This window comes from Protomyctophum parallelum (genome assembly GCF_964188405.1).
Source record: "Protomyctophum parallelum genome assembly, chromosome: 1".
NCBI classification, from domain to species: Eukaryota; Metazoa; Chordata; class Actinopteri; order Myctophiformes; family Myctophidae; genus Protomyctophum; species Protomyctophum parallelum.
The window spans coordinates 88,698,738-88,770,826 of NC_139697.1; the positions used below are offsets into that span (position 1 = coordinate 88,698,738).

Consider the following 72,089-nt stretch of genomic DNA (forward strand, 5'->3'; position numbering starts at 1 on the left):
TCAGGTCAGAATGGTTTAAGGACTTTGGTGTGCGTGTGCGTATAATGCATAAGCATTCTCGTGCACAGTGGATACTATAATGAATTACATACTTCATAGTACCCTTTTCACAAGCCATCATCTCCAATCCAGGTGTGCTGTATTGTCTAATTTCTGACCCAATTGTCTTAGATTCTTTAATTGTATTTGTATTCTTTAATATATGTCATCTAAAACTTCTTAAAACTCTGACAAAATCAACAGTGTAAGGCTCTAACATTTAAAGGTATATATTTAACTTTTTTTTAACTTTTTTTTATCATCTACTCAGTACTTTTGTGAACACCCCGGACAGTTTTTACATTGCTTGATTCAGTATTTAGATATTTGATATCCCCCCTTTCCTATACAAACAGAAACGTTCAGTGACCGACGACAACAACAACACAGGAGAAAAAGGGGGAAGCAAAATGTCAGAGAACCCCTACAAAGCCTTAAAGTTACCCAATACGACTGTAGTTCAAACGAGGTCCATATACCAAGTTACCAACTAGTCTGTCAAACACAAAGGATAAGCTAAACAGAGCGGTATCGACTTTCAGCACACAAGATCAACAATAGCAGCACTAGTCCAATAAACGGCCCATGCAGTGCAGTGGTCAAATGGCATGGAGCTCTGTTCCTAGGGTTTGATATACAGTGCGGCTCCAATGACGATCAAATTAATTCCATGTGTGGGACGGGTGGGTGTTCCATGTTCTTAGGCAGACCTGAAACATGGCCTGACAGAGACAGATCTCTTTCCAAAAGAGGCCCATAATATAGGAAAGACAGTTGGTCTGCTCTCTGCTGTTCAAGGGTTTGTCTGTGTGTGGATATGATTTTCAGTGAGTCTTTTCTTTTGGGTTATGTTTTCAATTTGACCAAATGAGGTGAAGAGCGTAGACTATCACCACACTATAGGACATGCACAGAAGTAGCCAGACTTTATAGCATGACTTCACCCCTAAACAGTGCATTGGGATTTTTTATATACTGTAGTATAATACCATCCTTATCTGACCTGCCTGGCATACCTTGATGATACACATGTGGTAGTCACATGTGGTACTGAAAGCTATTCCTACAACAGACAAAACGCATTTAAGGACAATGCAAGATATTTTCAAATGCATTACACCAGTTCACCAGCCAGCATGAGCGACAGAAGGAACAATTCTTTTTTTAAAACATATATTTATTGATTTTCTTTACAACATAAGTAATTTCAAAACAATTATTCAGAAAAATCCCCCCCCCCACATCCCCATGGCAGCACAAATACAAACAAAATCTTGGAGAAACATCAAGAAATGTTTTAACAACAATAAATACAGAACAAAACTAAATTAATAATAAAAAAACTAAAAACACATTACATACAGTTAAACAAACAAATGCACAATGTCCGTCACAGTTCCCTACCCCCACCCCACAGCTGACTACTCCAATTACTGACACAACAATTGATGATGATCAATTTTCACCTTCCTTTCTGGAACTGAAAATATAGCACAACAACAGTGATGCTGTTTGCACCTCCCAGAAGGCAGTGTTACTGAAAAACACCAACAAGAGACTTTGAGTGTATAGTTGAATGTCATTTGCAAGAACGCTGTGTATCAAAACATTTAGCTGCACTAATGCACCACACCAATTAATTCATCCTTGCAAATGCAAAGTAAAGACATTTGTTTTTTCACTATGTGTGCTGTAGATAGAATCCTACATCCTGTGTTTTTCTTTGTAAAAGGACACACCTTTCACCCTACTTGAATGCAAAAAGTGACATATGCTAGCAGGCGCTATTGTGTGACATTGAAATATTAGTTTACACATAAATAACTACTTCAACCTTTGTTCATTTAAATGGTCCTCACTAATGCTTTATAAGATGGTACCATTATTGTCTACTCACTCTGTGTCTCAGAGGAGGAATGTGGACGGTAAGCGGCGAAAAGTGAGGACATCTCGCCGAACATGTCGCCGTGAAGGTGCCCGAAAGTATGGACATGTCGCCGTGAAGGTCCCCGAAAGTACGGACATGTCGCCGTGAAGGTCCCCGAAAGTATGGACATGTCGCCGTGAAGGTCCCCGAAAGTACGGACATGTCGCCGTGAAGGTCCCCGAAAGTACGGACATGTCGCCGTGAAGGTCCCCGAAAGTATGGACATGTCGCCGTGAAGGTGCCCGAAAGTACGGACATGTCGCCGTGAAGGTCCCCGAAAGTACGGACATGTCGCCGTGAAGGTCCCCGAAAGTATGGACATGTCGCCGTGAAGGTCCCCGAAAGTACGGACATGTCGCCGTGAAGGTCCCCGAAAGTACGGACATGTCGCCGTGAAGGTCCCCGAAAGTACGGACATGTCGCCGGACATGTCGCCCCGAGACCACTTTTCGCTGCGGTGAGTTTGTAACTCTGCGACTTCCCCAGTATGTGTTTCGGCCCCAAACCCACACGAGTAGAGTCAATTATTTTACTATAGAAAGCTATTCAATGGGAATGCATCTCTCTGTAATAGTAAACACTAGACAGTCTATCACCTCCTTTTTCAAAGGATTCACCAATTCAATGCCCTGGAATCTCAAGATACAGACTTCATGTTCAGTGGATTCCAATATCTTGCTACTCGGGATTTCTCATCATGTTAAATGTTCCCAAATTCTGATCTTTGGCTCCCCTGTGTTAAAGATTAAAAGATACACCGTATATTTGTGATCATCCCCCTCACTTTTATCTTTCGCCTGTGTCGGGCATGCGTTCAAAGAAAAAAGATCCTCCTTGATCATAGCATTACGGTTTCACAATGGCTGCTAGAACAATTACCTGGCTGGAGGTAAATCTAGAAATGTTGAGGTCTAAAAGTGTCATTTTTTGTTATAAAGCTCAGATACTTGGCACTTTTATTAGGGCTGCCCATAGCCCACCAATGAGATACAGAAATGGTACCGTCTTATAATGACCATTAATGGACCAATTACACAAAGACAGGTTGGAAATGGGTAAAGAGTGCTCCTTCAGAGGAATATTCAAGTGACGGGTGTCTTAGCTGGCAACAGGAAGGTTGAAAAGGGGTCTTTGTTCGACTACACATGACCTCACGGGTCTCGCCACCAGTAGGTTTTTTTTCCCCCGCCCCATTGCAAGGTCATGCACAAAAGCCGAATTGAGTGTTAACTGGAAACAAAGCTACGCTACGGCGGTGAATGAGCAGAAGTCATACTGTAGATCTGAAAGAAATATATCTTCATGTGCCCATTAGTCCGAGCAGAGACCATGGCTGAGTGGCTCAGATTGACATTGAGGGTGTTAACCCATTTTGGGCAGGAACCCCTTTTGGTGTTTCAAACATTATGTTATAATTTAGCTATTGAAAAAAAGCAGATCTACAAGCTCATAGTGTGCCGCGCTATGAGCTTGTAGGTCTGATATTTTAGAAAAATCGTGAAAATGTGGGCCAAATGTTTCAATATATTCTTTCAGAGCGAACGTCATTAGCTCAAATCTTTGCTTCTGGGGAGGTCCCTGGAATGACATATTTTCAGATGGGGGTCGGTGGCCAAATACAATTTTTGGGGTTCTTGACATGAAATATTGAGAACCACTGATATAGCAATCTGAGAATCCCATCGTCAAATATTCGGGAAAACAGCGGCCCCTGTTGTTCCTCGAAAGGCAACAGTCTGTCTTGAGAGACTACTGATAATAGAAACAGAAAAAAAATACATTTAAAAAAAGACTTTTTTAATTTCGACGTCAGGCCTAAATGTGTTAATGCTCTCCTCTGCTGCTTCTGTAGCACTCGCACCAAATAGTTTTGTTACCAGAACACTGTGTCCCTATATAGCTGAGATCCATGTGTACGTTATCTCATGATATTCTCTTCTTTCCCATCCCATAATAACCCATATTTAACCAAACAAAGAATAATTTTAATTCACATTGCGGAGTGCAGAACATCAGAACACCAAACGGCGCTTCTCTCGTCAATCCACATTTAGGCCTATCCCAATTATTTCTATTCGTGCTTGTCTGATCACAATCGTGTGAGATAATTGCAATAATCTTTCATTTAATTGGTCCTCACTGTTTGCTCTTTATATGATGGTGCCATGTCTGTACTCGCCCGTTGTCTCAGAGCAGCACTTTGGACATTTCATCATCGGTAAGCAGGTTTAATCATTTAAAACATTTATTTTTTAAATAGTTCTCAAAATAAACATCAAATAAAACAGGTGTGCACAATGCAAGGGTGTGTTTTTGTCTTTTCTGTCTTCATATCCTTGTACAACTCAAGAATAAAGAGAATATTTGATTTTCCAGAGAATTTTCCATTCTTTCCTTCTTTCCTGTGAACTGTCCCATTTGTATGAAATGTGTTAGCAGCACACTCAACCCGTCACTCAGAGCTAGTACTTGGCTGTCCTGCACAAATTGTAGTGCTGTAGAGGCTCGGGCCTCTATAGACCATATTCACAGTGAGGCCATGTTAGCATTTTGCGTTGAAAAAGCAAGGTGGCATTTCATTCACTTATGGCAAGATGTCAGCAGTGTGAATAAGGTCAGAAGAGGAGACCATTGCTGTATTGTAGCACCACCATGTGGACTGATTAAAAATACAGTAGCTTTTATCACAGGGACTGAAATAATTGCTTGTCAGAAAAGCCGTCAGGTGGTGTCTTGATTTTAAACACATTGGAATCATTCTAGATTCAAACCTGATGTCCTGATGTTTATATAGCATGTCCAAATGTTAGCTCATAGCATGGCTATTGGCTAATATTATGAAATTCAATCTGGCTAACTTCATGCACATAATACCTTGTAGATCAGCTTGTAGATGTGCCATTTCTGATACTTTTGAAAATGTATGAAAATGTTTCAAAAGATGAATTCATGTAGATGAATGGAAAGGCTTTTTGATGATCATGCAAACAGAAGTAGCCTTTTCCCACATTGTGTTACAAACTGGTCACAAACAACAAGCTTGTCAATGTCAAACAATGTGTCAAGCCTGACCGACACTGGACCGGAGGGCAAATATAACTAACTGCCATGTAGTACAAAAGTAAATTGATTTCATTTAGAAAACATTTAGCAGATGTTTGTCTCATTTGTAAAGTTTAAATTCAGCCATGGAGTCAGTTCATAATGCAGAAGGTTAGTAGTGGCAGGGCATTAGATTAGACTAACTTCCTCAAAAATGTGCACGAGTAGCGACAGCCACAATACCAGAGGTATAGCGGAAACAACAACCTGGTACCACCCACCTATAGAACTAGCATGGGCACATTCTCTCTCTACTGCACTGCCGCTGAAGTGTGGAATGCCCTGACGCACCATCCTTTAAAAATATGTTGATCACTGACTTCCAATCCTAGCCTCGGTACCCAGGCTTTTATCACTGTCTGACCTGAGATCAGATTAAAAAAATGTCTTCTACATCCTGACAGTTTTCTGAAAAAGCTATGTTTCTATGTCAGTCGTTCTTCGATTTAAAAAAATCACACCCGTGCAACTCCCCCCCCCCCCCCCCCTCTCCTCTCTCTCTCTCTCTCTCTCTCTCATTAGCAGGCAACAGTGCTGCACTGTCTCTCTCTCTGTTTCTGGCACAAGCAACATCAACAGAATACGTATTCATGGATATGAGTATGAAGTATGAACACAGAAACATAATAAAAAAACAAGGATAGACAAAATAAATAAATAAAAATACAAATAAAACAAATCAAAAGTTTAAATTAGTTTACAGTATTGATCTACTATTTTTCAATAGCTAAAGTATAACATAATGCTTGAAACACCGACAGGGGTTCCCGCCCAGAATGGGTTAATTCAAAACAGGCCTGAAAAACCCATCTTTCAGGAGGCCAAAGGGGCAGACCAAACTCACCTCCCATAGAAAGCACATAGAACCACAATGGTAACAAGTCACCGTTACTTTTTTGTGTTATCCTTTTAGCCCAAATGTGTGTGACTGTACCTCGTGCTGTTTGCATTTCTGTCTAATAAAGCACACACACACACACACACACACACACACACACACACACACACACACACACACACACGCTTATCAGTGACGTCTATAATGAGACACTACTATCTTTCCTGGTCACATTTCCTGTTCTTCCATTCAACACCATGTGTGTCCTCCTGAGTCCTAACTTGCTATTCTGGGATAATAATCTGAAAAAAGAAAACATTTATTGTAGCGGCAATCCTTTGAGTTTAACTTGTGCCATATGTGCTTAACATAATGGATGTCCAAACGTTTCCTGTCGCTCATAAAAAAAAGTATTTAGGTACATTTTCAGTCCAAACTTAGACTGAGGCTGAGCACAGCATACAGAGCACAAGCACAATCAAGGTTTAATACCTTGCCAGCCTTGGCCATGTCACATACTTCACTGCATAGCTCACATTTTATCCCACCGATGGGTTCCCATTGTGAAATCTTAACGTATTCAAAGACACTGATAAGACCGATAAGGTATTCATATTTATTCAACTGTAATACAACAGTGGAGTGTGAATGTGGATGTTTCTTTGTAAGTGGAACCAACCGTAGACTGAGGGACTGGTTGTCTGAGCATGTTTATGCCATTAGGGCTCATAATGACAAATACCCAATGGCTAAACATTACAGACATGCTGGACAGCCCCGATTCTTAAAGTTATGGCCATTGAAGTAGTCAGTCAGATGCATAGACAATATACATACATACATACATGTGTAATTAGTATGTGCAGTCGTGCATTGCAAAACATAACACTTGCCTCATTAATCAATAGATGCATGCAAAATATATCATCAAGACATTAAATGTTTCTTCTTTAAAACGTCATGGGAAACCAATGATGAGCCATAGATGACAGAGATGATGTTAGACCACAAAAACAGTTACTTATTCATGATCTTCATTGGATTGGAAAAATGTGTAATCTGTATTAATGACATTCTGATATTTTCCCATAGGATATAGAGCAAAATGTCTTTCACCTCACCGCAACTGTACAGAGAATGTTATGACCAATGGTGGACAAAATACTCTACCACAGTATTTTTATATACACAGTAATATTACTCAACTATGTGAAAGTTGTTCAGTCAAATGTGTACTTGAGTTAAAGTACAGTACAATATTTGTCTATGATATGTATGAATGTCATAAGTATCCAAAAAAGCTAATAATCTGCAAAAAAAACAACTTAAGCAGAGTACTCAAGTAAATGTACTTTGTTACTGTCCACCACTGGTTATGACTAAACAACAACAGCATTGTCGCCTCTGAGTCTGAAAAAACATTTCCTCTATGCTCAAATTTCACTACTAAGAAAAATGGTACTGTATGTAGGCACACCAAATTGATCCACAACTTTGTCGAATGAGCCTTCAGCAACCCAGAACTTCGGGAAGGGAACTCTGACGACAAGTGACACCTCACTTGGGGTATTTGACAAACTGACACTCAATGATGCACAAGTGTCCAGCTCAGCTTGTCAGATACACTAAGTGGGGGGCCTGTTCTCTCAGAACCGTAGATGTGCCTGTAGAATACATGGAAAGGACAATTGAAGATGCACTTCCAAAAGAAAGGCTGCAAAAATAAAACGCACGAATCAAAATTAACACTCAGGATTTTGCAGTGTACATGGCTGCACACACAGTACAGATTAATTGTTCAGACAAAATAAAAGGATGTTATGCTATGTTGTCCCCCTACCTTCAACCCCCAGTTGCACGTGTTATCTATCACACACAACGTTTAGATATTGCATTTTAAACACGTATTTTTTTATAGATGTTTTAGAACTGCCACTAGCATTACCTGATGATGTGGTTGTGGTGTCCTAGTGGAAGGCTGTTGTCTCTCTCTCTCTCTCTCTCTCTCTCTCTCTCTGTCTCTTACCAGCCAGTTTGAGGTTGAAGCCGATACTGTGCATGCGCCAAAATGTTTGACCATTAAGCTTCAACATTGCAAAGAGGAAGTCAAAATAAGGAAGATAACTGTGAAGCTAGCGGGCAGGAAATTATGTGGAAACGGTGTCATCATGACATGGTTGTGAAATGCGGCCGATGGCTTTGGAGCTGCCTTTTTCAACTACACTTCTGATGTTTTAAAACTATAACATGAATATGAAAAATAAAAATGCATGCATCTTTTTTTTAATTGGTTATCAGCCCTCCATAAATCAGATTTTCAGTTTTCACAAGGGGTCCCATTGGCATTTAATTGGTTCCACCCATTCAGGCCTGACGTCGAATTTTTTCATGACTATTTTCTGAAAGATTTGAGGCACATTTTAACGATTTAAAAAAAAATAGCAGACCTACAAGTTCATAGCGTGCCACCGAGTAGCGCGCTATGAACTTGTAGATCTGCTATTTTTCAATAGCTAAATTATAACAATGTTTGAAACACCAAAAGGGGTTCCCGCCCAAAATTAAAACTATACTACTATTGTTTTATCTGTTGATGCTGAAAAACATTACACAAAAATAGAAAAAAAGGGGAATCAGCCACTGGTGTATTTAATACTAATGGGTGACCTAAAGTGACACTGTTTGTTGAGCAGCCTAAAGGGCCATTCACACTGAGCACTATACTGTATATAACTATAACTACAGCCAGCCAGCGGCGTTGAGCAGCCTGCACCGCTCGGTTCACACCGGTGTGATTTTTCCTGCACAACTGGCTGTCTTTTAGCTGCCATTATCTGTCTCTGCCTCCTCCTGCTCTTGAGGACAGGCTGCATTTATATATATTTTGTCTGTGCAGTTGAACTGCCACCCATCAAGGAACAGTCTGAGACAAAGAAAAGTGCGGGAAAGATTGCCACTGCAGGCTGCCCGCTCACACAACCATACGTCCCAAAAACTTTCCTCTCTAGACTATCAATCAAGTGCACACCAGTCACTAGTTTGCACATCAGTGCTGTCACCCTACTTCACCAGACTACCTACAGTATGACTTTTTCCCCTCCAAAACCCCACAATCTATGGACTCCTCCACCCCATCCAGCAGTGGAATTGTTTGTTACTTTTAGTGCTGTCACTTTTTGCCAGGTTATTTATTATTTCCCAAGCAGCTTTTAACATTCTCAAACTAGTTAGTAGACTGTCTCCATACTGTAATTCTGTGACCTGTCGACCCGCGCCACACAACCGTTTTTAGCCCTCCCGGCACTCATAATACTGTATATTTGATGCCCTTAAGTCTCTTCAGTTTGCATAACTTCCTTATGTTACAATGTGATTAGTGCAATATACTGTAGGACAGCCGGCAACTCGCTATGCTTCCCTCTACAGCTGCAAGCCATTGGTATACAGCAGGGGTTCAGGGGTCCTTGAAGTTGGTTAGTGGTTACTAGTTAACGGATAACTACATAACTTAAACATTATTGCATTTACAAGTACAAATATTAGTATATTACTGTTTGCTCTCTACCTACAGAGGATTATGGAATTCTGACCCAAATCATTTTGCCTCTACGTTTAATATTTTCACAGAAAACAGAAGATCTACAATGTGTTGGGTGACATGTTGTGAACTTGTACATGTGATATTGTTTATAGAATGTTATTCCCTGAATAGGGATACTAGCGTTCAAGTGGTAAAGTTATTTTAGATTGATGTCCTATAGACCAGTAGTTCCCAAAGTGGTGTCCGGGGACCCAGTTCCACGGGGTCCCCAGCTAAATGATAGTTAGGAACCAAATGGACCCTTATGGGTCTGTAACTCAGAGAGTGTACAAATGGAACCATTTGGTTCCATTTGTACACACTGAGTTAAATTAACTTTGATGTTACAATCTGTATTAGGGTCCCAGAGATAGAAATGCAATTAAATAGGGGGCCATAGCCTATAATTCAGGTCAAACCAGGTGCCCTAGAGCCGTAAAAAATCTTCTCTTATGGGGGTCCTTGGCATGTATTTCCACAGGCTAATGAGTATCATTTTGGGGGTCCTTGACATGAAAAGGTTTGGGAACCACTACTATAGACAAATCTAATGGGAGTCTGTGGCCTAAACATGCATGTATTTGGTATCTGTGAAAGGTTGAGAATTACTGGTATACAATAAGGTTGAATGATGAATGCATATTAGTGGAATGATACTGTATGCACCGTCTCATGCTTATTCTATGGCCGTGGTCCTTCTTTACACTGTGTGTATGTCATGATGACAGCCCAAATTCTTAACTGGTCATGCCAGTCACACCCATTTCAACTCTTTTTTTTTAGGACACAACCACCAAGTATAGAGGAAGTTGGAGGTTAAAAAAGAACACTATCACCCTTTGGGGTTGAGCAAGAAATGATAGTGCAGCAAGAATTAACTGAATTTACTATTGCAAACAAACGGCAGGAAATGTGCATATCGTAGCATCTGAAATACAATAGTATACTATACTATACAACAGGGGTTTGGCTGGGGACCCCCGGAAATGCTTTGGCCATGTCCCCCCGCCCCGCCCTCCCTCCTCACCCCCAATACAAACTTACTGCAAAAATAACCTTAATAATAGAGAAAATATATCATAAATGAATACTGAAACCAGATAATTATTATGGAAAGTTTATGCATGCACTGTGTGTACTATGTAAACTCTGTAATAATGTAATTTCCATTTTCCAGCCATTCAGTTGCAAAAACCCCTAAAACAAAACGTATTTATTTTTGAGTGGTGCAACCACTCCCTTACGGAGCTATGTGTGTGTGTGTGTGTGTGGCTGGGTGGCTGGGTGAGTATGAGCACGAAAATAGCATGGTTGTTTTTCAACACCTGTGTGCAACCTAACACTTGCTTACTTACTTGCTTATGGTAGTCCATCGTATTTGATGATGACTTCTACTTCTTCTAACTGGTGAGTTTTGAGGTGACTGTGAAGACCAATCCGAGCGCCACATTGTTTATTGCAGTGAGGGCATATGAAGTCAGTGTTAGTTGTGGACTTGGCTGTAGTGATCATCTTCCTCCCCTGGCGTTTCCTTTTCCCTTGCCGTACTCCTCTCTTCTTCAAACCGCTTAAGTCCAGTATGGCAGAGCTGCCTCCATAAGGTGCGTTCTGAGACAGAGCTTTCCAGCTGGGTGTGCTGTATTCCACACCTCTTCAGTGATATTTTGAGCTGGTCCTTATATCTCCGCTTTTGCCCTCCTGCGGATCGCTGGCCATGGTGTAACTGACCATAGAGCAGTTGGCGTGGAAGCCTGTTCTCTGGCATCCTGATGGTGTGGCCAACCCCATCACAGTTGGTGCTGAAGAAAAGCCTCCATGCTCTTATAGTGCCGGTTCTCTTCAGGATGTCCGTGTGAGGTACACGGTGGCGCCAGGTCAGCCCAAGGATGCGCTGGAGAAATTTGATGTGGAAGTTCTCCAGCTGGCGGATGTGGCGCCGATACAGGGTCCAGGCTGAGGCAGATTTAATCAGGTTTTGGACATCATTGTCCATACTGCAGTTGTCTGAATCGCCCCGCCCAGCCACGCGTTCCTGGGGGTCTGGATTTTCCGGGGACCCCCCGGGGACCACCGGAGACCCCCCACATGGTAACTCTGTCATTTCTCTACCGTTTCGAACGTGGGGCGACTCGCCGGAACCGGGCCGGCACCCTGGCCGTGGTCCTGTGGGTGTAGAACTTCCGGGGACCCCCACACGGAGTTTCGCCACTCATTTCACACGTGTGTGATTTTTATTTTATTTTTTTATAATTTGTGGACTTTTGGCGACCCCCCCCAGAGGGGTCGCGACCCATGGGTTGAGAACCCCTGCTATACAATACAATAATATTAAGCAGTAACCTAAAGGCCAAAACATCAAATACTTTCTGATCTTTACATGCCAAATGTATATACAATAAATCGATAAATAAACTAAAGTCTGCTGTATGTAGGTAGGTAGGTAGCTAGGTACTAGGTAGGTAGGTATATTCTGTGTGCATACTATAAAGATGCATTCAAATACTATAGGACTGAAGTCCCGACCCGAGCTAATCGTGCTCTACTGACAGTGGTGAAAAAGAATAAACTGTCAGCAAACCTTTTTTTTCTTCACGAGGCGTGACCATTATAATATGGAGGTGTGGGGCGTCTAACTAACTGACGGATGGGAGATGCAGGTTCTAGCGTGTCTTTGCATCGTTTAATTTGCCCGTCTGAACGCACCATAAGGGTCTCCATGATGTCACGTGATGTCACGAGCCGTGACACCATATATGTAGACGTGGGTGACTATCTAACTAACGGACGGAAGATGCAGGTTTTCATAGTAAACGCGCAACCTTTGGTCGCAATAAAGACGCACCAGATTGAGTCAAACACATGTTGGGAAGTCTGCTGACTTGCATCATCTTTGGTGTTTAACTGTTCACCTTTTTTGTAGCCTACATTTCCACATACTTTCTGTTTTGTAGCTGAGAATTATTCTATTGGTAATATAATGTCTACTGTATGTATTGCATGTCATTTATTGGGAACACATAACATTATTATAGCAGTATCTCCACTTACACTATTACACATAGAAACAATGGGAATATTGTACCTTGGTAATATTAGTCAATGTAATAATGCAAGTTTTATGTTATTCTTCTATTCTTTAGGTTAGAATTTATTTAAGTGAAGTTTAAGAATAAAGGATAATTGTAAAAATTCACAGGCACCCAGATATTATGAGCTCCAATATTGTAATGTTTTTAGGCATTTGGGTGGTAAAGTGCCAGCCTACCACCAAGGAACCAATTGGGGAGAAAGATTACACAGTAAAACTGATTGGTTGAAACCTGCTGACAAAATGCAAATACTAATATTGTGTAACAGTGCAACACTGCCACCCAGTGCCTCCATGTTGTACATTTGTAAAACATCAAATTGAACTTTGTATCTTTTGATGGTAACTCAAAATCATATGTAAGTGGTATTCCTCCATATATGTGTGAATACACCAGTGCCCTCATTGTAGTGGATAAAGTACTCAACTCCAGTATTTAGGCGATTAGTATCTTGTTCCAGGACATTTTGTGACAAAGAAAGCCAGCAGCTATAGGGATGGAGTCAGGAGACAGGGACCGATCAGCCAGAAGCTATAGGGATGGAGTCAGGAGACAGGGACCGATCAGCCAGCAGCTATAGGGATGGAGTCAGGAGACAGGGACCGATCAGCCAGCAGCTATAGGGATGGAGTCAGGAGACAGGGACCGATCAGCCAGCAGCTATAGGGATGGAGTCAGGAGACAGGGACTGATCGATTTGCTTTCCAAGATGGCAAATCCTCCTGAGCTACTGCTGCTGAACAACCGTTTGATTACTATTTAACTTACTACTTGTTCATTATTTTAGGTGAGAACCTTGTATAAGCCCTACTGTATATGGGTTTCCTTTCTCACCTGCAATTATTTCTGTCTTTTATTATGAATAAAAACTAAAACTACAACTACAAACTCAACAGCATTGTAACGAAGAAATTGACAAGATTTATTGGAAACAGAATGCAGGCTTCTCCTTTTATTTATTGTTGAATTAATTTTGAAGCAAGAAATGTCTACTGAATACCTCAAACAATTAAGGCACTGCCTGTTATCAAATCATTTTCAATACTAGCATGTTTTATCCTGGTGGATTCCAGTCCTTCATATAAAATTAGCTTCACTTTAAGAAACAGCAATTTGGCATCCACTTTTTCTTTCACAAATAGTCACTTCTTAAATTGGAAATGTTCAAATTTCATTAAATTCTTTATAGCAGATACCATATAGCTTCAGATATTACACACGATATGGTAAAGAGCTGAAGATAATGGCTGATGTAAAAAAAAAAAGTACAGTACAGTATCTACACCTGTGCATGTCAGTATGTCTTAGCAGATGCAGTTACAGTAAGCAGCAATGAGCAAAGTACATACACAGTAAATACTGTATCGTGTTACAAATTACAAATTGTCCTTCAATGTGTACAAAATACTGGTGAGTAAAACAATTACTTAATTCAAAGTCACTGATTCTGTATTTTCTAAAGAAAAAGCTACAAATAAACCTACAGTGTGAATAGGCAGAAACACTCTTTATATTATCTCACAGCATATTGTGTTATTGTGTGACATCCTATAATATAAGGACTTGTACAGTATGTACTGTGTGTGTGTCTGGTGATTGACTGAATTGATTGGGAGTTGAATGGAATGTCATGTACCGTCGCTGCTGTTTGAGTCTAATAACAAGTGTCACGCCAACCTCCTAGCACAGAACTCAGCTGTTCCAAGTTCCAACTACCGCTAGGCCAAATAAAGATTCTACATAGTATTTTAAATATTAAAAATCTATTTCGGCATTTCCAAAATCCCCTAAAGAAAACCTAAATCAAGATTTTAAGACACATATTTCAGAAACTTGTAACATATCATCCTTCCCATCTGGAACAGTATGCCTATTTTGGCCAATTTCCTTTTTTTCCCTCTCTCTCTCTGAAAAAACGACCTCCCCACCCCAAGGAATTTAATTAAGTCATGAAGACTTAGAAAAAAATATATATGCTCTTCTAAGAAGGCAACCATTCTTTATAGCTTATAATGTGAACCAAATCTTAAAAATACAATCTAATGTTCTTATTTGCTAAACTGTTAACAATACACTTTGCTCACATTAAAAAAATAACATTTAAAATATGTCCAGCCCATAAAAAGTAATCTATTGTCCCATAATGGTTTTGCTGGTACATTTCTGCACTGTTTGGATTGTGTGTCAAAGTCATTTGTGTTGGATGATATTACAATACATCCTGGGAATAAAATACTGTATGTATGTGTATTCTAGGTTAGACTGTCCTTCAACCATTCAAGAGACTTCTAAGCCGATTTTCACTCTGTCTCAAGACTGTGTCGTGTGAGAAAAGTAGCCGATCTACAAGCTCACATAACGCAGCACATTGTGTTGTAATCTTGCTACATCGTGCAACAGAGCATAAATTGAGTAAAACAGGCTCATGATGTTTTGACGCATTTCACATTTACAGCAGCTTTCAAACATATGTCACATTTATATAATGAGATTAAGCATGAGACATCTCAAGAGTATCCAGAGAGATTCAAGCAGTCATTTTGTTCTTAGTGCTCTATGAGGCCATTTAATGAACATTATGTTGGACATCCATGTGCTTGCATAAGCCCCATAGATATTGATTAGCACATGTAAAACCATCATAAGAATTTGATTGATAAACACATGATATTTACTTATAATGGGGGGGAAGGATATGTGTCATATGGTGAAATAGCTTATTGTATAGTGAGATTTGTCTTTATAATACTTCATTGCCAATGACCAAGTGCCACGTGTGTTATAGAGATGTTGCAAAAGCAATGCCACCCATGATGAGAAACACTATGTTGACCACAGATTGAATATATTGAATATTCCTAAATACATCAACTGCTGGTAAACCTCTCTAAGCTCACACAAATAGATAAAATCCCATCTAAACCTTAGAGTATATATATAGAGAGACGTCACCGAGAGGAAACACTGAAGCGAACCAAATTTGGTGGCCGAAAGTGGTATTGCACTATGGGCCATGGAACTATGCATGGCATGTGCCATACGTGAACGTGCTATTATGCTCCATGCGTGAACGCTATGTTCCATACGTTGAACGCGCTATATGTTCCATGCATGAACGCTATGTTCCATACGTGAACGCGCTATATGCTCCATGCGTGAACGCTATGTTCCATACGTGAACGCGCTATATGCTCCATGCGTGAACGCTATGTTCCATACGTGAACGCGCTATATGCTCCATGCATAAACGCTATGTTCCATACGTGAACGCGCTATATGCTCCATGCGTGAACACTATGTTCCATACGTGAACGCGCTATATGCTCCATGCGTGAACGCTATATATGTTCCATACGTGAACGCGCGCAACGCTATGAACGGCCCAGCACATTCATGTATGGCCCATAACCTGCAGTCCCAGAATGCACTCTGTTCCAACCTGGAAGAACGCCTCATGCGCTGGGTGAGCAACTTGATGAGAGGAGAAATCCGGTGACATCTCTATTATATATAACTCTATGATCTAAACTCATCAAAAACCTAACTTTCAAAATATTGATATGCATAGACTCAGAGGTCAAACAGTGTGTCGTCTCTCACATATAGGTATGGATTGTTTTCCATATGCAGTTAACCCAAAGAACAGAACAGCAACTTAGCATATTGTCCTTGTGTTTGTATTATTAAGCATTTTGCATTTTACTGCACACTAATTATATTGGAACCAGGAAGATAGACAGCGAAAGTCGATAAAGGCTCATTAACCTTGTTTGCTTAAATTACATATAATTTCAATTAATACATAGTGGTACACGTTATTGTATGATTGTGCTGTTAAAAAGATCAAAAGGGTCCTGTGACTGTCATGTTTCATGTCTACTACTGTATGGAAAAAGAGGCTGGTTAAGCTAGAGCCAGTCCAAGCTAGACATGTCTAGGCTAAATTGTGTCAGTTCTTTGTGATGACATCAGATTATGAGGGGGGGGGGGGAGATAATGCTGAAATGACACTCTCCAGACACAAGCAATACTGTAAAAAGTGTAGATGATTTGTGAGTATTGTGAAATGTAAAAACCTTCGCCACCATACATAATCCTCCAGACAGACACTTTTTTATTTGTCTTGTGTTATGTGTTGGAGCAATTACAATGCATTTGGCTGGGAACTACACACTTTCTTCAGACTTTGAAATTGTATTGGTCCAGGAGCCTTTTATTTTATTTTTTAAATTTACAATGGAATCATATTACATAAATGTGACATAAATAGGTATGGAAGTTATAAAACCTTATTTCATGAAATATCACAAGCCTGTTCATACTGTGATATGTATAACCCTTATGAATAAAGTATTAATAAAAATACGTCCCTTTTCAACTGAACAACCTAAAATTCAAAATGAAGGATGATAACCCCGCTACAGACTATTCCAGTTTGTGACTGCATGTTCGCACGCTGCACTTTTTTTGTAGAAAATGTAAATTGTGTATCTTGTCTATTCGGAAATAAAGACGCCCTATAGCTTGCGTGATGCGGGGCTGAAGACCTTGGGCAGAATGGCCTTGCTGTCCTGCTGTGGGTCGGTCGGACACAGGTTACATACATTCAAACTCGTCGATGCGCTGTTTGGTGTTGCCTGAGCGGATCTGTCTAAGCGTCTTGTACTTGTCCCGTCCCGCGCGCACGTTGTCCGCGTGGATGAGGTCGTTCTGGGTTTTCATGGTCTCGTCCCGAGCGTTGGCCAGCTCTGAGCTCAAAGCCTGGTGATAAAAGTAAACAAAATAGTTTTTTGTTAACGGTTGTAACAGCGTGTAAATAAAACAGCCACACGTCACATTTAATTCAGTGGTTCCAAAACTATTTCATGTCGAGGATCCCCCAAATTGACATTTAACAGCCGCCGTGGACCCCCATTTGAAAAGATATGCCAGAGACCCCCATAAGAGAAGATTTTTTACGTAGCAGTCATTCTCAACCCGTTTCATTTCAAGGACCCTCAGTTTGATATGCAATACTAGGCTACGGACCCCCATTGAATGGCATTTCTTCTATTTCTGGGACCCAATTTAATTAATTTAACTCTGAGAGTGTACAAATGGAACCAATTTACCCTAACGGGTACACTCTCAGAGTTACAGACCCATAAGGGTCCATTTTGTTCATAAGAAAAAACTTGCTGTTGACTTGTCTTCAATATTAATATGCAGTGGTGGAAAAAGTACTCTGATGTAGATGAAGTACTCTGTTACAAGTCCTGTATTCAGAATTTTACTTCAGTAAACGTACAAAAGTAATGGCGTCAGAATATACTTACAGTACAAAAGTATTGAATTTCATTTATTTAATTTAAGCTTCACAATGTGTCACGTCACAGACATCGTGACCTGACCGGCTATCATCTATTTTCAAACAGACGAACTAACATGGGCACCCTTGGAGGTGCGACAGGCCTAGCAGGAAGACCATCCCTCTGTATGAAATAATAAAATGAAATGGGGGTTAATTGGTTGATGTAGGCTACTGTGTATGCTATCTAAATCTACAAAGTGACTTGTAGCTAAAAGTTTTCAAATCATTGTGTTGGAGTAAAAAGTAAAAATGCACCTCTGACATACATACTGTAAAGTATTGAAAAATGTAAAATCTCAAGTAAAGTACCTAAAAAAATAGTACAGCACTTGAATACAATGTAGGCTACTTAAGTGCTTAAGTTTCCACCACTGACTATACGTCCCTTCAGTTGAAGTAACCACTTCCTGGGTCTATACGCGAGGGGACGGGACTCACGCAGCGTTGTTTTTGGCAGCAAATTTCTATTTTAGTTTAGTCATAGTCTTTGGACTGAAACTTCATTTAGTTTTAGTCACATTTTAGTCACCTGGAATGTCTTAGTGTTAGTCTAGTTTTAGTCCACTAAATGTCTAAATGACTAAAATGTATTTTGGCGAGTCTTGATGCCGTCGTAATGAGTGATTTTACACTTGCTGAAAATAGCCGATCTACAAGCTCAGATAGATTGGCTATTTTCAGCATGCAACCAAGCGTAAAATTACTTATACTGGATCTCTTGTCCACTAGTCCCTTCCTAACATTTTAGTCTAGTTTTTATTTGTCGACGAAATTGTCAGTATATTTAGTCTTAGTTTTAGTCATCGTAGCTTAGTTTTCATTTAGTTTCCATTTGTTTTTGTCAGTGAAAATAGGTAGTCGACGAACATTTTTCGTCTTAGTTTTAGTCGACGAAAGCAACACTGGACTCACGAGTAGATGCTGCTGCACGCGCTGGTTCTTCTCGGCCTCTGTCATGCGGTCCTCCTCGCTGCGATCGAGGTTGGTGGCAACGGAGGCCGACAGCTCGGCGCTGGCCTCGTACTCGTCGTCATTCTCGTCGTCCTCGTTCTCTCCGGTCACGGGCTGCTGTATGTGAGCCACCATCACTTGGTTCTTCAGCTCGTCTTTGGTCTTCTCCAGGTCCTCCTGCACCATGGTAGCCTGAGAGGGAACAATCGTTTATAGTTCACACAATCAGTGTTTCTGCGAGAGAAACAAGCGACCTGTGGTCTATGAAAAGAAGCCCCGAAAGAAGCGACTTGGCTACATGAAGCACTTACTTTAAAGGTAAGTGATTTCACTAAAACCTTAGGTTTCGTTTTTGGCTGGGACCCAAAACCTTTCGTCCAATCAGGATAGAGAGTCAAAAACGAAACGTAAGGTTTTTTGACCCCCAGGGGTTAACTGGGGACAGGGAGGAACTCCTTATATGGTCAGCACACACTATAGTAGAGAGGATTATCACAACAAAACAAAAAATATAAGTGATATTTGAATTAAGTGAAATCACTGAATATACCTTTAAACTTTCATACATCAGGCTATTTGAAAATAGCCGATCTATCACAACGCTCACAATATGCTCTCCTCAGGAGAGACGTAAACAAAAAAAACATCACAGAACTTTGTGGGTTTTGGAATATTATGGAAGGTTCTGGGTTACCCTTCGTAGTTGAAAAGAGCCAAATGTGAACCAGCGTACGTCACAAATTATTGGTACATTGGTAGTATCATTCTATTATTCATTCTAATCACCAATCATTCATTCAATCATTCATTCATTCCTGTATTTTCAAAATACAGGAACCTTCTTCTGATATCACAATGGGATACGAGATATCTTCCCAGGAAAGAAAACTTCTCCCAGCATGAAGACTGGAGCATGTTGTGGTTGTTGTGTACACTCACACACACACACACACACACACACACACACACACACACACACACACAGACAAAACAAGGTCCTAGGAATGTCCTTCCTTAGTACATCCCAAGGGGGTTGTAAGTAGTTGGTCAGAAAATGTAAACGTTTCACTTGTTTCCTTTTATACACAAGTGTTGAATGATTTACAGAGGACATGAACAGCATGCTTACTAATGAGCAGGAAACATGGTGAATGTCATTTCTAAGTGATATTCTGAAGATCAAATTCTCGATTGTGAGGCTTTGGTACATACTAGTAATCACAGACCCAAATAGCATATTTATCCTCCGGTTTTCATGCATATGCAGACAGACAGTAAATGTGCACTCTGTCAACCACATACTGTACACACATACTGTATGTATGCGCAAAAACACATACAATACACTAATACAGACACATCAACACAAACTAGGGTATTATTCTTAAGCAGAATAGATTCCATGCTACATTTTCTGGGAACTGTGATCATGCACCTTTGTTGCCCTCATTAAGTAATAAAGTGATGAATATTAAATATTTCTCTTTCATATACTGTATAAAATGTCAGACATACCCTCTCTTGCCACTCCAATGCTTCATCCTCCTTCTTCTTCTTGGCATCCTCCAGTAGGGAGATTTTTGAGGTCAGGTCCGCCAACTCTGTGGCCTGAAGGGAAAAGGTTTTCATTTATTTTTCTTGACATGACTTCACATTGGAATATCAGACCGAAAACTCGCCATTTTGCCCCACACAGACACGCGGACACACGCTTTCAATACTTCATATATGGAAACAAGCCCCCGGGGGCCTTTTGTGTTCTCCTTTTAGTATAATTTAGTATAAGAGGCCCCCAGGTTTGTTTTGCATTAGGCCAGGGGTTTCCAAAAGGTGGTCCCTGGAAGTATTGCATGTGGTCCCTGACCATTCATTTAGTAACGTATAGGATGTGTTGATTTAAAAAAAAAAAATCATTCCACTAGAGAAACGGTGAACTGAATGACCCGGTGACCTATGATGACCGTGCATGTAGTCATTTACTGACAAATTGGAGGTCAAGAAATTCAACAGGAAAAGGGAGTAAGAATCTCAAGAGGGGGAAGTGCAGCGGATTGTCTGGTTAAGTTATTATTAGGAAATTATTAGTAGTCAATGGACCATTGGTTGAGAAACAGTTGAATGGGATGCATAGCAGCAAGTGTTACAAAAGCATTAATGTGGTCCCCAGGTTTATTCTAAGTCAGGGTGGTGGTCCCTGGTTCACAATCAGTTGAAAACCCCTGCATTAGGCCACAGACGCTCATAGGTTACGGACCTAGTTCCTAACTATCAAACATTTTGCTGGGAACTCCCTGGAACGTACTCGAGGACCCCTGGATCCCCACTTTCATTAACCACGTTGTCCTATCAAAATATCTCTTCCGGGGTGTCACCAACCAGGTGTTCTTGGTTCTTCATCTGGTTCTCAGACTGCTGAAGCAGAGTGAACTTGGCGTCCTCGGCCATCCTGAGGTCTTTCTCCAGACGTTCGGCGTCCTCGTTGGCGCGCGTCCTCTCCTGTTCCAACTCCAGAGCCTTCTGGGTCTGTTCCTCCAGCTCTGTGTGTGTGTGTGCGGGCAAAAGAACAGCCATGTCATGTTATGACAGTGCATTAACATATTGATGCTTTCTCAACCCATTTTGACCTGAGTTCGATTCTACAAATGTATTCTAAATGCTGACAGTTTTCTGTTTCTATGTCAGTCGTTCTCAAACATTTTCATGTCAAGGACCCCGAGAATTATCTGTAATTGGCGGCCGACCCCCATCTGAAAATATGTAGTTCCAGGGACCCCCCCCCCCCCCCCAGAAGCAAAGATTTGACTTAAAAACGTTCACTCTGAAAGAATATATTCAAAGTTTTGCGCCGCATTTTCACGATTTTTCAAAAATAGCAGAACTACAAGCTCATAGCGCGGCACTGATCTGCTATTTTTCAATAGCTAAAGTATAACATAATGCTTTAAAACACCAAAATGGGTTAACATATTGTGAGGCTTTTTTTAAAGAGCTCGTAGGGATGTCACCCACCTTGTTGGGCTTTCTTCGTCTGCGCCTCGATCTGTTTTAATCGCTCTATTAATTCTTCCTTCTCCTTTTCAATCTTCTCCTTTTCTTTTTCCGCCACCTCCCTTTTCCTCTTCTCGTTCTCCAGCAGAGCCCTGATGGAGACACACCACAGAGTTCAGTGCATGCAGTTGTGGGAGGCACCGCTTGCATCTTAGTTAAAGTTAACGTTAAAGTTAAAATCGATCCCAACTTCTAAACCACACAGAAGGAAAGCTCTGTTTTTTTTTTATTCCACAATGATCAGTGTGATCTGGTCGAATTAGGCCCAAACATGGATATACCAAACAAAGTATTACAAGAACTACTTGAATAAACTTCATCGACTTACTACTTTCAAATTATGAGGGCAATCATTTTGGACGAGCATGTTTTCCGCCATAGGTTTCTAACAAGGAATTAGAACACCTACGTACCTCTCCATCTTCTTGTGATTCTTCTCTTCCCGGGCCTGGGCCTTCATCTGCTGCACCTCGATGGTGTCTGGTTTGCGGCGACGCATATACAGCTCGTGGTTGCCCATGCACAGCGCCAGGATGCGCTTGTTGATTCGAAGTCTCGGAGCATAGAAGATAAAGTCCTGCAATGGCAATAAAACATTACGTATAAGTGTCTTTCAGAAAGGATGTTTAGGCTAATTAATACTTGTGTGCTTTGGTGCAAGTGTTTAACCATTTGAACACTAGCATCTCTATTCCGTGAGCTGGTATATTGGCAATTCGGCCGAAGATATTTAGTGTAGTACAAAAACGGGAGGGGGGGCCTAGTATAGAGCTCTTGGTAATCCTGTCCATCTACTTTATGTATATTATGTGGTTCATAATTCATATGTGAGTTTATTGGACAAGCATGCATTTTATGAGAGATCAGGTACTCACAGGTGCTTTCTTGTCAATCGGTTTAATGACGAACTTCTTGTCATTGAAGGAGATGTTCCTGATTTCACTCCAAGGAAAACCAATTTTGGGCGTCATTCTGTTCATGGGAAAGCAAAACAAAGGCTTTGGGCATGGTTCTTATTTTTTTTGCTTACTTTTGTGACGGACTGTAATTTACGTTTGTAAAAGCCATATCAGAACCTTATTATTTTGCAGTCACTCACTTGTCATTCTGCTCGTAGATGTTTAGTCCTAGGGCATCCACCCCCAGCCAAAGTTCTGATCCCTTCTTGTTCTTGATGCTGAAGTAGTTGACTCCATACATCTCTAGATCCTGAGCAATCTTCAGATACTCCATCATGGATTCCTCTCTTGAGTAAAAAATAATAATGTTGGGTTTTCATAAGGTCAGCAAACGGGTCAGACATGTCAAAGGAATTGGTTTATTTATTACAATTGATCTATTTCATTTTTGGGTTAAGCCATTAATTAGAACTATGCATTGCAGTCAATACGTGTCTCCAGACCTGGATCGCTGATTACTGAGCTGAGTGACTGCTTGGCACTAAAGAGTGGGCAAGCCAAGCTCATACCGTCCAATGACTCAACACATTGTGTCAGTTAAGTGTGAAGGTCTATCCATAGCTATACTAGGCACTGGCCAGCTACTGTAGTCACAGTGTGACCACCATTGTCGCTTCTATAGCCTATATATATCATCTACAAGAATGTGTAAATGTCGGAACCAGTTTCAACATGGCATGTATTAACTGAAAGAGGATGTGCAAAAATGTACATGACCTGACTCTTCAAGAAAACGAGCCTAAGAAAGGAGACAAAACTGCCGTTTACAGTAAACTAAAGTACTAACATAATTAAACTGGCACAAGGCAGATGCTTGACTATCATCATCTTTTCTATTTTGGAGTGTGTACTGCATAACTGTCTTTGTGGGCAACAGTCAATTAATTATCTGCAAACTGGGCAGTAAAAGGTGAGAAGAGCACATTTCAACCCCAAGGACATATTTCTCTCAGATCAGTCCTTGATTTTGCTACCGTTTTGCTACATTCTTGTAGAAGAATTCTTGTACAAGAATGTAGCAAAACAGTAGCAAGATGTAGATGATATAGGCTACCGAGGAACTGCAGGAGATGTCAAGGAAAAGGGGAAAAAAAGGACCCAGATTAACTTTCAGAGCGTTTGTTCTAGATTAAGACTCTGTCAACACCTTGTCTTGGAAGGTAGCATTATGTGGTAGAATTGTGGAATGTGTGACTATACCGCTGGTGCTGTGTGGTTTGAAGTACAATCTAAAATGTTGAAAACTGGTGTAGCTTCCCTGAAGCCTGAACAGAAAGACTTCTTTGTGGTTAGCTGGTGCACTGAAATGAGTTGAGATGCAGGTTGAGCTCAAGAACGCGGGGAGCCGTGTGTGTGTGTGTGTTACCTAAGCATTCCCTTGTGTTCTTCATGCCACACCTGAATCCTCTCCTCCCATTGCTCCTTGTTGAGCTTATGCTGGTCCAGCACTCTGAAAACATGAAACACACACAGTATGATGACGAGTGCATCGAGTCACGCAGGGAAAGACTGAATATTACAAAAGTACCGCCTGAAACATATCCTTCACGTCTACATCGGTAGCTCTATTCGAGCTTGTTTAATTTAACCCATTTTGACCTGGGAACGATTCTACAGATGTCTTCTAAATCCTGACAGTTTTCTTGAAATACCCCATATTTCTATGTCAGCGGTTAACGTTTGCTGTGAAAGAATATATTCAAACATTTGGGCCGCATTTTCACGATTTTTCAAAAATAGCAGACCCACAAGCTCGTAGCGCGCCACTCCGTGGCGCACTATGAGCTTGTAGATCTGCTATTTTTCAATAGCTAAAGTATAATAGAATGCAAGCGGTCCCTTCAGTGAGATGGACAGACGTGCAGATACTCTTTAACTTGCAGCTAAGCGAGGGAGAGGCATGGCTGGAAAGTTCAGACATGAATTCACTTTGATAATGCTAAGCAGGATGTTTAAAGCTAGCTTTTTGTTGGTTAAGCCAGTGGCTCTCGACCATTTCAGGCCGCGAACCACCAAAATAATCATATTTGAACCGGGGACCCCAGTCCCCCATCCCCCCACCCTGATAAGCACTCGGAATGTCGGGAGTTGAGGCGTTCAATTTAGCTTGACTCGGTTCCACAGATAACTATTGTGAAAATAGCAGATCTACAAGGTCACAACTCTCTCTCTCTCAAACAGAGGGACTGACCTCTGAGGGAGAAGTTTGTCACCGGACAGGTATCCCGTGGTGTGGACATCCTTGTTGTAGTCGGCGTACTTGGCCTGCACGGCGTACGACGCCAACAGGACGGCCGTCTCCGGAGGGCAGTAGATGTCGTCGTTCAGGATTCCCTCTTTCACCTGCAGGAAGAATAGCCGCTGCGTGGCGTCTTGGATCAGCTCCTCGGAGACGTCCTCGGGGTAAAACTTGCCCCGAAACTTAAACAGCAGCGGGCTCTCTTTCCTTATATCCTGGGCTGTTACCTATAGGGCGAGGTGTGACACAGGTGGTAACACTTTACTAATGAAACTTAAACAGCAGCGGGCTCTCTTTCCTTATATCCTGGGCTGTTACCTATATAGGGCGAGGTGTGACACAGGTGGTAACACTTTACTAATGAAACTTAAACAGCAGCGGGCTCTCTTTCCTTATATCCTGGGCTGTTACCTATAGGGCGAGGTGTGACACAGGTGGTAACACTTTACTAATGAAACTTAAACAGCAGCGGGCTCTCTTTCCTTATATCCTGGGCTGTTACCTATAGGGCGAGGTGTGACACAGGTGGTAACACTTTACTAATGAAACTTAAACAGCAGCGGGCTCTCTTTCCTTATATCCTGGGCCGTTACCTATAGGGCGAAGGTGAGACACAGGTAGCACTTTACTGATGTTCCACGCGAGCGACAGAGCTTTTATAGTGTAGTGCCTTTTTCAATCAAGGACGTTTTACGGCTAGGGATTATAATGATTAAACATTAAACAAACAATACGGTTTATAGTCGATTAATACAATTGGTTACATTATTAATTGATTATTATTTATTTTGTCCATTCAAATCTGGATACAGTTTTCTAAACATTGATTTAACCCATTTTGGGCGGGAACCCCTTTTGGTGTTTTAAACGTTGTTATAATTTAGCTATTGAAAAATAGCAGATCTATAAGCTCATAGCTCATAGCTACGAGCTTGTAGGTCTGCTATTTTTGAAAAATCGTGAAAATATTTATTTCAGAAAACTGGAGGATTTAGAAGAACTTTTCTTTAATGTCAAGGTCAGGCCTAAATGGGTTACGGAATAAATGTTTCATGTAGGCCTATTATCTATTGTATTTATTCTATTTACAGTGCTATACATAGTCATAGGCGAGAGGATTCACACATCATCATAGGCACTATGATGTGTGAATCCTCACGTTACTTATATTCTCACGTGAAAATAAACCTTTCTTTTGGAAAATATGGAACTTTTTTTAATGGGCCACACAGCAGACGATCTATTAAAGGCGGTTCAATTAAATCAATTTACATTTTTAAACGAGCATCTGTACATAAAGCAATATTTCACTTTCAAACATGTTTGGAGTCATTTTAACTACGTCTACGCTGGCTTTTGTGAGCACCCCAGACCGTTTGATTCAGTATTTAAATATTTGATATTCATAATTTATCAGACACGCCCCCTTACCATTCAAACTCAATTTTAACCATGTTAGATTCATTGAAAACACCCCTCCTTGGTTCGGATGACTGATAATGTCTTTCTTATGCACAAGAGGGCCAATAACTGTTTTCGTTCATTTTATAATTTTTCGTTCCCATTTCCAAAAACATTATAAATACGTAAAAAAAAATGTAATTGAATTAATAAAGAGCAACATTTTGGCAAGTGTCTGACAGTGTGCGGGACCTTTACTTTGTTTTTCAAAGATACCCTTTTTTTAAAGTAATTGAAAAAATACAGCCCCCTCACGCATTACGGCCGAGCTACAGTCTGTGAAAATAATGCGCGTGCGAAACCCTCCTGGCTACACCTGATCTATGTGGGGCGCGCATATTTGCTCCTCTGTCTCCATTGGGGGAATATATATCTGTGCACGTGGGGGCATACGCACTTGAAAAAAAGACCCGATCCTATTTTTAGAGCATGCGTATCTGGGCCTATCCGCGTGTCTGGTGTAGCCAGACATTGACATACGTTGGATCTTTCCTAACGCGATGTACGTGCACTCGGTGTAGCTCGGCCGTTAGAAGGACAATATCAGTCACCAGATCCATGGACATGTAGGCCTATGTGTTTTCAATTAATCTAACATGGTTAAAATGGAGTTTGAAAGGAAGGGGTGGGTGTGTCTGATAAAATTAATATCAAATATCTAAATACTGAATCAAGCAACTTAAAAACTCTTAAAAAGCTCACGAAAGCCAGACAGCCAAACGTGTGAAAGTTAAATATCGCTGCTAATTCATGTTTTGGCTAAACAAGTTGCTTGACAAAGGAAAAAAGCACTCACCTTCTTATTGAGCTTCAGCCATGTAGAGAAACCCTTTGTATCCTGGTATTGGAGGCCAAAGTACCATACCTCACGCAATCCAATTGTCTTTACAACCTAAAAAAATAATATATATATTGAAAAGGTGTAAATATAGCTTATTTGAAAATTCACAATTTCAGCATTTCACATTGTCATAAGTTTAGCTTCACATGAGTTCCATGAGCAGTGAACCACAGTTTGGGGGCTAAGTGTCTTGCTCAGGGATTCCTCCACACATTGCCTGGGCCAGGAATCAAACCTGGGAACATTATGTTTCCCAGGTAGGCTACCCATTCATCTATGACTGCCCTGCATAACTTTAGTGATTGATGTGTACCAATTTGTGTGGGCTTTGGACAAAATCTGCATTACTAGTGACTGCTGTCACAGGCCTAATGGTGAATTTTATTTTATGGTATTTTATGTTGTATATAATGTAATCTGCCTTGTAAGGATCTGGAGTGTATTGGTAAATGGTAAATGGTGCATTTATATAGCGCCTTTATCCAAGGCGCTTTACAGAGATTGTGCATTACATTCACCCACACATTCATACACCGATGGCAGCGGAAACCATGCAAGGCACCAACTAGCACATCGGGAGCAATTAGGGGTTCAGTGTCTTGCTCAAGGACACTTCGACAGTAACTCTGGGGGAGCCCGGGTTCGAACTGGCAACCTTACGGTTTTTATCCAGGCACTCTACCCCTGAGCCACCGCCGCCTATTAGTCAGTTTGGTATTCACTTGATCATTGTTTGCAAATGCAAACCGTCATGTCGGTTTATTGTAATTGTTTATGTAAACTGTAAAAAAGTGTCCTTAAGTCCATATGGGCTGGGCTTCTTCGGAAGCATGACACTTAAATAAAGAATCAATCAATCAATCAATCAATCACTATAGCAGCACAATGTGCGTTCAAGCCAAACATGTTCCTCAGGTGATAATGGCCCCTACTGATTTTGATGACTCACTCAATGGACTTTCCTCTAGTCTAGCACCATACAGTAGGACATCATTTCCAATTGCACACATGATTTCTCAAAATCTATATTGGTCAGATTCCAATTAATGAAATGTACTGCACTCAGCAAGGATGAACCGTACTGATTTTGGTGACCCCATCATAATCAGTGCATGGTTGCAGCAAGATAATTCCTCCTACCTGGTCAAAGAGCTGCTTTCCCGTTGTATTGGGCTGAATGGCGAACTCCAGTTCTGCATCCATCGTGGTCACTCTCACGCTAATCTGTAGACGGTCACAAAACCAAAGGCGAGACAAATAAATTGATCGTGACGTTATGAAATTATCACTCCTAGATTTAAGAGAGACAATTTATGTTCATGCGTCTGAACCAAGGGGCCAGTGAGGCTTTCCAACGTTGAAGCACGGGGCCCTAGTGGTAAGAGGAAGGACTGCAGGCGGACCCGTGGATTCATGGCGAGGAAACCCCGTGCAGCTGGGCTTTAACATTGAGCACTCGGTTGCTCAGTTTACTTTTTTCGCACTCAAAAAAGAAAAAAGAAAAGTATTAGATTAAATGTGTGTTTTCAATTAATCTAACATGGTTAAAATGGACGAATAACGTCAGTTACGTTACTGACGTTATTGAAGTTACAATGAGTTTATATAGGAGAGGGGGAGTCTGACAAAATGTATTGAATAATATTGAATCAAGCAGCATCAAAACTAACTGGGGTGCACACAAAATTCATTGTAGACATTGAAGTGTTTTAAAGTGAAATACCCCTTTAAGAGGTTAATCCGATTAATCAATTTAGTCAACTATAAAGAATCAATAATAATTGTTCTGTCGACTCATTGATATTATGGCAGAAATGAAAAACTTCTCCATTATTCACTTAACCAATATGTCTGAGTCATATGTCAGGGGCTTTGTCAGAGTACCCGTTGTACCCGTCTGTCTGTGTGTGTCCCTTTTGTGCCCATAATATGGAGATGTCAGTTTCTAATTGTGTTTGTCCACCTGTGTCCCTTTTATGCCAATATATCATGGAAATATCTGTATCGGTCAGTCCTTGTTCCTTTGATGCCCAGCATTGCCCACATATGGAGACTCCTGATGTCATCAGTTTATGCCCATACATCATCACTCAACTAATATATGTGGGCCATTTATCCGTTTTAATTTCACATTGTTCCTATTGTATCCGCTCATGTCTATGTGTCGTCGTCAATCATCACTTCCGATTTCAAAACGTTATCGTCGTGTCATTCTGACACGGTAGTTAAAGAAAAAGATAATGTCCCTTGAGAGATACCATAGAATCTCCTACAAACATGGCAGTCTGACTGACTTGACTGTCTCTCTCTATAGAAGTGAACTTATCTGCAGGAAGTAACCACATCCTCTGGTGGCTATGAGCCTATGAGGCAGTGCCACAGCATGCTGTACTCTCCCCCGAGAGCAGCTTTAACATCCTGTTATGTAGCACACTACTTGTCAGTGTGTTAATTTCTTTTCTCAAGTGCGGTAGCAGAATTTCATGGCTTAGTACTATATAGGAACAGATTGCTTGATTGCGAGGTCTGATATTTTGCAGAGACACTTACAGAAAACACCACGTGAAACAAAGGTTCAAAAGATGAGAACGCAATCGGTTTAGTTCGCAAAAAAAGAGTACATGCTGAGTATTTGTATTCTCGCTCTCACTATGTTTTCTACCCATTTTGGGGCGGGAGCCCCTTTTGGTGTTAGCATTTCGCTATGCTTTAGCTATTGAAAAATAGCAGATCTACAAGCTCATAGAGCGCCACCGAGTGGCTCGCTACGAGCTTGTAGGTCTGCTATTTTTGAAAAATCGAAGAACGACTGACATAGAAACATAGCTTTTTCAGAAAACTGTCGGGATGTAGAAGACATTTTTAGAATCTGATCTCGGGTCAGAATGGGTTCATAATATACCGCACTGTGTAAAGCGATAAACTATGTAGGCATTTCCCATCCTCTCAGAGATGACAAAAACGTCACTATGCCTGTATGGCAAAAAAAATAAACGGCGACTGAGGCCCACGCCTGGTCTGACCCAACAATGGTATGCATTATTTTCCAGTTGTGCCGGCTGATTAGAGCTGCGTTCTTTCCCATTTGTGTCAGCAGCCCCATTTTACTGCCCAGGACACTTGTTACGCTGCCACGTCCTGTCGTCACTAGCTGCACACAGAGGAGAGCAGCATGGAGGGGAGAACAGTTATGGTTGGAGTGACGCCTACATTCTGTGCTTTGCCCTTAAGCACCACTTGGATGCCAAAAGGGCATCATGGCATCTCTTATTAGGATGACATGGTACACACACACACACACACACAGTGAAGTCCTCGGTGTTAAGTGAACTCTGGTCTCTCGGAGTTACAAATTGATACATCTAACACAGAGGATTTACTGTGTATATTGTATAACATGGAGATTACCCTCATCATGCAGACTAGACAGACGCTTTCCTGAATTAAAAGAGTTCATCTTGCGAACTGAACTGAAAAACAATTCGGCCTGATAAGGGTGGAAACACTTAAGACACTATTATTAGCACATGCACAACACCCCACTCAGGATCCGGAGGACCACGGATAAGGGTGTGTGTGTGTGTGTGTGTGTGTGTGTGTGTGTGTGTGTGTGTGTGTGTGTGTGTGTGTGTGTGTGTGTGTGTGTGTGTGTGTGTGTGTGTGTGTGTGTGTGTGTGTGTGTGTGGGGTGAACAATATCCTTTATTTTATTGTTTACAAAATACTGTGACCACCAAACATACAGGTAGTTGCTTTAGTTGCTGATGTGATTTATAATTATTAGCTATTGCATTGTGAAAGATGATGTTAACTTATAACTGATGAAAGATGTATGAACGTGTATGTATCCACTGCACTTTATACCCATTACACAGATTGGATAATACAATTTTGATATAGCAGGGATGCGAAGATTACACTGATTCACTGGTTCAATTAGTTCATAGTCAATGCAGCCAGATGAATGAATGCCACCTTATACCCACTTGATCAAGGTTGGAAGGTCAAGCAATGATAATAATGATATTAATAATCAATTTAAATACTCATTTCCAGCTGCAGATTTGGAGGACCTCCAGAATCCAAACTACTGTAGTAAAACCCTTATTCCACAAACATAAAGTCCTCCCCTCCAAAATACATATCACATTTTCCATAGACATCTTCCATAGACAAATGCATATCTCATAGATGAGCACTTACTCTTAGTCGTTTGATTTTACGAAGCTATTTTGCAGATGTTCCAAGTATAAAACCAGTCCATATCAAGTTTGCTGTTTGTCTCTACCACGGCAAGCTTACAAACTGTTAATCTGCTGCGCTATGTTGTGCACTGCAGAATTATTTTAATCCCTTGCCCGCATACCTCTGTGTTTTCCAGTTCACCATCTCTGGTTTGCCATTCTTTGTTAAATTGCTGGTGTTCCTAACGAGAACATTTTATCTGCAATGCTTTCAACATGCAGGGGTTCCGTGGTAAGTTACAGTATGCTTACATTTTGTGTGAAGAGTTCATTCTGTTGATAAGATTGATCAAATAAGGGATTAACTATCATTTTGATTCTTCACCAGTTGTGACAAGACACAAGATGGAATGATGCTGAAAATAATCAGTAAAACATATCATGATGATACTAATGGTTAAATTGCTATCGTCATGAAGGCCTGTTGAAAGATACTGTGCTGTCATTTTTAATGTAAGCTTTTGAAAGACGTTCATAATGTCAGAGGGAACACAGCGTAATTTATAGTGTGTTCAGTGTTTTTAAAGCATGCGTTATTAAGAATGGAATGTCTGTGCCTGAGTCAATGTACTGTTTCGGGGTCCTTTTTAGCCAATGATAAACCAGCTAAACTACTGGAAAGTGCTATGTTCAAAACGTTTAAGTTAACTGCTCATTTGAGCACAAATATATGAATACAAAAATAAACATAGGCCTGTATCTTTATCATGTGTTTTGTATTGGAGGCTACAGCAGAACCAGCAGCACCATGCTGGGTGTTTCAGGGAGGAGAGGAGGTAGCTGTGAAACCCCATATAAGGCAGCAGGCTAGAAAACTACTAGAAAGGAACTGATGCAATTGCAGAGACCTTGAGTCACAACATGACTTCCTTGGGAAATTGACGTGTTGCCAAAAGTAGTCCAGCAAAGGAATAGTTTCTCAATAAGCACTGTTTTTGTGAAATGCCAGAACGAAAATAATGTTGGCAACTAGGCTACTTGTCAAACTTTAAACGGCAAATGAGAATAAAAACTAAAATCCGGCGAGAGAAAAAACAAACTAATAATGAATTACTTTCATTAATAAAGTAATGCGGCTACACAATTCTAGAGACTATGCAAAAACATTATTCAATCAACATGTACATTTCAGAATAATTGTGCCATGGAAGTGCAAAGAGAAAATCACAAAATGTCAGATTATTTATACTGCTTTAACCACAAATCCTGTCCTGCTGAGCACTGATCCCTCCTTCCTAAGGGCGTACCTCGGCTTTACCACCTCAATGACTCTTACATTTCAAAGCTTCCTCCTTTCACATCTTATGCCTCATTTACTGCACCTTGGCACTGTGAGCTCTTTAAGACTCAAAGTTACTTAAAGTTTAAGTAAATCCCTGGTTGCGTTGGTCATAATATCATGTCCCGTTCTAAAACGGGTGCTGATAATCTCTGGTGTGATTATGTTTGTTTATGTTGTTTCGTCTTCTTGCATTTCCCAGTCTCTGTCCTCCCCTATTCGCTTGTTCCTAACGATTAGTTTCTTCCAGCTGTGGTCCTGAACACCTAACCAACCTATAGGCACTAGTTTGTATCTTCATTGCATATTGTATGCTGTGAAAGATTCATCTGGCATACCTTCGTGTTATAACGTATACTGTAACTTCTTTATATAACTTCTTCCACTCAAACTCAAATAGTTTGAGAACATTAGTTTCCGGCCATGTTCTACTTGCTACACTACCTAAAGCATTTCCTCTTATCTAAGGGCATTGCTTTGTTCCGAGCAGACTTGTTTGTTCCAAGAGTCAAGGCCTCTATGACAATGCATTTTCCCTACAAGAATCCCCATGTCTACAGCAGGCAGACTGTGTTTACTCTACTGAACTGCATTTTCTGGCGTCCATGTCTGTCCAGTTGGTCAAGTGTAGCTGCAACACTAATACTTCAAGTGCATTTTATTGCTGAAGGTGCTAAAGCATGTTATGCCATTGTGATGTCACCTACGCATTTTTGGTAGATGCTGTTTTTCTTTTCATAACTTTGTTCATTTGTATACTAAAATCAGACCCATCTGAACTGAGTGGTACTGTACTGTACTCGTGCTGTAGAACTGTACTGTACTGTACTGTACTGTACTGTACTGTACTGTACTGTACAAGCCCTCCTCCCTGGCTGTGTGTGTGTGTGTGTGTGTGTGTGTGTGTGTGTTAGGCTGCACAACAGTGACACTTGGTGGTCAACAAGCGCTATTTCCGTACTCAGACGGACAGACACAGCGGCAGATCCAGCCAGGGACACACATTGCTGTCTATAGGAGTGGCTAGCAGCACCACTTTTAAGGAGCCTCCTTTTGTCAAACAACCTTTTGGGTGGATTTACTGCTCTGATTAACTGATAGCCCACAGCATGAGGCAAGGTTGTCCTGATGACTGATACTGATAGGGGGGGGGGGGTGTGTGTGTGTGTGTGTGTGTGTGTGTGTGTGCACGTGCACATATACGAGCTGATTGTTCTAGAATAGATGTATTTACTGAAAATGTAACAGAAAAAATAGTGTATGTGCTATAGTGTACTCTAATTGAGTGTGCACAATGCACTGACTACAGAGCCCGACCGATTATTTGACTTGTTGACGACATCGCATCAGTATCTGCAATTATGCAGTCAAGGTGTCCCGATTTTTAGCCACAGTCTATCTGGTGGTGTCGACCATTTTCAAAAATAGCTAATCTACAAACTCGCAACATGGTGATGCATGGTGAGCGTGTAGATCTGTCATATGTCATTTAATAAGACTAAAGCCCAAACCACACCAGTTGCAACTAGTCACAACTCCTTACAACGAAACAGTTAAAAGGTCAACCAAATCAATGCAACTACTTGCAACTGCCATTGGGGATCATGGTTGCATGTTGCAAGGAGTTGTGTGGCGAATCATTGGTGCAGTTTGGGCCTTAAATAAAGGGTTGAATAAAATACAGTTCAGTTTGTGTGTATTTCATATTTACTTGTTTGCCTGTTCATTGTATACTTTAAATTATTTTCTTATGTTATTTAGTCTAATATAGTATAATTAAATACTTCATATATCAAAATGTTATGAGTATATTTTCATTAATTTGTATGCTTATAAGTTAAACGTTGGTTATCATTGTTCTAGGACAGTGGTTCTCAAAGTCCAGGAGGGGTTCCAGGTGGTCCAAGGCAAGATCTTAGATCTGCTATACATTTTTAGCAATATTTTTGAAACATTTTAACACCACAAATCTTGTACACACAGTTAATGATGTGGACAATGCTGTAAACAACACAAATCCCACAACATATTTTCACATGGGGATCCATGGACAAATTCATATTGATGTGGGTATCCAAAATCAGGATTCAGCATCAGTCCCAAAGCTCTGGCACTGGTCAGGCATTGACATCAAAGATAAGATGTATGGGGTTCAGTGAGGAATTCTCAACCTGTGCACATGATGGGACAATGCACAATCTCATTGGCACCTGACAGCGTATATCTAACGCCCGGGATTTGAACTCGGGCCTCCCACGTGAAAGTCCAACATCTTAACCACTAGTCTAAAGGGATATCCCTATGGACCGGAGGAGATATTAGACTATTGAGGCCATCAGGCAGAGGCTCTGAGCCACACTGCTACATATAACAGATCGGAGACAGTTCAGAGTCCTGGGTACATTAGCCCTAGCCCCTCCACCCTTAGACAGGAAGCCATTTTTAGCTGTCATCTAATAGTGTATTCTTTATTTTTTTTGTTTTTTAAAGGGGGAAAATGTTAAGAATTCTTCTATCTTGAATGCTCACATGGCCTGGGTGAGAGAGGGTTTAAAAAGTGTAGTTTAGATAGAAAGCACATAGAGGAAGCAGCACCACTCTTGCTTATAGCCATGACTTTACTGTATACTGTATGAGTATGAATCGGCCCTTAGTAGGTGTTTTCTCTTATTGCTCAACATCAGCATAATGGCTGTTATACAATTTCCAGATTTGAGTGTGTATAACTGTATAATAAAGAAAACGTGCTATCCAGGGAAGTTTTAGCAAACAAAAGTACACAAGAAAATGAGTTGACAGAACTATGACCTTTGGTAACATTGTGTTTGTTGTTTGCATGAATGGGCATGCAACGTCATTTGGGCCTACCGGTATGCTAAAAAAGCAATGATTTAAAAAAAACCCAAAAACTATAAAGTATGGCTGTTATTATTCATTGAGGTAGAATAGATGGAATTAGGATTTATTATGTATGTATGAACAACACATTAACTTACTGAGACAATAAACTGCTGGCCCAGAAACGCGTCAACCATGTTAACAAAAATGTGGTAATAGTTCAGTTAGTCTGTTCCCAAACACAAATTGCCACTCAGTTCTATATAGTAGGCTACAGTGATGTCATGTAATGTACATTTTAAACTGCACCACAAATAGAAGAATACCCATTTTGTGTATAAATATGATGTCTAAACTGTAGCCTATAGGCCTATAATAAGGAAATAGCCTATATAAGGCAATAATTTGGTTGGTATGGCTTTTAGTTTCAAACCAGAAGAGGCAACACCACTCTCCTAGGCACTAGTCACTTTTTCCATCTGTGCGTGTTATTTTTTTATGAATCAGTAGGCCTACTGTATCACAGGCAAATAACTACAACTAATTTTCCTCATGATCGTTCTCAACAATTAGTTGTAGTCCGTTTAACACACTGGGCGGAACCCCAACATGATAAATCAAATCCCTCGTTGCTAGAGTTAGTTCAGCACATTGTAAACGAGAGGCCTAGTTTGTCAGGCCACAAACTCACTTCCGTTCATTTATTCTTCAGCTATATTTAGCATGATGAGCAAATGTGATTTGAAACTTTTTCAGTTGGGAATGGGATCCGCCCTGTTAGTCGCATTAAAGTATTATAATCCACGTAGCCTAAATCTGTGAATAGCCTATTATAGATAAATCTGATGAAAATAAAGTAATGATGATGAACGCACGCGCGCGCGCGCACACAGAGAGAGAGAGAGCGAGAGAGAGAGTCAGAGAGAGATAGAGGGAGGATATTTGAATATAACAGACTGCGCAGGCAATGGCATATAGAATGAAAATATATAACAGTTAGATCTTACCGTCTTAGGCATTTCTGCTTCGTCCCGGCTCTGATTTATTATTGGAAAAACAAAAACAAAAAAAAGTTAAATTGCGCAGAGAAACCAAACTAACGGGACACGAAGAAACTTTTGCCCATCAGAACAATGGCATGGAATGTAACGTCCTCGCGACTCGCAACAAACTTATTTGCGCTGAGCGACTATTATCAATATCTCTCTATATATATATAAGCTGTTCTCCAGGTCAGCCTAGTGTGAAACGTTTGTCCGCTAGTACAGGCTGTAACTGATTCTTTGTTTGGTGTTGTGTGGAGGATTCAGTGGAAAGCAGAGGGGGCTGCCCGCTTGATTTCCTGCTAACGGTACTGTGGCTGAAAAACCACACCCAAGCCAATGACAGGACCCGCACAGAAAATGAGTTTTCGGGCAGCAGACTCCGCCTGCAGCCGCATCGACTGGGATCTATTGGCAGTCGCAGTTTACCCGATCCGGTCCAGAGCGGATACGGAACCGGTTTGAGTACCGTGGCGTGCATGTATGTGTGTGCGGAAACCACCGGATACAGTAGGCGGGTTCCAGAGCGGATCTGAGAACTGAGCGGTGAATAGAAACCATGGCTGGTGACGCGAGGTTAGCCAAAAAATCTCCTCATCTAATGCTGATGATGTGCCGTTTATTTAATCATTATCTCGCCGTTATTATATTACGGTATTCACATCACAATTTCAAAGTGTCAGCTTGTGTTATGAAAAACAAATCCATCCTGACGTTCAAACAGCAATGCGGTTCTCTAGAATAATAATATGCCGAGGAAGAAACATTTTGTTCACATTGACTATAGATGTAGCCTACTGGTCATTCATTCACAGCTAATGCTGGCATGGTTTCCTTTCCCCAAAAATGCCGTATCTATCTCCTTTGGAAACAGTTAAATGTTACGGTCGGGTCGGGATACCAATTCCATGCAATCAGGCACAGGCCGCCTACTCAATAGGAATAGGCTTTAGTTTACACACATTACATTACACACTGATTAAATAAACAAAACCAAAAAAGAGAGAGAATGAGACTGGAACGCTATACAAAATCTCATAGTAGGTCATTCCTAATCCTAGCCTACTATTCGGTGCCATTTCAGCCTGGTAATTTTTAAAAACAAAATATATTTTTTACAGGACAATTTCATTTTTTTCTGAAAGAGGGCATGTTCAGCTGTCAGAAAAACAAATGTGTCGACACTGTAACAGGGGGGGACCAATCAACCAATGTTGGACATAACAGGGGGACATTTAGCCTACTCCTCATGTAATGAAGAATATGGTATCACATTGTGAACACAGATTTTAATATATTTATCAACTATATTTTCAGAATTATGAAAATGTATCAATTTCCTCAATATTTAAGCGTAACAGGAGGGGGGGGGGGCATGTTATTACCACATCATTACCACAACCTAAAACATTGAAAAAGATGATACTTAAACAGTGATACTTATATTTCCTCTTAAAAATATATGCTACTTTCTGAAGTCATTTGGCTAGAGAAATAGACAGGGAGGGGACAGTAAAGTCAGGGACAAAAAAGGGTAAAATGTATCACAATTAGCCTAATAACTTTTGGTGAGAAGCAATAGAACTATAAAAAGATGTACTGTAGGCTAGTTTCATATGGTGTTTATTAATTAAGTGGATTTTTCTCCAACTACAGATAATGTACATACATACATGCATGTATACCATTGTGTGTGTTGCTTAGACTAATTTATAATAAACTCAACATGCAATTTCACACAGACAGACTTAAGCTCACCTACTTCAGGGTCTTGTCTATTTTCCTCAGTATACCTCAGTTCCAGGGTTGGGCAGTGGTTAGCTATCACAATATTTGTGGAAATACAGATTTAAATTGCAATAATAATTGGTATAGCTTGACTAATAGTTATACTAAATAGTAAATATTTCATTTCATAACGTAGCCTATCATTGAATTGAATTACTTCAGTCGATATTATAGTAGCTTAATGACTAGTATTAAAAGTGTATAGTCTTTTTACGGCCATTTGTATTTATGGTCATAAACATAAGTTTAACTAAATGCATTTGAAATGAAATGAAAAAAACTTTTCAGGATTCCAATAAAAAAATAGTAAAAGGATTCCAATAAAAACAATACCAAAGATCTACAGTAAAACAAGCTTTGAGCTTGTAGATCCGCTATTTTTGCTACTTGTCTGTGACATAGAATGACGAAGTAGAGGTTTCTGCCCGACAGTATACAATGTGACACTCTGGAGTGAGTGTGGGATAGTGGCATTCTCCATCAGCAATGTTGTAGAGAGTGACCCTTGATTTTCACTTTAAGGATTTTATATAGGTTTGTGCTCTTTCTTTAACTCCAATAAATGATCACTCAACTTGCATAATGTTTCTGTCATTAATTCAGCATGATTTTCTGTTTCATAAAGTCATTGACTTTCCATTACACTCATGCATGAGTGTAACTTAAATGTTCTCTAAGAGCAGTTACTCAAATGAACCAGCAGATAGTGTGCACGGGCTAGATGCAGGCTATTGAGCCCTTGTGTGGAACAAACCTTTGTATTTGTTCTTATTTTCACCAACAAATAATTGTTATTACATAGCCATAATAATAGGCCTAATAATAATTAAAAATAAAAACTAGAACTACTTTTCTTTGTAACTCTACATTTTTTATCCCATGATTTTGTAACCCATTTTTCAACCGGTGCCAATTGCCTAAGAAGCTGTAATCCTGGGCGCTACTCTCCCTCTGCCAAACTGAGGAGAGCCCCGAAATGAGCTCCTACTTCCTTTAATGCATGAGGAGCAAGCAGGCACCTTTGGGCCGGGCATCCCTGTCACGTGCCTGCTGGCCCTCCACTCAGCTGTTCCATCACTTTGGAGTGTAATCCAACAGTCTGTATGGGGTGTGGGGGTTCATGGCAGTTCAGCTGTTAGCACAGAGAGAAGCATACATGTATTGTATGGCCCACACATCTGCCTCCTATAGTCCCAACTGTATAAATGGTCATAATGTCTAGAAATGAAATGAGTGTCAAATCATTCTTGGATGTATGCCATCTCTCCTAATCATCTATTCATAACATTGGTTCTCAAAGTGGGGTCCTTGGGGAGTAAAATAAGCAAAATAAGTTGATATAGCATCGCAGTCATTTTAGCATATTTTATATTTTGGCCGTTAAATTTTGACTTCTCAAAAATGGCTATTCAAAAATAGCAGATATACAAGCTCACTTTGTGCCATGCTATGCCTTGTAGATCTGCTATTTTTGAAAAGTTGTGAAGATTTGTGCAAATCTTTGAATATATATATATTTTTTTTAAAGCTACAAGATTTTTCAGATGTGGGTCCACGGCCAAATACATATAAATGTGGGTGTCCTTGACATGAGAAAGTTTGTAACAGTAACTTTGAACTCAATAGAGATATACTGCCTGCAGATAGCTACAATGCGCACACACTGAAATATGTTGAGATAATTACCGTGTTCTGAGTGTGCACATCTGAAAAAATGAGTATATGCCGAAGGCATACTTACTGTTATGTCGTATTTTAAGGACAGAGTTTGAAAGTGATGTCCAAACTTCTGTCCATGAGTCATGTCCATGGGTGAATGCGTCTCAGACACAAGCATGTGGGGCCTGCACAGTAGGTCCTTATGTAGGTTGTTTGTCAACACATACACATGTAAAACCAGCTGATGATGGTTGCTGGTTTTAGGTGGTTTTACCTGTTTTTACCTGGTCTTAGGCTGGTTTAGATGGTATACCAGGCTGGACATGCTGGTCAGCTGGTCTGGCTCATTTGTCAGTGTATTTGGTTAGCTGGTCGAAGGCTGGATTCTGCTGGTCTTTGCTGGTGAGCCAGCTGGCTGGCCAGATGACCAGCAAAGCCAAGCTGGTAGATGGTCAAATGGTGGACTGACCAACAAAAACCAGCTTACCATCTGGACTTAGCTGGTCTAATGACTGGACAGACCAGCAAAGCCAAGCTGGTAGCTGGTGTATTGAGTGTATACTGGATTTTGATGAGGTCAGATCAACATATGGAATGTCAGAACAGTTCAGCTCCATTTATGGAGCGTGATGATCTAGGTGATGATCCAGTCTTCTCCCTCACTGACAGTGTCGTATGGACACGGCCATACTGTATATAGGCTATTTATGAAGATCTGCTATTTTCAGTGAGTGTCAGGAATAGGGGCACTTTTCCCCCCATACTTACTAGTAAGGGTTTTCTAGTAAGAGATGCGTTCTAGTGTTTCTATTCATCTTTAACAACTTGAAAAACTTTCACAGGATGCCATGCTTGATTCACTGCATAATACATTTAAAAATGAAAGGAAGCTACTTGTCTAACAATGAAATGGCACGAATAACAGAAATATGGACTGGAAGGAAGCAACCTCGTCAGACAGAGACAGCTGAGGTTAATCCAAGCACCATGGTAAAAACTGTCAATCTGTTTTAGCTGAAAACTAGTCTGTGCAGAATGAACGTTGGGACCTTTATGCTGATACATTTAAAGGTCCAATGTGTTGTATTTTTCAACAATTTTATGCAATTTACTTTAATCTGTAGAATTTGTTTGATTTATAGATTACAAAAGTTAAAAAAAAACTGACTGATGGCAGTAGCACCCTGAATCACTCACTCACTACTTGACTGACATTTGTTCTCGTGATTTTAAAGGATTATGAAAATAACATTATTATAATAAATTATTGTATTTATTAAGGCCTCCAATCGGAAGCAGCAATTCTGCTCTTGCCTGCACTATTCAAGGAGAAACCAGAGTTGCTGTTTGAAGTTGAGGTGAGCCATGAACCGTTCACTAGTGTGAGAAGCACTATGTAATTGAAGCACATTGTATTATTGCATTAGTTTTTATATTATCATATGGATGTTTCTGTTTTTGACACAGTGGCTCTGCAGGAGACTAGCCAGAGGGTGTGTGTTTGTCTGATGGTTAATGGTATTCCCTCTCCCCAGGGCCAAGCTCAGACCAGCACTGACATGTCGACACCAAAGATGATGCTGAAAGGCTGCAGGGAGAGTCACCCCAAGAAATATGACCACATCATGCTGTCGATGGATGACCAGGTAATCACAGAGGAGAGTGTGGACATCTCAATGGCACTGGGACTCCTAGGCCCTCATTTATCAACCGTGCGTACGCCAAAATATGGGTGCACGCCGGCATTTACCATTTCCGCCAAAGCTTGAAATTGACAAAGTTCAAAACTCACGTCTGGTCGGGAGCTGTCGTACGCTTTGTCCTCACCTGTTTTTCTGTCGTAGAACAGCGGAGTAGCATTGTTTGACCATCTGAGAGGCTGTCACAGGCATCTAAACATATGTTTTCACTCCTAAAATGTATAAAACTAATAATAGCCTACAATATATTTTGTAAAGGCATGTCATATGAAATTGGTAGGATATTACCAAATGTGCAAGCTTATTAAAAACAATGCTTTAAGCCAGGGGTGCCCAAAAGGTAGATCGTGATCTACCAGTAGATCACAAAGGCTGTGCAGGTAGATCACATGACATGGCCCTCAAAAAGGTATAATTAAAATAGGCCTATAAAAAAAGCATATATTAATAATCAAAATTCACAAAACGCCTCTTTTTGGCATCTGTCATTAATAGGTGACTTGATTGATTGATTGACAACAGGGCCTGCATCAAGGTCAAATGCTTTGTGTTCAAGAGTCAGTAGAATTACAAAGAACCCAAAAACTCACACAGAATGGGATGAAGACTTTCCCCCGACTATTTCCCATTGTTTGTCTTATATGCAACGCCAGTGCCGCTATTACAAAGCCCCCTCATGTACATTTGGGGTTGTGGGTAGATCATGTTGAGCTTGCCATTTTTAAAGTAGTTCTCAAGTCAGAAAAGTGTGGGCACCCCTGCTTTAAGCCATTTAAATAGTGTTCGCAGCTCCACCAGAGTGCTCCAGATTTCCCTCTCCGGAGCAACATCAGTGACTTCCTCCTGGGGGATTCCGAGACGTTCTAAGGCCAGTGAGTCGATGTATTTCCTCCAACTGTGCCTTGGTCTGCCCCGGGTTCTCCTCCCAGTGGGACGTGCGTCGAGGACCTCCCTAGGTAGGCACCCGAGAGGCATCCTAACCAGATGCCCGAACCACCTCAGTTGACTCCTTTCCAGGCGAAATAGCATGCGGTTCTACTCCGAGTCTCTCTCGTGTGACTGAACTTCTCACCCTATCTCGATCTAAGGGAGATGCCAGCCACCCGTCGAAGAAAACTCATTTCGGCCGCTTGTATTAGCAACCTTATTCTTTCGGTCATGACTCACACTTTAGACTATTAGTGCCCCTCACTTCACACAGGTGTGATTTTTTAATACCATGGGACCCTGGCTGAAATTCACCAGCAAGACCTAAGCCTAAACCCAAAACAAACTATAAGCTGGTCACCAGCTAAAACCAGCATAAACTGGTGACCAGCATAAGCTGGTGACCAGCAAAACCATCAAAATACCAGCTAAAACCAGCATAAACTGGTGACCAGCATAAATTCCAGCTACCAGTTTAAACCAGCATGGACCAGCAAAACCTAGCTGGTCAGTCACCAGCTAAGACCAGCAAGATGGCGTCCAAAACACACTCTAAAGCTGGTCACCAGCTAAGACCATGCAAAAGGTGGTCACCAGCTAAGACCAGCAAGAAAGTTGCTGGTCCAGTTTATGCTGGTCTATGCTGGATTTTTCAACAGGGGCCGGGCCACCAAACGGATGGAGGATTTAGTCGACTGAATGTAAAGATGGGGATTCCCCCTCCTTGGTGCCGGCTGTATTTTCTGTGTACCACCAGAGGGTGCTGTTATGCAGATTAACAATTCATTTTGGCTACCGTCTTCTATTTCTGTATTTTCTATTTCATTGTCTCCACCAGGCCGAAGGCATGTGGGGAGAGTATGTTTTGCACTCCGTCCGTCCGTGTGTCCGTCCGTCCGTCCGTGTGTCCGTCCGTCCGTCCGTCCGTGAGCAGCTAATCTCGGCCACCGTTAACCCGGTCGATGCCAAATTTTGCACACACACTCCCTGGATGCCAACGATGAACCTCTGCCCCAGACTTTCCAGAACGGCCTGTTATAGCGCCACCAGGAGGCCGCTTTGAGCAAAACAAGTTTTTGCACAGTACACCTACAGATTTTGTCCAAACATCACGCAAATTGGTACACAGTCTCTCTAGAGCCATTCAACCAAACCGGTCTTTCACATTTCTCACACTCCATCCTGATTGGTTAAGATTGGCTTCCAAAGTTCACAGGAGTGCTCAGTTTCAAACAGAATGCTGCAAATCATGAACACACCGCGTGATTTCCGTGAAATTGTGCACCCACATTCCCACTAGGCCCAGGACGAAATGCCACATGAACAATTTCAACTCAGCCTCAAGGTGGCGCTATAACTGGCCGAAAAGTGTTTTTACCTCTAACTGCACGGATCTGTGGATAACTTTGTATGCCAACTCCCTAGAGGCCAAGGAAAAACCTTTGCCTGGAATTTTTCACATCTGCTCTTTATAGCGCCACCAGAAGGCCGACATATGTAAAACACATTTTCTATTATTACTCCTTCAGATCGCGTGATTTCCGTGAAATTCTGCACCCGCATTCCCACTAGGCCGAGGACAAAATGCCACATGAACAATTTCAACTCAGCCTCAAGGTGGCGCTATAACTGGCCGAAAAGTGTTTTTACCTCGAACTGCACAGATCTGTGGATAACTTTGTATGCCAACTCCCTAGAGGCCAAGGAAAAACCTTTGTCTGGATTTTTCAAATCTGCTCTTTATAGCGCCACCAGGAGGCCGACATATGTAAAACACAATTTCTATTATTACTCCTTCACATTTTATCCACATTTCACGCAAATCGGTACACATGATCTCCATAGTCATGTGATCAAGACAGGTTTGTTTGATTTCTCATATTCCATCCTGATTGGCCACAATTGCCTCCTACAGTTTTCAGGAGTAGCAAATGGCCACAACTCCTCAACGTAGCGTCCGATTGCGATGAAACTGTGCACGCATATTCCCACTAGGCTGAGGAAGAATCCTGGTGGAGACCTGTGCCGATTGGCACTTTATCTAGTTTCTATATAAAAAGGACATTGTAGGTTAAAACAAGTTAAAAAGAGATTGTATTTGAATTCATTCAAGTATTAATGTTAAAACCCAGTTAAAACCACTATACAATCACATGTTAAAAAGAATACTGTTAGAAACCATTGTAAAAAGACATCTGAATGCATTTCATGTCAAATGTAAAATATTATAAGATGTTTGTACTATAGACAGTCACATTATGTTTTGTGTCTTGAACCACTCATTTGCAGCCGGCAATATCAGGCAGACCTGATAGGCCTGGCTGGGCCTGGCCAATCAGCGGCAGCAAGGCATACACAGTGCTGCCTGGTCTTGCGTGCGTGCGCGCGCGTGTGTGATGTGTGTACCATTTATAATATTATTATTGTTGCAGCCCTGACCCCGGCCCTACATAGATAGAACACTATTACAAAGATTCATATAGCTATACTAAAATGTTCTTAGCGTTATGCTATAATATATTGTAATGTATTAAATATAGATTATTTACCACGTCTTGTACATTTGTGAACCCATGTTCTAGCAGGCTACAACGTATGCCCATATAGACCACTAGAGGGCAGGCTTATCACTATAGTCCTACAGCAAAATGGAAAGGACTTGATTATAGATATACAGTAGATCTCAATTAGAGATGGCTTAACCACAGGAGCTTGCATCCCTATAGTGGGGCATGACGGCATGTCATAATTAACAAACATTCAATGAAAATAGGCAAATGTCTGGAGAAAATAGCCGATTTAAGTTGACATATTGGTCAACTATATGAATTAATTTTAGTTGAGGACAGCCATGGTCTGAAAACATGCAATATGTGCTTTGCTCTGTAGCCTCTGCTTGTTATTATTTCCCCAAATTAAATAGGCCTATCATCAGTTTGCATGAGCATGATCATCATCAAAACTAGCTGATGAGCTATTGTGAACATTCCTAAAAGTAATTAATTAGTAATGCATATAAACACAAACGTGCGAATATTTTGCACAGGAATTTGAGTCAAATGCAAAAGATAGGAGCCAGGTGTAAGAATCCAAGTAGAGAGAGAGCGAGAGAGAGAGAATAGAGAGAGAGGATAGTTTATGGTTCAGCTGCCAGGGTCATGGAGGGTCATGCCCTATAAGGCTTGCATGGTTGGCAGAGATGCAAGGGGCATCAACGCCTTGTTCACAGCAACCCCACACACGGATGCATTTGTGACTTACAAAGTGCAAGATCGGCATAATTGCATGAAACCCTGCAGGGCAAATGGACACTTTTAACTATAGTGCAAAGAAAAACAAACCAGTGCTTCAAATAATCTAAGATAGGCCTACCAGGTAAACATCAAACCTTGCATCTGTATAAACAACAGGCCATACACCAGTGGTTCAAAAACTTTTTCATGTCAAGAAACGACCTCCAAATTGACACTAATTAGACCACGGACCACCCATTAGAAAATATATTCCAGGGATCCCAATAAGAGGAGATTTTTAAGGCTCTAGCAGTGATTCTCAGCCCGTTTCATTTCAAGGACCCTCAGTTTGGCATGCATATTAGTCTACGGACCCCCATTTAATGGCATTTCTATCTCTGAGACCCTAATTTATATTGTAAAATCAATGTTAATTTAACTCTGAGAGTGGTTCCATTTGTACACTCAGAGTTACAGACCCATAAGGGTCCATTTGGTTCCAAACTACCATTTAGCTGGGGACCCCCTGCTGGAACTCCCTCAATCTAATGTTGAGTGAATAGAGGTAATGAAGTATTATCTATTTTGCTCATGTTAATTTCCTTTGTATCATTCAGTCATTAAGACATGATTCACAGCTGTGAAACAAACCCCAGGTTATAAGTGTGCTCGGGTGTCAATGAAGCCACATTTGCATTTGTTCATTAAAAGCAATGCTGTGACTTTTAGAATGAAAGCCTTTTTTTAATAGTTGCTTCCTCTGCCTGCACACAATGATACTTAAAAATAGAAAAGAATGTTGGCTCAACACATACCGAGGCAGATATTTCCATCGGTTCTGAGTCTGACATAACCTGGTTAGAGCTATATTTTAAACATCATACTATGCCGGTATATATATATATATTTATTTGTCATTGCTTTTCATCAGTGATAAAAAAAACCCACAGTGATCTTCTGGTCATGAGGACTGAAATATAAATGCGTCATAATGACCACAGGATGACACCTTGCCAGTGTTGGCTGCTAGGGGTGTGTTAATGCTAAAGATGCATTCCCTTTTATTCTGCTCACAGGACAGCTGAGAGCTGACCGACACCTGTCTTCTGCCACATGCAGCCACACTATGCATAGTGTTTGTTACTATAGGCTACTATTGACCAGATTGGGTTGATGGAGCCTGGTATGGGGGTCAGCCCTGGTTCTTCTGAAGTGATGAGACAGCTGAATAAATAGTTTTGCTTGTGCTTTAAAGTTTAAACTATATACTTTATATACTTTAGCTATTGAAAAATAGCTAAAGAATAAATAGTTTTGCTTGTGCTTTAAACTATATACTTTAGCTATTGAAAAATAGAAGATCTACAAGCTCATAGGTGCCGCGCTACGAGCTTGTAGATATGCAATTTGTTTTGAAAATCGTGAAAATGTGGCGCAAAAAAACATTGAGATTTGGTCTAGTATTGCAGATTTGGTTAAGGGCATGGTTTAATCATTATTATTATTACCATTATTTATTTATTTTTTGTTTCCATTGCACAGTAGTAGGAGTAATGACATTTTGTGGCATCTTTGGTCTCGGGGGGGAGGGGTGGGTGGGATTGTTTGTTTTTGTTTTTGTGTTCCTTGCTTGTGTTTTGTTTTCTTTAAGTCATTCATGATGTTAACGTGTCTTATTGTGATTTTTGTCTTAAATAAAAAACATTTGATAACAAAAAATATATACATACATATTATTGGGGGTCCTTGACATGAAAATGTTTGAGCACCACTGACATAGAAACATGAGGTTTTTCAGAAAACTGTCAGGATTTAGAAGACATTTGTAGAATCGTCCTCAGGTCTAAATGGGTTAAACCTTTCATTAAGCCCTAAGGGTCGCCATACAACTCCTTGGGTCCAAACGGCTGCAAGGAGTTGCGTGGTGGGTGACCCTTTGGTGTGGTTTGGGGCCGTTGAATTCCATGCGTTGAATCACTTGGGACAACTTGGGACGACTTGGGTCAACGTGCAATGTTCAGGACATAATATCACACTGCTGGGACAACGCTAAAACCGCCTTTGGTGTGTGGATGGAGGGCTTTAAGCAAATAATTAGAATTGCTCCCATGACCGTGACCATACAGACTGCGGTGGATTCTTCTACAGCTCTGCCTCTGAGGTCGGAGTGTGACATTCTATGAATTATACGAAACGGAGCCGTATACTGAAAGAAGGACAATGAGAAACCATGTGAAAGGAAAAATGAAGAGAAAGAAATAATGAAAATGATACACAAAGCCAAGACATTAAACTGGGAAAACCAATGGAGACGGAACGTCTGGTTTGCAATGGCACCATTGGTACCAAATCACCAGATTATCAAATAATGAAAACATAATCATATAAGCAAAAAGTACTAATACAGTCATACAATACCAATACAATCACCATACATAAAAACAATAACATGTAATGCATACAACTGATAATGATTATTATAGACAACATTGTCTATAATAAAATATACACAGGCCATGATGCCATATTGCTTCGTCACTTTTTTAAGGCATCCAGGCCTCTTGAAAGCATCCTATGCTTCAGGAGCTAAAGAGAAATATTCCCAGCTCAGTGTTGACTGAGCTGGGAACTTCAAGACCTTCTCTGGTAATTGCTAGAACGCCATGTTATGACAGTTGGTAATTAGGTAAGTGTATTTAAGATTGCTTTATACAGGACCCAGTGCTGTGTTCGCCAAGCGGCCTGGGTGATGCAAAGTACAACGGTGTGTTCTAAGATGATCCCCGGCCAGTAGGCCTACTCTTAGCTGAGTGATAGACTTTGTCAAGCTATTTCAGCGTGTATAGATAATGTCCCCAAAAGTAAGTAGGCCTATACTGACAGGAATGTACTGTAGATTGATCTAAGACATGATTTATTAATATTTATATTTCTTTAAATGTAACTTGTAGAAGTAAATGGTGGATATAATTTAAGGCTTTCTTCAAAGCAGACAAAAGCTCATTCCAATGAATAAGCTTAAAAGTAAAAATGCTTACTCTATGAGGATGAAGTGTGTCAAATGACAATGTGGGACAAGTGTCACTCGCTGAAAATACATCCCGCCCCGCCAAAAAAGTCTAAATGTGTAAATAAATCTTTTGAAATTTTCACATTTACAAGCTCACAATATGTCACAATAGCCGACATATTGTGAGCTTGTAGATTGGCTATTTTTTAATCATAGGTATAAAATGTCTAATTTTAAGGCTTAATTGTATGTTAAATGTATGTTTTGTTTTGTAATAATCAAAATCTTCAAAGGAAATCAGTGGAGTGAAAAGTTTGCCTCTGAGAGTAGAAAAGTAAAACCATCAGACATTGGAAATTCTCAAGTAAAGTAAAAGAATGTCTCAAAATTGTCCTTAATTATAATACTTGAGTAAATGAACTGTACTTTCCACCACTGCTGTTGGCCTAGAGATGAACATATATATATTTTCCCTGGAGATGTGGCTTGGCTCCAGGCGTACATATAAGAAGTAGGCTCACATGTTGTACTACTGGACCCCCATGTCAACTGTAGTAAGATCACATGTTCACAGATCCCATGCATGGTAACATTCTGTACTGCATGTTACATGAATAGGTGACCTCAAACATTTAAACATGCTTTCTATACATCCGGAGTGCATGCTCTCCATGCATTTTGGGGGGCGCCGGGTGGCGTACAACACGTTTGCTCAGTTGAACATTTGCAATTTGAATTTCCTTCGACTTAATTGCTGGAGTGGTTTACGCCGAATAGTGGAGATAGCCCATCTGCAATTGTTCAACCCGTCGCCGCAGTGACATGTTGTGAGCTTGTAGATCTGGTATTTTTGCTATTACTTTTTTGTGGTTGACAGGTTGAACGTGACATGTTTAAAGTGACTTTCTGAGAGGGAAGATTGACAAAGAACTGACTCGTTGAAATTGAATCAGTGTTCTGGGTAGGTATGTAGGAGATTGGTGTGTGTGTTCGGCGGTGCAGACGAACACCCAACCCTGGTATAATTATAGCCTCCTCCTGAGCCTTGTCCACACTGTGGACACGTGACCCGGCGGTGCTGGCTCTGGTTTCAATGGGGCGCAAGAGCAGTACCACCAATACCGCCATGTAAATACCGCCCTCTCACTCATTACACAGGCTTCCCAAAAGACGCTTATTACGTGACAATATTTGTATTTGGATTGTCAGTTTATAATAAAACAACATTGTGTGGGCAAAAAATAAAGAAATAAATGTATGTGACAAAGTAACGTGAATCGATGGATGGTTTTCTCCTCCTATAACGCACAGCGTAACTCAATAACACATGCCACAGTCACTTGAACATAAATGATGGAGAATAAGTACGAGTAATCACCAATTATCGAGTGAGCTTCATGTCTCAGCGTCTCCAACTAAGAAAGACGGGTGGCACATTTTATGTAAAAACAAAAAAAGTCCACCATAAAGGTAGTATATTTTAGACATGCGAATCCCTTGACTCCTTCAAAACCGCTCTCAAAGGGCCCCTACAGACGGCTGCAATTCTGAATCCCCCACCCACCCCTTTTTACCTCCTCTATGATGATTTCCTGTTTTTGGCTATATAGAAGTGTATATTTGTACATCTCTAAAATGTTATGATGAATTGAACAAGGTGGACCCTCTTGTAAACAAGTGTAATGCTTTATTGGTCGTCCACTCACAATTGACAGTGTTTGTATTGAGTTGTACTTGAAATGTACTGTAATTCTGCAAACTGTTAATACATACTTCAATCAATCAATCAATCAAAGACATATCACCATTCTGTCCAGTTGTTAGGCCTACCGTAATTACTTTTGTTTTAAATGTTGAAAATAGGCCTGTAGAAGCTTGCATAGCATCAGACATTATGGGTAATTGAACCTTCAGAATTATTCTGACAGTAAAGAAGCAAAAAGGAGGGTAAATATCTGCGCCAATAATAAAACACTTTACTAAACACTATTGCTGCGTGACATGACAGTGTTCATTTAATGTTGTCTTCAGTGTTATGGCCACAGCTGCAACGTGCCGTGACCCCATGCTATCCTGAGCCTCTCCAAGGGTCAACCTGTATGACCTCCAAGGGTCCTCCAAGGAAGGTCTCCTAAGGCTACAGACCAACGATCATTTAAGGTCTGAATAGATATAGACACAGAGCCCAATAGGGCCGAGCTGGGAAGGGATATATTTTACCGTACATGTAAACTTTGGTTGAACTCTGCCTGAATGTAAAATTTGAAACACTATATGATATGAATTACATTACATTACATTTAAGATATTTACATATATTGTTCCGGCTACAGAAATGAATTACTTAATTTAAGTGCAATTTCCTTAACCTTAATAAATAATATTAAATAATATATAATATTATTAAATAATAATAATAATAATAAAGCAACACTCTTCCTCCCCAAATCTCAGTTTTTTATTGAAACTAGTCAACGTAAATGATGGAGGTTCAAACCAGTTAAATTCCATCATGGACATGTTGAGCGGTTTGCTTACAGATATGCTAGGCGTATGCACACTCACTCCCTCCATAGGACATGAATTGTTTGATGCTACACATAATGGCCTGCACACTCCCTGTGGTGGTGACTGTGGCTCAGGAGGGAGAGCAGGTCGTCCAATGATCCGTGGGTCGGCGGTTCGAATCCCGGCTCCTCCTGTCTACATGTCGAAGTGTCCTTGGGCAAGATACTGAACCCCACATTGCTCCCGATGTGCTTCTGCTGCAAACGTTGTATGAATGGGTGAATGTAATGCACAATCTATGTAAAGCACCTTGGATAAAGGCGCTATATAAATGCACCATTTAGCATTTACCTGTATAGGAAATGCATGGGCCTGTATGTCTTGGAACTAAGCGTGGAGCTTGAGAGGGAATAATCCATAGCTGTCATGTCAGAAGGATCAGGCCCACATTCGTCACATCACGACTCTGGTTGCATAACTGTTCTAGTCAATGAACTGTAAATTGCCTGTGGCTGTTCTGTATTCTAACGCACATTCAAACTTCTCATTTTCTTAACATTAAAAAGTCTACAGATTTTATTTAAACGACTCAAATATTTAATAAATCAAGCCTTTTGTTGCCACTACTGATCCATAGCGCCTCTTGAATCGCTGAAAGGGTTCGTTCTTACTGTTGCAATCCCTCTAGATAGAACCTCTACATTTTGAAATTTGTCTTTGACAAAATCCACATATACTGCAGTATACACATTATTGATATGCAAGTCAAGTAGAATGTAGGGAGGATGTTCCTGTTCTCGGAGTGATATAGTAGGGGCCTGGACAGAGACAAATTTGGTAACACCCTCCCACCCACCCCCCCCGGCTTGTAGAAGGACAGGCAGTAGACAGCTGTGTAACGGGACACGGGGGGTGTCGATTCAGGGCAAATGCACTACTATGGAAAGGCCCACACGTCACCCCCCCCCACGCCATCTCTCGACACCCGGCAGTCGCACAAAGTGGACGGGGACGGACGGGGACGGACGGAGGGGAAACAAGCGTATACGATGGGAGTGAAGTATAAGCAAACAAATATGAGTGGATAAGGTGGGAACTGGGAGGTGGCCAGAGAGTGTGTATACTAGCATATAGGCTGGAGGGGAACGTATACACAGGCCATATAGACCCCTACGAGGGCTCGCATCGTAGGGGGGCCGGGCCGGCAATGACAGGAGTGAATGGACGAAGCAGGTGTCAGGGGGGACGAGCCAGGCCTGTTGCCAGTTGGCTGGCACACAGGCAGGCAGGTCTGAAGGGAGCCCCCTTCCCAGCTGGACCGGGTGGTCCCTAATGGTCCCTATCATATGAATCTCATTTTAAACTGTTACATCTGACTGTCCAAAAGTGCCAGCTCAGTGGCCTAGTGGTTAGAGTGTCTGCCCTTGAGACTGGGAGCTCGGGGTTCCGAGTCCTGTCCTGACTTCCTGTCAACGTTGCAAAGAGGAACTGACATCCATGATGTCAGCTTTCTGCCCACTGATTGGACCCAAAGTGGTTCCTCCGATGCCTCCCTGCTTGACACTCAGCATCAAGGGTTGGACCCTGTGACATACTAGTGTCAGTATGTCCAGGGGGTGTACTTGTACATCAAGCTGCCTCACGCTACAGAAACAGGAGATAGGCTCCTGCCCTGTGGGCCTCATGGCTCGGCAAGGCTACTTACTGTCCAAAAGGGCTGTGCATTTATGATACCATGACTGAATGCACAGGAGGTCATGGATATAAGGTAAAGAGCATCCATTTGATCCTCCCTGATGACACTGGCAGGATGTATTTAATTCCATCACGATAATGAGGTTTAATGTTCCCCAGGAGGATATTTGACACTAAATGTTGAGCCCTGACAAACTGCATCAACATGTAAGACGATACTGTAAAACTCCTCTTTTGAATGTGTCAGAAATGTCCGAACAAACTCCAAGCGCAATTTCAAAAGTAATGTGTCTATGAAAAAGGAACCTTCAGCCATATCTGTTAATCCAACAACTAGGATGATGTGTATCACAAGCGTGGGTGAAAATGTGAGAGAGATTTGAGAGCCTAATGAACCAAATGTCAAATAGCATCATCTTTCACCTCCTATACAATACAATTTTTTCACTGCAGGACTGTATCAACAACTGACAGAAATCACTGCAGGTCTGTATCAGAAACTGACAGAAATCACTGCAGGTCTGTATCAACAACTGACAGAAATCACTGCAGGTCTGTATCAGCAACTGACAGAAAACACTGTCTGTATCACGGGTGCATTGGCTTCGATTCTCTCATGCTGTGTGTAGGTCAGTGGGTGGGAGGACATAAAACAGGGGTAAAAGATGTCTGGCCTTCTTTGGCCCTTGGTCGTGGAACGAACGACCTGCAATCCAGACTAAAATTGGCCTTGAAAGTTCCTTTGAGAAGTTTCAAAAGGATACCTGTCTAAATACTTCCTTAATGTCAACGAAGTCCTCCACACCCACAACACCATGAGGGAGTTCAACAAACCGTGATGTGCAACCCAGATTCGGCACAAACAAGGGATGCCCTACCAACAGTCATTAAGACATGCGAACCCCTTGACTCAAAACCGCTTTAAAGGGCACCTATGCGGACGGCTGCAATTCGAAACTGGCCCCCGTAAAATCTGAATCCCCACCACCCACCCCTTTTCCCCCTCACTGTATATGTTAGCCTTTGTTCATGCCTATACATTTATTGTTTCTGTTTATATTATGTACATTGTGTATTTTCCCCTGCCACTAAAAGATTAGCACTTTGGTGATTTGTTGTATATATTTCATAGGAACTCCCTTAAGGACCCCAGACCCCACTTTGGGAACCACTGTTCTTCTAACCAGATGGTTCTCATGGTCTCACATGAAACAAAAGGGTGATAGAGCTTTATGTGGCTGGCCCAAAACTATGGAAAAGTTCCTGTTAGATCTGCCTCCTCCCTTGACACATTTAAATCATGACTAAAAAAACATGCCTTTTTTCACTAGCCTTTGAACCACTCTATGGACTGCTTTCCATCTCATTGTTATCTCTCTTCTTTCTTCTGCCATTCTATTGGTTTAATCTAATGTTTTAACCCTCTTGTTTTAATGTTGTTTACTGTCTGTAAATGTTGTTTTATTATGTTGTACACTTTGGGTCACCTTGTTTTTTAAAATGTGCTTTAAAATGTACTTGACTTTCCTAAAACATAATTCAAGTCTTTCTTGATCATCTAACCAAAAAGGTTAACATATTTTACCAACGCATAAACTTCTTAATTAATCATAGTGAATTTGGAAAATGCCACAAAAATAGAAAATGTATTACATTTTACATTTCCAAGTCACACAAAGTCTTTCCACCTCAGGAATATCAATGAATCTACCTGTTTCTGGTAATGTACATTTAAGGTAACAGTGCTCAGAAAGATCTTTGACCTTTGGATATATTTTGCATATTGGTTCTGGGGGCTATAATTATTCTTGATAAGAGAATACATTCTTAGTTTTGGTTTATGCCATAATAATCAGACCATCTTTCTTTCTTTATACTTGAGGAACATTAGTCAACATACTCTGAATATTACAACATAATCTATAAAATAAAAATAAAAACCAAAGGGCATACACAAGACACTATGGTATCCTAGTTCCTTAGGCCAGTGGTTCCCAATGTGGGGTCCGGGGACCCCCAGGGGTCCTTGAGGGAGTTCCAGGGGGTACCCAGCTAAATGATAGTTTGGAACCAAATGGACCCTTATGGGTCTGCACAAGTGTACAGACCCATAAGGGTGTACAAATGCAACCCAAGGGTGTACAAATGCCCTAACGGGCCCATTTGGTTCCATTTGTACACTCTCAGAGTTAAATTAACATTGATTTTATAAATTGCGGGTTCCAGAGATAGAAATGCCATTAAATGGGGGTCCGTAGACTAATGCATGTCAAACTGGAGGTTGAGAATCTCTGCTAGAGCCATAAAAATCTTCTCTTATCGGGCCCTGACATATCCCTTCAAAAGGGAGTCTGTGGGCTAATGACTGTCTACTGCCTTATAACCTACAGGCTTTAACCTGATTCAATGCTGATCTCTGCAGAGCTCTACCAGCTGAATCAGTTCAGATGTCCTGGCCTTAGTTGTACGTATGACATTCAAGGAAGGCATATGAGTTGTTCTGACTGTGGGATCTGTAATGATATTTAAGGGCGACCATCTCTAAGGCATCTAGAAGACTCCATATACTCCCTTTGGGTGGTGGGTGAAGATCCATTGTGAGTCACAGGCACGGAGAACACATGCCAACACAACAGTGATATGTTACCATGCATTCTGAAGCTTATCACACACACACACACACACACACACACACACACACACACACACACACACACACACACACACACACACACACACACACACACACACACACACAGTATACAGTGATATGTTACCATGCATTCTGAAGCTTATTACACACACACACACACACACACACACACACAGTATACAGTGATATGTTACCATGCATTCTGAAGCTTATTACACACACACACACACACACACACACACACACACACACACACACACACACACACACACACACACACACACACACACACACACACACACACACACACACACACACACAGTATACAGTGATATGTTACCATGCATTCTGAAGCTTATTACACACACACACACACACACACACACACACACACACACAGATTTTGGAAACCACGATAAGAACAGAATGAACAGGAACACGCTTGCATCTCATATCATATCGTACGTACAGTCAGTCCCTCTGATACAGTAGTAGACGATCATCATGTCATGGTTATCAATATGCTTATGCAGCAACAGGATCCAACGGTTAGAAGAACACTGGCCTGGCCTTAGACGTGCATCTGACATTCAAGGAAGGCATATGAGTTGTTCTGGCTGTGTTGATCCGACGGTTAGGAGAACGAACACGCATGCATTCCTCCCTTGAAGGTCATATGTTCATCCAAGGCCATGCTTAGATATTTGTACTGCTTTACTAGTGTATACCATTACCAATACTGCTATCCCAAACAAAACACAAAACCTTTTATAGATGCTGTCCTAAAACAACTTGTGTTCTGTCTTTATTTACCATATTTACCTTTATATAACACCAAATCAGAAAAATATATTCAGCATATTTTGCAGATCTTGCCGACATTCAGCTAATATAATCTAATTCTGCATACTAAACTTTGTTGGCTATACTTTGACCCCCCCATTTGGAATGTCTTCTGTATATATAACTCTATGGTACTCTGTTGCTACCATAGACTGTAAAAGAAATATGGACAAAGCGTTCTCCGAGTCTGATATGGACGTAAGAAGCCTGTCAGTCCTTGAATTGTAAATCGCCATCTTTCTAGATGCGTTTGGGCCCAGTTGGCCATTGGCTGGCCCAGACAACGAGGCGGGACTTCCCCCCTTCTTCTTCGTTGGTTTTTATTTTGACTCGAATGGGGGGTGGCTCCCGATCATAGACTGTAACGGTAGCCACGCCCCTCAGAACATACTCGACTTCATGGTCTTTTTTTTTTTTTTTTTTTTTTTAGATATTTTTTTGCGGCTTACGCCTTTATTGATTTTTTAAGGGATAGAAAGTAGGCTGACAGGAAACGGGAGAGAGATGGGGGGATGACATGCGGTAAAGGCCGTGTCGGGTCCGGGAGTCGAACCCGCGGCACACCGCGACTGGATCACCAGTCCGGTGCCCAGACCGTTACGCTACGGCCTGGGCCAACTTCATGGTCATTTTTTAAATAAATGGGACCATAAGTTTCCAAAAAGAATATTATGACATGAGAAATTAGACTTTAAACTAGTGACTGGAAGCAGAAAGTATTCATGACCATGTTGGACCTCTATGAAGATATGGGTTTTTTTGGGCCCAATGACAGCGCCACAACAGGCCATTATATGAACTTTCAGGAAGTCCCGATTCCCTTAGTGGCTTCACAAAATATCTGTCTGACTGCCCCCCTGGTTGCTACCTATGGTTGCGACAGCCTTCGAGAAGTGACGGCCGTTATCACGATAATAAATAACATGCATACTAAATGAGTCAGACCTGCGTGGCCGCCCGGTTAAGACTCACCCGTGCTGCGGGTAAAAAAAGATCATCCGTTACAACTAATCCGTGCTGCGGGTTAGAAATGGTATCCGGAGAACTCGCCAGTTTACCAACTCGCCGCGATTTAGTGCATTTTTGTATTAGGCCTACTTCACCTTCATTTAAATTGCATTGAATTGAGAGAGAGAGGAGAGTTGTTTAGAGTTAGCACTAGAGAAAGTAGGAATGTACCGAAACAATGTAATTCATTAGTAAACAATATCCTGAAATTGTAGGCCTACTTACCATTATTAGTATTCACATACTCACCTTTTTATCATCCTCTAGCTGACAATTTAATTGCACAAAATAATTTGATCACTTTGGAAATGAACCATAAGATCTGTGAGTTTGACAGTCACATACTACACTGATGAAGACAGCATGTTAGCATAACGATGAAGACATTGATGAAGAATGTTCGCCATGGCGACTTGGTAAACTGGCGAGTTCTCCGGTATCCTTACAAATCACCCGTGTATGGCTTCCTGTGAGGTTATAGGGCTATAGGTTAGGGATATTGTGTTAGTTTGGAATGATGGGAGGTCGGAATATTGAGAGGTCAGAATAATGGCATGGCACCCCTGAACACAAGCAATGGCTCCGATGAATTAGTTGACAAATCTTCTTCTTCTTGAAAGTCTTACATGAATAGCAAAAGCGGTCGATACAAGATTCTTCTTTATACGAAAGCCATTCTGTTCATAAGGCCTCACCATTTTTCGATCTGCAAGTCTTGTTTAACCCATTCTGGAACCCCTTTTGGTGTTTTTGGTTGTTATACTTCGGTGCAGCCTTTAGCTATTGAAAGATAGCAGATCTACAAGCTCATAGCACGGCACCGAGTGCCACGCTATGAGCTTGTAGATCTGCTATTTTTTTTTTATCTTGAAAATGTGGCACAAATCTTTGAATATATATTATTTCACAGTGAACGTTTTCAACTCAAATCTTTACTTCTTGGAGGGGGGTGGGGGGTCCCTGGAACAACATATTTTCAGATGGGGGTCAGTGGCCAATTACATAGAATTCTGGGGGTCCTTGACATGAAAAAGGTTGAGCACCACTGACATAGAAACATGAGGTTTTTCAGAAATGTATAGAATCGAACTTAGGTCTAAATGGGTTAAATAGACAATAATAATTTACAATTTAGGTAGTTAGCAGGAACTATTTCTCGTGTCCAGTATCACCAGCAGCAGCACAAAACCGCATAGTTCCATGTGACAGAGAGAGGGGTCAAAGTTGAACGCCAGTGCCCCCCACCAAATGACCCCAGTTAGACCTGAGGACGATTCTACAAATGTCTCTCTATCAGCATGAAGGTTTTCTGATAAAAACCTATGCTTCCATGTCAGTGCTTCTCAACCACACTTGAATGTTTTAGCCTATACTTCCCCCCCCCCCCCTTCTTCTTTTTTCCAGTTCCACTGTTGAATATAATAAAATTGTATCACATTACATTGCTATTACAAAAGAAAATGACACTAAATAAAAATCAAAGGCCTGCTTTAGTCTATGTATGTTCAGTTGCAGGGCGATTAAACAAAGGGTCACCCCCCCCGCCCCGTTCACTGTCAAGCAGCTGTCGTTGAATACTATACCTGACTGCTTAAGTGTTGCTCAGCTTTTTTACTCTCTGTCTTCCCCCTAGCTGTGAGCCCCCCCCCCCCCCCCCCCCCCCCTCCTACTCTTGGCACAGCCACGGTGTTAGGGTGAGAGGTGGGAGACCTGAGTGTGAGAGAGGTGTGGGTACAGGCAGCCCCCTCCTCCTTGAGATGTATGAATGCATGCATTTTGTCACACCGAGTATCAGGAATAGGGGCTGTGTGTATAGCCAATGAGGGCACGGCGAGCACCGAGGGTCCCAGCCAATGGCGCCGTGTCTGCCCAGTATATAAGCCGAGAGTGAACACTTGAGAGTTGGGTGACCCTACTTTGTCTTAGGAAAACAGGCTGTAATCCCAAGGACTGTTACCTCAATTCTTTGTCTGGCTCGTGCAGGTAAAAAAAACAAGCTTTTTTTCCTTTCTTCTACCGTAAATCTCAGATAGTTTGTTGTTGTGGAATGAAGGATGGAACTACACAGATATCTGGAGACCTACATGGACACTAAAAGAATCAATTTAAAATGCGTTAGAAACAAATGCTGGTGCATCTGGAATGGATTTTCTATGTATTCATTCAAAGGAAGAATGCTTAACATTTTGGGACATCAGATTGGACTCTGCATGGACAACATTTAATTTGAGCTGTGTTGGACATTAGAGAGCCCATCTAAACGGCATCAGATAGCTGTGTTAGATATAGAAATGCATGCAGAGTTTGCGTGATCTGTTGAGCTGTCTCGTTTAGACATTGATTTGTGCAAACAGGTGATGCAGTTGGAGCTTGTAATTTTAGAATAGGAGTAAAGAGATAGGCTTGGGGTCTTGGATGTCTGGTGGTAACTGAATTTAGCCGGTTTAAAGTCTTAAATTACTTTTTGGGCAATAGGCCAACAGGGTCACTAAATATCATGAAGTCCTAGGCAAAGTGTCCAATGACGGCTGCACCTTAAAAGGCATGCGTGACTACATTATGTACTAATTGAATATAATATAATATAATAGTGCATTTCTTGTGGTACAACAATGCAGTATCAGTGCATGCATCAGTGTTTAATTATTCATGTCACAAATCTTTTCAAGACAGCTTTGTGTGTTATCGACAGTAAGAAGATATGTCTGGAAGTGTTTTACTACAATATCTCTGTGAAGCATATTGTCAAAGAGCTTATTTGGACGGTCAAATCCTCAGTGATGAATTCACTCTGAGAGTGTATAGAAAGGACCCTTGTTGGTTCATTTTAACACCTTCAAAGTTAAATTAACACTGAACACTGAATGAGGTTAAGTAACGGTGACAATGGCAAAACTTGTGTTCTTTGATAGTAGGGGCTCTAATGTATGAAGACATAATTTCTTCATATAAATAAGGCAAGGCAAGACTATTTGTAAAGCACATTTCAGACACAAAGGCAATTCAACGTATAGCCTATACTTTATATACGGCAAGAGAATAAGATGCCGAAGAAATGCCAGTGGTTATTTTTGCCTTGGCGCAAGATTGAGAGGTGGGAGTGTTTCTGTGACAAGAGAGGATATATGGTGTCTAGGAGACACTAAACAGGCCACAGAGTCAGAGGTCAGGCGGATGATAAAAATACCCACCCGGCTAGTTCTGCTCGCCCTAATCTATTCCAAGGTGATATCTGATCCGCGGGGAATTGAGTGACAGTAGTTAACAGAATTCCACCGTCGAGGAAAACGTAAACTCTTTGCAGCTGTCCAACTGAATATCTCCATTTCTAAATGCTAATTGTGGGTACTAAGAACTTACTATTATTAGCTTCTTTCAACTTCTATTATATTTGCATCATGCAACTGCATTGACAGTGTCTTGGAATGTTGTTTCCTCAGCAATTGTAGTGTATGGTCACTTAAATGTAATGCACATTTCCCTCTCTCTCTCTCTGCAGTGTAAGAAACGCAATCATGCCTTTCGGAAACACCCACAACAACTTCAAGCTCAACTTCAAGACTGAAGAAGAGTTCCCTGACCTGTCCAAGCACAACAACCACATGGCCAAGATCCTGACCCCCGAAATGTACGGCAAGCTGAGGGACAAGCAGACCCCCAGCGGCTTCACCCTGGACGATGTCATCCAGACTGGAGTGGACAATCCTGGTGAGTGTCACATGCAGTGCCACACGAAAGCACCAAATAACACACACACACGCACGCACGCACGCACACGTTTGATATATTGTATGTACATATTCTTTCTGCCTGTGTTCAGGTCATCCCTTCATCATGGCCGTGTGTAAAACCGTACATGTTCTGCGTTCTGTGTTCAGGTCATCCCTTCATCATGACCGTCGGCTGCGTTGCCGGAGACGAGGAGTCCTACGAGGTGTTCAAGGATCTGTTCGACCCCATCATCTCAGACCGTCATGGAGGCTACAAGGCCACCGACAAGCACAAGACCGACATGAACTTCGAGAACCTGAAGGTATGGTGGAACATTTCACTTTTAAAGAAATAAACAATGTTGTAGTTTTTTAACGCCTATAAGGTGTATTTAAACCCGGCTTTCCTCTCTGGGTGGTCGTCTATATCAGGGGTTCTCAACCTGGGGGTCCCGAAAGTATTTTGGACAGTACACACATAGTGCATGCATAAACTTTCCTTAATGATTATATCTGGTTTCAGTATTTATTTATGATGTATTTTCTCTATTATTAAGGTTATTGTAGCGGTCAATTTGTATTGGTGGTGGGCGGAGGGTGGTGGTGGGGGTCGCGAGACACGGCCAAAGCATTTCCGGGGGTCCCCATCCCCAGCCAAAAACGTTGAGAACCCCTGCTCTATATCAACATCGTGATCAGACACATGACCTTTCCTCCTGTCTCATTCTATAGGGCGGTGACGACCTGGACCCTGCCTACGTTCTGTCCAGCCGCGTGCGTACCGGCCGCAGCATCAAGGGATACACCCTCCCCCCCCACACCAGCCGTGGAGAGCGCAGAGCTATCGAGAGGCTGTCCGTTGAGGGTAAAGCGGCGTGACTATTAATAGCTTGATAGATATGCATGTACAGTACAGTACAGTACAGGGCTGTTATAGCAGTAAGCTATATAAGGCTGATGACAGACAATAGACGGCATGTCCGCAGAGCAATCTGGAACAGTCTCTGAATTCCATGAATGAGAATGAGTCAGAGTCATATCCTGTGATCACCGCAACAATGAAGCCCATGTAACCGTATCTGTTGTTTAGTCCAGTTGGTCCGGGGACCCCTAAGGGTCCTTGAGGGAGTCCCAGGGGGTCCCCAGCTAAATGATAGTTAGGAACCAAATGGACCCTTATGGGTCTGTATTAACCCATTTTGGGCACGCTACGAGTTGATATATATTTTTTAATCGTAAAAATGTGCCGCAAATCTTTGAATATATATTCTTTCAAAGTGAATGTTTTTAACTTGGGTCTAAGTGGGTTAACTCCGAGAGTGTACAAATGGTAATGGTAATTTGTACACTCTCAGAGTTTAATTAACATTGATTTTACAATATAAAGTGGGGAGTCTCAAATGGGGGGTCCGTAGCCTAATTGCATGTCCTTGAAATGAAAATGGTTGAGAATCACTGCTAGAGCCGTAAAAATCTTCTCTCATGGGGGTCTCTGGCATATCATTTCAAATGGGGGTCCGCGGGGCTCAAAGTTTGGGAACCACTGCAGGTCTAGTCAGATGGGAAGAGGTTTGAGCTCAGCATGTGTTCCTCTCCACAGCTCTGACCCCTCTGGAGGGTGAGTTCAAGGGAAAGTACTACCCCCTGAAGTCCATGACCGACGCCGAGCAGGACGCGCTGATCAACGACCACTTCTTGTTTGACAAGCCCGTGTCTCCCCTGCTGACCTGCGCCGGTATGGCCCGTGACTGGCCCGACGCCAGAGGCATCTGGTGAGTACAAAACCACACAGAATTGTTGGTGTACATCGATTTAGTCAATATGGTTTCACTTCAGAGTCGTGACTGTGCACGTCCCGGCAGTACCTGTTCAGGTGGTAACAGGTCGTCGACCCTAAGCCATCCCAGCCTGTCAAAGTGGGCAGGGGTGAGGTGGGTTCGGGGGGTGAGGCCAAGTAGGAGCCTGACCAGTTTGTTTTGGGAGGTCTGGAGCCTTGTTTTAAGGGCCTTTGAGGTGCTGTGGTACCAAGAGGTGCATGCATATAGTCAAAGAAACCTTGTACGAGGGCTCCTGTTAAGGTCTTCAAGATGTTTTTGTTGACCAGTGAGGAGATCCTGTAAAGGAATCTTGTTCTTTGATTGACCTTTTTGATTACGTTGGTGGCCATTTTATCACCGGAAAGATTGGCCTCCAGGATGGAACCTAGGTAATTTCATCTTTTCGTGTGATAATATTGTCACCCACTCTAACCAAGAAGCCATCTGCCTTGCTGAGATTACTATTTGATCCGAAGAGAATGGATTCAGTTTTTCCCAGGTGTAAGGATAGTTTGTTATCAGTGAGCCAGGTGCAGATTCTACCGAGTTCAGAGCTGAGGGTCTTTTCAACCTGCAGTTTATTCCTGTCCGAGACCAGCAGTGCTGAGTCATCTGTGAACAGGAACAAGTTGCAGTCACAAGCTGATGTCATGTCGTTTACATATATTAGGAACAGTAAAGGCCCTAGTATGCTTCCTTGTGGACAGTGTTCCGTTCACCTCCACCATCTGTTCTCTCCCCTCCAGGTAGGATTGCATCCAGCTCACTGATGTGCTATCAAAACCAATAGCTTTTAGCTTGTTAACCAGTATGGAGTGGTTCACAGTGTCAAAAGCCTTTTGGAGGTCCAGCATGACCAGGGGTTCTTAATCTGGGGGTTGCGACCCCCAGGTCTGCGTGCTTTGATTGATTGATTGATTGATTGTTCCTGTGCAGGCACAACGACGACAAGACCTTCCTCGTCTGGGTGAATGAGGAGGATCATCTGCGTGTCATTTCCATGCAGCAGGGCGGCAACATGAGGGAGGTCTTCAGGCGTTTCTGCACTGGTCTAGCAAAGGTACGTCGTCCATCGAGGCATCAGTGGGGGTTATAGCTCGTACGAGCTTGTAGGTCTGCTATTTTTAAAAAATCGTGGAAATGTGGCGCACATCTTTGAATATATATTCTTTCAGTTTTAACCTAGTTTTAACTCAAATATTTGCTGGGGGGTGGGGTCCCTGGAACAACATATTTTCAGATGGGGGTCCGGCCAATTACATAATATTTTTGGGGGTCCTTGACATGAAAATGTTTGAGAACGAGTCAACGACTAACACAGAAACATAGGCCTATGGGGTTTTTCAGAAAACTGTCAGGATTTTAGAAGAAATTTGTAGAATCGTCCTCACCGGTCTAAATGGGTTTTTAACTTTTAACAAACACCAGCAGCTCTAGATGAGGAGTGGACACACGCCGTTCGTTAATCAAGTGTTATAACTGACTCTGTCTCACCGTCCACCAGATCGAGGAGGTCTTCAAGAAGAACAACCACGGGTTCATGTGGAACGAGCATCTGGGATACGTGCTGACCTGCCCCTCCAACCTGGGAACCGGACTGCGCGGCGGCGTGCACGTCAAGCTGCCCAAGCTGAGCACACACGCCAAGTTCGAGGAGATCCTCACCAGACTGCGTCTGCAGAAGCGCGGCACAGGTATGCATGCACACATGCACTCTCCCTTTCTCTCTCTCTCTCACACACACGCACACACACACACACACACACACACACACACACACACACACACACACACACACACACACACACACACACACACACACACACACACACACACACTACAGAACCATAGATGATTTGTGCTATAATTCAAAGACAATGGGGTCTTATTTTTCTTCCCTTCTCCTCCTCACCACCAGGTGGCGTGGACACCGCCTCCGTGGGTGGCGTGTTCGACATCTCCAACGCGGATCGTCTGGGCTCCTCCGAGGTGTCACAGGTCCAGATGGTGGTCGACGGCGTCAAGCTCATGGTGGAGATGGAGAAGAAGCTGGAGAAGGGCGAGGCCATCGACAGCATGATTCCTTCCCAGAAGTAAAAACAGAGGGAGACATTGTTTTGTTTTTCTATTCAAAACCATCCATCTTGGAATCGTCGACTGGCGTGCAGAGGAAAAACGCCACTCAACCTAGAGACTCTCTTTAACTCTGCTCACCTGCTTTTTCTTTCTTCCAACTTTTTTCCTTCTCTCATTTGATTCTTCTTCTTTTTTTCCATTTCTTTTCCTCCATTTCCATCACATTTTTCCACGTTTGTCCTTCTTTTTGGTCGGTAACATCCTGGGATAACAGCCTCCACTGAGTCAGGTTTACCCTGGCAACATGTGGCATCTCACGTTTGGTTGTAAACTGTTCATTATTGTTGTTGGTAGACTTCAATACAAATAAAAAATAACATCAGCATGAAACAGCCATACAAACAGACCTCCGTCTTTTCTTTTGTAACAGTTATTACAGACAATGCTCTTTAAATTCAGCAGTGGTGGAATAAGTACTCAATTGTTTTACTTAGCCTAAGTAAAAGTAGGCCTATACTGCAATTTAGAAGTAGGCTACTTCGTTACAAGTAAAAGTACGGAATTGAAAATGTACTGTAAACTTCCAGTTCCTTCCCTGACAAAGTGCACCTTTATTTTAAACTCATTAGTAGCCTATAGTCTATATCTTGTAATGCTTTCAGAGATGCATGTATACACACAATCATTTTTTATATCATTTCCAGTTAGCACTGCACTACTACACCACAAACCACACAAGAATTGAAGGAAAATGCCAACATCTGTGAATTTTTATTAATCATCATCAGCTCCATGTTCTCCTCGTACACCACCACAACCACTCAATCTCACCTTTTAAGCTTAATTTATGTCCCATCGTATATGACTGTGTCGCGTGGCAAAAATAACTTCAACAAGCGACAACGTCATACCATGCAGAATACATTAGGCGGTATACAGTTTGTTTCTGAGGGGCAGCAGAGTCAGGGCAAAAGAGTAGCTATAGAAGACCTGAACAGAATTACTCGTATACAGGTCAAACTGTGTGTGGTGGATCCCTATCAGTCTCATTTAGTCCTTTTGCATATTACATCAACATGGTTCCAAAACAAAACTCTGCTCCAGTGCAACAGCATCACATGCTGAGCTGCCTGGCGTCGTAATATACTGCAACCAACAACCACCATTTATTTCACAAAGATTCCATTCCTTGGTGGGCATAATTTGTCATTATTCCCGCCTAAAACCCAAACTCTAGCCCCGTGCGTAAAGCGTAAAGGTAACCGGAAAAAGCGTCAGCAGCAGAGCAGAGACGATGATAAATATAATATAAAAAAGTGTAGTTTAAGAATACTATTTATTTAATCCTCCAACCAGTCCACTTTTAATTTATCAGAATCAGAATCAGAATATATTTATTGTCATTGTACAAGACAACGAAATTGATTTGAAATCCAGCTCAGTGCATTTAAAACAAAATACATAATACTCTATATAAAACACAAAATACAAACATTTAACGCATATTGCACAGTAAGTCCTTTTAGTTCATAAAGTGTCGAGTGTCAGAGTTCAAGTGTCAGTGTTTAGAGCTATGACTGCTCTGGGGTAGAAACTGTCCTTCAGTCTGTTAGTCCTTGTCTTGATGACCCTATAGCGCCTCCCTGAGGGCATGAGCTTCAGACTCGACCCGGCGAGATATCTTCACCTTTGGCGAGATTCCTTCCCCTTTTGGCGAGTCTGCTTCACTTTCCGGGGCGAGTCTGCTTCACATTCTGGCGAGTTTCCTTCACTTTTTGGCGAGTCGTCAAGACAACTCGCCAAAAAGGGTAAACAGTTAACAGTTTTTGTATTGAGTTGTGCAAATACTGTAATTCTGCAAACTCTTAATACAAACTTAAATCAATCAATTAATCAAGCAATAATGTTAACTCATGGCTTGGGGACTGGGGAGGCGCGCAGTTGCTGCGTGGTGTGGAGCGGCTGGAAGTTGAACCTTTCAATTCATCATATATTAAATCTATCGTCAGTTAACTTGGAATTTGTTTAATAATATTAATCATGGTGAGGGGACGTTTTTGTATGGAGTTAGAACAGTCTCAAAAGGTTCACAGTAAATAACACAGATTTGTAACTCACAAGTTCAGATTTGCAACTCACGTGAGTGAATTTGTGTTTCACATTTGTGTTTTGTATCCACAAGTTCAGATTTGTGTTTTGTATCCGTGTTTCGTATCTGTGTTTCGCATCTGTGTTTTGTATTTGTGTTTTGTATTTGTGTTTTGTATTTGTGTTTTGTATCTGTAATTCGCATCTGTGTTTTGTATCTGTGTTTCGCATCTGTGTTTTGTATTTGCGTTTTGTATCTGTAATTTGCATCTGTGTTTTGTATCCGTGTTTCGCATCTGTGTTTTAAACACAAATAAAAAACACAGATGTGAAACACGGATACAAAACACAGATGCAGATTACAGATACAAAACACAAATACAAAACACAAATACAAAACACAGATGCGAAACACGGATACAAAACACAAATCTGAACTTGTGGATACAAAACACAAATGTGAACCTGTGAGTTCACTCACGTGAGTTGCAAATCTGAACTTGTGAGTTACAAATCTGTGAGACTTTTGAGACTGTTTTTGAGACTCTTCTGACGTTGGGCGTTAACGAACGTCATCATTGGCTGAGGGAATCTGTCAATCATTCTGATTGACAGATTCCTCTGCCAATCAGATCGGTCCGCCTTCAGCCAATCCTATGGCTCCTTACATTGTAAGGGGGGGGGGGCTCCTTTTGCAAGACCCCCCAGTAACTCTGTCATTTCTCAACCGTTTTGGACGGGGGTGGGCTCGTTGGAATCATGTCGACCCCCTGGGGGTGTCTTTGGGGGTCTCAAAGATCGGGGACCCCCAGGGACCCCCTGGGACCCCCCGGGACCCCCAAATGGTAACTGTCATTTCTCAACCGTTTTGAACATGGGTGGGCTCATTTGAATTGTGTCGCCCCCCCTGGGGGCGTCTTTGGGGGTCTCAAGGTTCGGGACCCCCAGGGACCCCCCGGGACCCCCAAATGGTAACTGTCATTTCTCAACCGTTTTGAACGGGGGTGGGCTCATTTGAATTGTGTCGCCCCCCTGGGGGCATCTTTGGGGGTCTCAAGGTTCGGGACCCCCAGGGACCCCCCGGGACCCCCAAATGGTAACTGTCATTTCTCAACCGTTTTGAACGGGGGTGGGCTCATTTGAATTGTGTCGCCCCCCTGGGGGCGTCTTTGGGAGTCTCAAGGTTCGGGGACCCCCAGGGACCCCCCGGGACCCTCAAATGGTAACTGTCATTTCTCAACCGTTTTGGACGGGGATGGGCTCATTAGAATCGTGTCGCCCCCCTGGGGGCGTCTTTGGGGGTCTCAAGGTTCGGGGACCCCCAGGGACCCCTGGGACCCCCAAATGGTAACTGTCATTTCTCAACCGTTTTGGACGGGGGTGGGCTCATTTGAATCGTGTCGCCCCCCTGGGGGCGTCTTTGGGGGTCTCAAGGTTTGGGGACCCCCAAATGGTAACTCTGTCATTTCTCAACCGTTTTGGACGGGGGTGGGCTCGTTGGAATCATGTCGACCCCCTGGGGGTGTCTTTGAGGGTCTCAAAGTTCGGGGACCCCCACATGGTAACTCTTGACATTTTCATGATAGATCTTTATTGATGGGAGGGAGACAGAGAGAACCATTTATATTGATCTGCATATTCTTCTTACTATAGCTCTCTCTCTCTCACACACACTTTTCAGATATCACTTGATATGGACATTTAACCAAGCTATTTCCCTCTGACAAGGCTCGCCGTTACCCGACAAAACTGTGCAATTACTCAATTACTGTGCAATAAACACTCAAGCCACAACGAAAATGTATTTTGTTGCTTTTATATAAAAATAGAAATAAACACATACACTAATGTAAACTGTGGTTACAATAAACTAGACCAGTCCGTACGATGTGTGAGCTAACTAGCATGGTTCGGTTGTTAGCATTCCTCATTGAAGCATGCAGTAGTGCAAAGCAGGTACATTTTACTGTAAACACAAAAATAGACGAAACACACCATTAACAGCAGATATACCAGCCACAAAAGTCTCTGTGCATTTGCACACTTCTTTTTCAAGTCATGATTGATTGATTGGTTTATTAAGTTTGCAGAATTACAGTACATTTCAAGTACAACTCTAACAAAACGGTAGAGAAATGACAGAGTTACCATTTGGGGGTCCCTGGGGGTCCCTGAACCTTGAGACCCCCAAAGACGCCCCCAGGGGGGCGACAGGATTCAAATGAGCCCACCCCCGTCCAAAACGGTTGAGAAATGACAGTTACCATTTGGGGGTCCCTGGGGGTCCCCGAACCTTGAGACCCCCAAAGACGCCCCCAGGGGGGCGACACAATTCAAATGAGCCCACCCCCGTTCAAAACGGTTGAGAAATGACAGTTACCATTTGGGGGTCCCGGGGGGTCCCGAACCTTGAGACCCCCAAAGACGCCCCCAGGGGGGCGACACGATTCAAATGAGCCCACCCCCGTCCAAAACGGTAGAGAAATGACAGAGTTACCATTTGGGGGTCCCTGGGGGTCCCTGAACCTTGAGACCCCCAAAGACGCCCCCAGGGGGGCGACACGATTCAAATGAGCCCACCCCCATCCAAAACCGTTGAGAAATGACAGTTACCATTTGGGGGTCCCGGGGGTCCCTGGGGGTCCCCGAACCTTGAGACCCCCAAAGACGCCCCCAGGGGGGCAACATGATTCTAATGAGCCCATCCCCGTCCAAAATGGTTGAGAAATGACAGTTACCATTTGAGGGTCCCGGGGGGTCCCTGGGGGTCCCCGAACCTTGAGACCCCCAAAGACGCCCCCAGGGGGCCGACACAATTCAAATGAGCCCACCCCCGTTCAAAACGGTTGAGAAATGACAGTTACCATTTGGGGGTCCCGGGGGGTCCCGAACCTTGAGACCCCCAAAGACGCCCCCAGGGGGGCGACACAATTCAAATGAGCCCACCCCCGTTCAAAACGGTTGAGAAATGACAGTTACCATTTGGGGGTCCCGGGGGGTCCCTGGGGGTCCCGAACCTTGAGACCCCCAAAGACGCCCCCAGGGGGGGCGACACAATTCAAATGAGCCCACCCATGTTCAAAACGGTTGAGAAATGACAGTTACCATTTGGGGGTCCCGGGGGGTCCCAGGGGGTCCCTGGGGGTCCCCGATCTTTGAGACCCCCAAAGACACCCCCAGGGGGTCGACATGATTCCAACGAGCCCACCCCCGTCCAAAACGGTTGAGAAATGACAGAGTTACTGGGGGGTCTTGCAAAAGGAGCCCCCCCCCCCCCCCCCCCCTTACAATGTAAGGAGCCATAGGATTGGCTGAAGGCGGACCGATCTGATTGGCAGAGGAATCTGTCAATCAGAATGATTGACAGATTCCCTCAGCCAATGATGACGTTCGTTAACGCCCAACGTCAGAAGAGTCTCAAAAACAGTCTCAAAAGTCTCACAGATTTGTAACTCACAAGTTCAGATTTGCAACTCACGTGAGTGAACTCACAGGTTCACATTTGTGTTTTGTATCCACAAGTTCAGATTTGTGTTTTGTATCCGTGTTTCGCATCTGTGTTTTGTATTTGTGTTTTGTATTTGTGTTTTGTATCTGTAATCTGCATCTGTGTTTTGTATCCGTGTTTCACATCTGTGTTTTTTATTTGTGTTTAAAACACAGATGCGAAACACGGATACAAAACACAGATGCAAATTACAGATACAAAACGCAAATACAAAACACAGATGCGAAACACAGATACAAAACACAGATGCGAATTACAGATACAAAACACAAATACAAAACACAAATACAAAACACAAATACAAAACACAGATGCGAAACACAGATACGAAACACGGATACAAAACACAAATCTGAACTTGTGGATACAAAACACAAATGTGAAACACAAATTCACTCACGTGAGTTGCAAATCTGAACTTGTGAGTTACAAATCTGTGTTATTTACTGTGAACCTTTTGAGACTGTTCTAACTCCATATTTTTGAATGGTGAGGTGCATTTGGAATTTGTCAAAGTGGGATGTCCTGTCTGTCACCTCCACTAGGTGGAGCCTGGTGCTTCCATTCTGAAGCTATAAGCACGTTGTGTTCTGGGCGTGCTTCACCCCCCCCCCACACACACACACACACACACACACACACACACACACACAGCGCCTCGTCTGTCACCATGTTGTGTTGTCTGTTTCATTTTATTGACACCGTTTTATGACTTCCTTGTTACCGTTTATCGTTACATAGACAACACAGACATACCTCATGAAGCCTATATAGAGATTAATCAAATAAATTACTTATTTGGACTTGTAGTATGACATATGCAGTGTGCACAAAACACATGGAATATAGTTTTTGATTTCAAATACAAATCTAATTCTTAATTCGCCGGGCAAATTAATTGAAATGAATTTCGACCCTTTTGGGTTTCCATACTTTTATGACACCGGGGGAGAAGACAGCCCAGCCAGGGTACATTTGGTGCAGAGTGCAGAGTGCAGACACACAGACTGTGGATATTACAACACCAGGGTGGGGCTGG

The 72,089-nt window shown here is 41.8% G+C and overlaps 3 protein-coding genes across 4 annotated transcripts in view; 2 read left to right on the forward strand and 1 right to left on the reverse strand.

Moving 5' to 3' along the window:
• Nucleotides 1-13,496: 13,496 nt before the first annotated feature.
• LOC310868241 (moesin-like) lies at nucleotides 13,497-37,145 on the reverse strand. The gene is made up of 13 exons (XM_083778577.1): nucleotides 36,792-37,145; nucleotides 28,565-28,648; nucleotides 27,380-27,475; nucleotides 25,075-25,349; nucleotides 24,250-24,333; nucleotides 23,024-23,170; nucleotides 22,800-22,896; nucleotides 22,338-22,501; nucleotides 21,886-22,016; nucleotides 21,253-21,413; nucleotides 20,392-20,484; nucleotides 18,838-19,068; nucleotides 13,497-17,336 (listed from the first exon to the last, which is right to left on the reverse strand). Exons 1-13 carry the CDS (start codon nucleotides 36,801-36,803, stop codon nucleotides 17,172-17,174), a joined length of 1,740 nt encoding a protein of 579 aa, XP_083634703.1. The 5' UTR covers nucleotides 36,804-37,145; the 3' UTR covers nucleotides 13,497-17,171.
• Nucleotides 37,146-59,676: 22,531 nt separating this feature from the next.
• On the forward strand, nucleotides 59,677-65,478 carry ckma (creatine kinase, muscle a). The gene is made up of 8 exons (XM_083778591.1): nucleotides 59,677-59,834; nucleotides 61,351-61,559; nucleotides 61,730-61,884; nucleotides 62,294-62,426; nucleotides 63,162-63,333; nucleotides 64,315-64,438; nucleotides 64,883-65,072; nucleotides 65,297-65,478. Exons 2-8 carry the CDS (start codon nucleotides 61,367-61,369, stop codon nucleotides 65,473-65,475), a joined length of 1,146 nt encoding a protein of 381 aa, XP_083634717.1. The 5' UTR covers nucleotides 59,677-59,834; nucleotides 61,351-61,366; the 3' UTR covers nucleotides 65,476-65,478.
• Nucleotides 65,479-72,002: 6,524 nt separating this feature from the next.
• The window catches only part of nccrp1 (P1, F-box associated domain containing), a 16,250-nt gene continuing 16,163 nt past the window's right edge, over nucleotides 72,003-72,089 (forward strand). For both annotated transcript variants that reach the window (XM_083778604.1, XM_083778605.1), the window contains exon 1: nucleotides 72,003-72,089. This exon is cut by the window's right edge and continues 241 nt beyond it. The gene's annotated coding sequence lies outside the window, so the exon portion shown is untranslated.

Coding starts and splice junctions, on each gene's coding strand:
- LOC310868241 (XM_083778577.1), bottom strand. Junction 23,171..24,249: donor GAACACAAGGGAATGCTTAG/GTAACACACACA, acceptor TTTTTACTCAAG/AGAGGAATCCATGATGGAGT. Junction 21,414..21,885: donor GACGAAGAAAGCCCAACAAG/GTGGGTGACATC, acceptor ACACACACACAG/AGCTGGAGGAACAGACCCAG.
- ckma (XM_083778591.1), top strand. CDS start 61,367: ATGCCTTTCGGAAACACCCACAACAACTTCAAGCTCAACTTCAAGACT. Junction 61,885..62,293: donor TGAACTTCGAGAACCTGAAG/GTATGGTGGAAC, acceptor CTCATTCTATAG/GGCGGTGACGACCTGGACCC. Junction 62,427..63,161: donor CGAGAGGCTGTCCGTTGAGG/GTAAAGCGGCGT, acceptor TCCTCTCCACAG/CTCTGACCCCTCTGGAGGGT.